Source organism: Mobula hypostoma, chromosome 12 (assembly GCF_963921235.1).
Source record: "Mobula hypostoma chromosome 12, sMobHyp1.1, whole genome shotgun sequence".
Taxonomy (NCBI): Eukaryota; Metazoa; Chordata; class Chondrichthyes; order Myliobatiformes; family Myliobatidae; genus Mobula; species Mobula hypostoma.
Window position 1 is genome coordinate 59,950,406 of NC_086108.1, and position 72,089 is coordinate 60,022,494.

Consider the following 72,089-nt stretch of genomic DNA (forward strand, 5'->3'; position numbering starts at 1 on the left):
ATGCAATCGGATTGCAATTATACTCCTTAACTATCAAACAAATTATGATGTTCCTGGGGCAGTACCACACAGGGGATGTTGTCTATCACCTCAACCGAGATCTGCTAGAGCTCTCGCCAGGATACAGAAACTATTTGGGAAAAGTAGCAAAATCCCACTGTTGTGTGTGTATTCGAGGTTAACCTAATTCATTCCCGGGCAGTCTATTAAAAGGAGCTGCTGCATGAGCATGCTTTTCTTCTCGGTTTCATAACAGAACTAATTATATCCTCCCAACTTCCTGCGGAGGCAGTGAATGAAAAACTGCAGATCTTATTAATGAATTTGATGTTCAAATTTACAGGTATCTTTTTTATGGGAAAGAGTAACAGTCTATCTGACTCTATGAGGTTCATTTCGCGCTGATCAACAACGAGGAGCAGGGGATGGAGATGGATTGCAAAGAATTTGACAGAGGCTTGATAGACTAAATAGACTCCTTCTGTTCTGAACTATTCTTTAATTCAAATGAGAAATTACCTTCTGATGCAAGAGGAAGACCTCCGTCCATGAGGAGATATTGATTTTCTCACATCAACAACAGCAGACCAGATCGATAGGGTTAATGACAATCTGTCCTGTGTATCTCAGGATCAAAATCAGGTTTAGCATTACTGACATTGAAATGAAATCTGTTGTTTTACAGCAGCAGAACAGTGCAATACATAAAAATACTATAAATTATAATAAGAAATATATATTTAAAATTAAATTATGTATATAGTACAAAAAGAGATCAAAAATAATGATGTTGTGTTTATGGGTTGGTTCATTGTCTGTTCAGAAATATGATGGTGGAAGGGATAAAACTGTTCCTGAAACATTAAGTGTGTGCCTTCAAGCTCCTGTACCTCCTCTTTGATAGTAATAATAAGAAGAGAGCACATCCTGTGTGCTGGGGGTCCTTAATGATGGGTGCCACATTTTGAAGATGTCTTCGATGCTTGGGAGGCTTCTTTTGGTGCCCCTGAAACGGGTCCGTTCATTCTGGCAGAACTCCTCCCTCTAGTTCCTGGGATGCCTGCGACAATCACTTGGACTTGATGTACGTTTGAGTTTATTTAAAGTCAGCAAAGAGCCAGATCTACCACAAAGGTCTTGTTATGTATGAGTACGTAGAGTATGGATAGGAAGTGTTCAGGGTATGGGTCAAATGTGGGCAAAATGGGATTAGCTTGGTGGGCACCATGGTTGGTATGGTTGAGTTGGGACAAAAACATGTTTCTGTGCTGTATTTCTCTGAGATTCCATTACTCTGAATCACAACACATAATATTCCAGGCAGTTGTTGCATGGGAGAAGTATTAGGATATGGCAGGTGGGGAGAAGAAAGCTTTCATGTTGAATTGTGAACATAGCTGGTCAAAAGGCCAATATTCCTTTTGACGCACTAGGATGATTTTATAGGAAATAGGCAATTTACTGATGCTCGTGGATTTAGAAGAGTCAAAGACTTTGCATGAGCTACAGCCTTGTATCTCATTCCTCCTTCTTTTCAACACCCCAAAACTCTTTCTGGCTGATGCAGCGATTCCTTTGTAGCCTCAGTTTGGAGTACCGTATTGACTGCACATGATGTAGTTTCCTCTGTAATGAAGAATGCAAAGGCAAATTGCAAATTTCAGGAGCATCTCCAATCAATCAACATTCCTGTCAACCCATCCCTAAATATCTATTCTACTGAAACTCAACATTAGCTTGAGGAACAGCATTTGATCTTCCAACCAGACACATTACAACCTCCATGCCACAATGTTAAGCTCAACAATTTCAGAAAATCAGCATTTCCAGTGCTCTCATTTCAGGCTTTGCACATTCACACCATTTTCCTTTGGTAATTTCAAATAATGATTCTGTTTCTGTATTCATACCTCCCCCACATTTACCTTTTTTATTATTCCCTAGGCAATAATTAAGAGAGATTCTGCAAAGCTGAAACATTAGCTCCCTGCACCCTTTCCCATCACTGTACATAGAACATAGAACATCGAACATTGAAATCTACAGCACATTACAGGCCTTTCGGCCCACAATATTGTGCTGGTCATGTAACCTACTCTAGAAACTACCTAGAATTGCCCTACCACATAGACCTCTATTTTTCTAAGCTCCATGTACCTATCTAAGAGTCTCTTAAAAGACCCTTTTGTATCTGCCTCTACCTCTGTCGTCAGCAGCAGTGCATTCCATGCACCCACCACTCTGTGTGAAAAACATCCCCTCTGTACCTACTTCCAAGCACCTTAAAACTATGCCCCCGCGTGCTAGCCATTTCAGCCCTGGACAAAAGCCTCTGTGACCCACACGATCAATGCCTTCCATCATCTTATATACCTCTATCAGGTCATCTCTCATCCTGTGTCACTCCAAGGAGAAAATGCCAAGTTCACTCAACCTATTCGCACAAGGCATGCTCTCCAATCCGGGCAACATCCTTGCAACTCTCCTCTGTACTCTTTCTGTAGTATCCACATCCATCCTGCAGTGAGGAGATCAAAAATGAATACAGTACTCCAAGTGGGTTCTGACCAAGGTCTTATATAGGTAACTGTAGCATTACCTCAAGGCTCTTGAACTCAGTCCCACAGCTGATGAATGCCAACACACACCATATGCCTTCTTAACAGCACTGTTAACCTGCACAGCAGCTTTGAGTGTCCTAAAGACTCAGACCCCAAGATTTCGCTGATCCTCCACACTGCCAAGAGTCTTACCATTAATACTATATTCTTTCTTCAAATTTGACCTACCAAAATGAACCACTTCACACTTATCTGAGCTAAACTCCAGTTGCCACTTCTCAGCCCAGTTCTACATCCTATCAATGTCCCGCTGTAACCTTTGACAACCCTCCAGGCTATCCACAACATCCCCAACCTTTGTGTCATCAGCAAAATTACTAACCTACCATTCTACTTCTTCATCCTGGTCATTTATAAAAATCACAAGGAGGAGTTGTCCCAGAAGAGATCCCTGCTGAGCATCACTGATCGCTGATCTCCATGCAGAACACAAACCATCTACAACCACCCTTTTCCTCTTGTGGGTAAGCCAATTCTGGATCCACAAAGCAAGGTCTGCTTTGATCCCATGCCTCCTTACTTTCTGAATGAGCCTTGCATGGGGAGCCTTATCAAATGCCTTACTGAAATCCATATACACTACATCCACTATTCTACCTTCATCAATGTGCTTTGTTACATCCTCAAATAATTCAATCAGGCTCGTAAGGCACGATCTGCCCTTTGCAAATCCATGCTGACTATGCTTAGTCAGATTATGTCTCTCCAAATGCTCATAAATCCTGCCTCTCAGGATCTTCTCCAACAACTTGCCCACCACTGAAGTAAAACTCACTAGCCTATAATTTCCTGGTTATCCCTACTCTCTTTCTTGAACAAGAGAACAATATTTACAATCTCCAATCCTCCAGTACTTCTCCCATCCCTATTGATGATGCCAAGATCATTGCCAGAGACTCACCAATCTCTTCCCTCTCTTCCCATAGTTGTCATAGTATATCTTGTCCAGTTTTGGCAACTTATCTAACTTAATGCTTTTCAAAAGCTCCAGCACATCCTCTTTCTTAATGTCTATATGCTGATGCATTTCAATCCACTGTAAGTGATCCCCACAATTGCCACAATTGCCAGTAATCCCCCTTTGTTCAATCCCTTCCTACCTATGTTCGTGACACTTCTCACGCTTCGAAATTTTTCGATGATTTTAAGTTCCCTGGCCCCCATCGCTTTATTTTCACCATGGATGTCTGGTCCCTATATACTTCCATCCCCCACCAGGAAGGTCTCAAAGCTCTCCACTTCTTTTTGGATTCCAGACTTAACCAGTTCCCCTCTACCACCACTCTGCTCTGTCTCGTGGAATTAGTCCTTACTCTTAATAATTTCTCCTTTGGCTCCTCCCACTTCCTCCAAACTAAAGGTGTAGCCATGGGCACCTGTATGGGTCCCAGATATGCCTGCCTTTTTGTTGGCTTTGTGGAACAATCCATGTTCCAAACCTATACTGGTATCTGTCCCCCACTTTTCCTTCGCTACATCGACAACTGCATTGGCGCTGCTTCCTGCACGCGTGCTGAGCTCATTGACTTTATTAACTTTGCCTCCAACTTTCACCCTGCCCTCAAGTTTACCTGGTCCATTTCCAACACCTCCCTCCCCTTTCTAGATCTTTCTGTCTCTGTCTCTGGAGACAGCTTATCTACTGATGTCTACTACAATCCTACGGACTCTCACAGCTATCTGGACTATTCCTCTTCTCACCGTGTCTCTTGCAAACATGCCATCCCCTTCTCGCAATTCCTCTGTCTCTGCCGCATCTGCTCTCGAGATAAGGCTTTTCATTCCAGGACGAAGTAAATGTCCTCCTTTTTAAAGAAAGGGGCTTCCCTTCCTCCACCATCAACTCTGTTCTCAAACGCATCTCCCCCATTTCACGCACATCTGCTCTCACTCCATCCTCCCGCCACCCCACTAGGAATAGGGTTCCCCTGGTCCTCACCTACCACCCCACCAGCCTCCGGGTCCAACATATTATTCTCTGTAACTTCCCCCACCTCCAAAGGGATCCCACCACCAAGCACATCTTTCCCTCCACCCAACCTTCTGCTTTCTGCAGGGATCGCTCCCTAAGCGACTCCCTTGTCCATTCATTCCCCCCAATCCCTCCCCACCGATCTCCCTCCTGGCACTTATCCTTGTAAGCAGAACAAGTGCTACACAGGCCCTTACACTTCCTCCCTCACTGCTCACTCACCTCCCCTCCCCCTCGTACCCCATCCGTTATTTTTATATATATATATATATATATATATATATATATATGTATTCTTTTTCTCTCTTTCCTTTTTCTCCCTCTGTCCCTGTCACTATACACCTTGCCCATCCTCTGGGCTTCCCCCCTCCCCCTTTCTTTCTAGGCTTCCTGTCCCATGATCCTCTCGTATCCCCTTTTGCCAATCACCTGTCCAGCTCTGGGCTCCATCCCTCCCCCTCCCACTTTCAAATCTCCTACTAGCTCTTCTTTCAGTTAGTCCTGACGAAGGGTCTCGGCCTGAAACGTCGACTGTACCTCTTCCTAGAGATGCTGCCTGGCCTGCTGCGTTCACCAGCAACTTTTATGTGTGTTGCCCACAATTGCCAGGATCCTTTTCCTTGGTGAATACTGAAACACTGCACAAACTCACTTATTAGTCTTTACACCGCTCGTGTTAAGGACATCAACAAGCTATTTCAAAGTTGTCCATTTCAAGTGAAGTGAAAAAAAGGAGCTTGAATACAGGACTGAAGGTGTTATATTTGAATGTATGTGGTACACGGAATAAGGTCGATAATTTTATAGCAGTTAATGATTGGCAGGTATGATGTGGGCAGCACTGAGTCATAACTGAAAGAAGATCATACTCAGCAACACATTGCTTCCAAAGAACAGGCAGGTAGGCAGTGGGGTGGGTGGCTCTGTCGGTAAAAAATGAAATCAAGTCCTTAGAAAAGAGGTGGTATGGGATTAGAATGTGCAGATTACTTATGGGCAGAGTTAAGAAACTGCAAGACCCTGTTGGGAATTATATACAAGTCTCCAAACGCATAGACAGGATATGGGTCACACTGTTGTGTACATAAATCTATTGATGCTTCTGGACACATCTTCAGTGATGTTCCTGGAATCATCGGGTGTTTCGGGTCTTTCAACATCATACAACCTCCTCCAGGTGACCCAGCTGGGGCTGATCAGACCCCGGCTTGTGTCCAGTTGGCTAGCTACTTATGACTCCATGGCTCCCCTCTTTTGAGCCACAGCCATCTTGAGGCCCTCTCTGCTGCATTGGTGGTACTGCAGATGGCTCTCCTTTTCCTCTCTCCCTCGATGCCCAAATTGCTGAAGGCTCTAGATAAGGAACGGGCTACGAATCCCCTACAACCAACCTCCACTGGGAGACACCTCGCTCTCCATCCAGCCTGCTGACAGTTGCTGACCAGTCCTGCGTACTTGGAGAGCTTCCTTTCGAAGGCCTCCTCCAAGCTATCTTCCCATGGGACTGTCAGCTCCAGCAGCACCACTTGCTTAGTCGACTCAGATACTAGGACAATGTCTGGTCACAGGGTGGTGGCTGCAATATGGTTAGGGAACTTCAGATGCCTTTCAAGGTCCACCAACAGCTGCCAGTCCCTTGCAGGGGTCAGAATGCCTGCAGATGTTCTTTTGGCAGGTATTGGCTGCTCCCCAGCTCTGACAAAGGCAATGGTCTGCTTGGAGGGTTGGGACCGCTTCGCCCACTCAACTCCTGCGCTGACGGCTTCAGCGACGGTCTTCAGGACCTGATCATGCCTCCACCTGTACCGTCCCTCACCAAGTGCCCTTGCACAGCCACTGAGGATGTGCTCCAGGGTTCCTCGCTTGGAGCACAGTGGGCACGCAGATGACTCTGCCTTGCCCCATGTGTGCAGGTTTGATGGGCTTGGAAGCACATCGTACACTGCCTGGATGAGAAATTGGATGCGGTGTGGTTTGGCTTTCCAAGGATCATCCCAGGTCACTTTCCTCTCAACCGCATTTTCCCATCTTGTCCAAGCTCCCTGTTGCTTCATTCCCACCGCCTTGCAGGCTCTCATCTCCTCCACTACTGCTCTCACCTCCTCCTGAACTAGATGACGCCTTTCCTTCCCTCTGGTGTCCATTTGGGGAGTTGGAAAGGATCCTAGCCCAGCTCGGCCTCGTGTGACCACTCCCACCAGCCTCCTGTGACGCAGCCTCGCCTCTGCCTCCTGAACAGCTTCCTCTGCCCTCCACTTCCTGCCAGTACTTACTTGGATCCCTGCTCTAGCCACCTTCGGGTCACTTGAGTCCCTATACTGTAGCACTTCTCTGGCTCTTGTTTCCTTGAATTCTTCCTCCAAGGATTTGAAGGACAGTTGCAGTTTGTTGTGTCCATAGAGTGCGATTCTGCTCAGGCTCTTTGGCAGCCCCAGCCATCTCCTGAGGTGGTTGCTAACCCTCCTCTCTAAGGTTTCGACTGTAGAGATTAGAACTGCATAGATGAGGAGGGGCCACAGGATTCTGGGAAGAATGCCACACTGATACACCCAGGCTTTAAACTTCCCAGGTAGGCCAGACTTGTCCACAGATTTCAGCCAGCCATCCAACTCGGTGCAGGTTGCCTGAATGGATGTTGTGTCCCTTAAAGAGCTGTCAAAAACTTTGCCTAAGCTCTTGACTGGCTTTTCTGTGATGTTTGGGATGGCTGTACCTGCGATGCTGAACCGGAACTTGTTCTCCACCTTCCCTTTCCTCAGCACCATCGATCTTGATTTGGCAGGTTTGAAACGCATCCGGGCCCACTCCACCAGCTTTTCGAGCCCCTGCAGAATCCTCCGGCAGCCTGGGACTGATTCTATGGTGACTGTGAGGTCATCCATGAATGCCCTGATAGGTGGTTGCCGTTGAGCGGAATTCATTCTGGGCCCTCTGCACTCTGGTTCAGCAGACTTAGTGAGCATGTTCACGGCTAGGGAGAACAGTGTCACTGAGATAGTGCATCCTGTGATGATGCCGACCTCCACCTTGTGCCAGGTTGATGTAATTGTTCCTGAAGAGACCCTCATCCTGAAGTTGCTGTAATAATCAGCGATAAGGTCTCTGATTCTGCTGGGGACGTGATATTTGGTCAGTGTGAGTTGCACCAGCTTGTGCGGAATGGAGCCATATGCATTTGCCAGGTCGAGCCACAACACTGACAGGTTGCCCTTGTTCTCTCTGGCCTCCCTGATGAGCTGTGTCACCACACTGATGTGCTCCAGACAGCCCGGCATCCCTGAAATGCCACCCTTCTGGTCTGATGTATCAATATAGGGGTTCTTTGCTAGGTGCACATCCGGTTAGAAACTACACTGAAGAAGATCTTCGCCTCGACACACAGCAGGGAGATGATGCGAAACTGATCTATCTGGGTGGCATTTTCCTCCTTCGGGATCCACACTCTTTCAGCCACTCTCCACGGTTCTGGGATTTTCCCCCTTCTCCAGAAGATTCTCAGGATCTTCCACAGACGCAGCAGGAGTTTGGGGCAGTTCTTGTACACTTTGTACAAGGTGCTGCTTGGTCCTGGAGCCGAGCTTGCCCTTGCTTTGCGGACGACCTCTCTGACTTCTTTTAGTGGGAGACAGAAAAGATACGTCTAAAGGGAAATGCTGCAATAATCACTGGGAATTTCTCTATGAAAATAGATCGGGAAAATCAGGTTTGTGCTTGATCCCAAAAGTGGGAATTTGTACAATGCCTATGAGATAGATTTTGAAGGCAGCTTATGGTTGAGCCCACTAGAGGAATGAAAGTTCGGGGTTGGGTGTTATGTAATGACCCAGATTTGATTAGGGAGTTTAAGATAAAGGAATCCTTAGGAGGCAGTGTTAATAACATGATAGAATTCACCCTGGAGTTTGAGAAAGAGAAGCTAAAGTTCAATGTGTTGGTATAACAGTGGAGTAAAGGGAATTACAGAGGGACGAAAGAGGATCTCCCAATGTTAATTATAAAAATAGTGGGAAGGTAGAAGATTGGGAAGCTTTAAAAAATCAACAGAAGGCAAGGTAAAAAACTACAAAGAGAGAAAAAGTTAAATATGAAGGTAAACTAGCCAATAACATAAAGGAGGATACAAGAAGTTTTTCCAGATATATAAAAAGTAACAGAGAGATGAGAGTGGATATTAGACCACTGGAAAATGGCGCTAGAGAGGTAATAATGAGGGGTAAAGAAATGGTGGATGAGCTTAATAAGTATTTTGTGTCAGTCTTCACTCTGGAAGACACTAGCGGTATGCTAGAAATGTGAGTGTGTCAAGGGACAGAAGTGAGTGCTATTACTAAGGAGAAAGTGTTTGGGAAGCCAAAAAGTCTGAAGGTAGCTAAGTCACCTAGACCAAATAAACTAACCCTAGGATTCTGAAACAGTTAGCTGAAGAGATCGTGGAGGCATTAGCAATGATCTTTCAGGAATCAGTAGATTCTGAATTGGTTCCAGAGGATCGGAAAATTGCAAATGTCACTCCACTCTTTAAGATGTGGGGGGGGGGGGGGGGAGGTGCAGAAGAAAAGAATTATAGGCCAGTTAGTTTGATTTCAGGGGTTGGAAAAATGTTGTAATCTGTTATTTAAGGGGAGATTTTGCCTGAGGAATATGTGGAAATTCTTTGAGGAAATTGAAGGCAGGATAGACAAAGGAGAGTCAGTGGATGGTGTTTACTTGAATTTTCAAAAGATCTTTGAACAAGCTGAGATCCCCGTGGTATTACTGCAAAGGTACTTGTGCAGAGTTCCCTAATGATTAAGCTGTAGGTTGAGTTGGTGTGAGGGAAGGCAAATGCAATGTTAGCATTCATTTTGAGAAGACTAGAACATAAAAGCAAGGATGTAATATTGACATTTTATATGGCATTTGTCAGACTGCACTTGGAGAGTGTGAGCTGTTTTGCGTCCCTTATCTAAGAAAAGACACACTGGCATTGGAGAAGGTCCAGAAGAGGTTCACAATAATGATCCCAGGAATGAAAAGGTTAGCATATGAGTCGTGTTTGATGTCTCTGGGCCTTTGATGTCTCCATGGAGTTTAGCAGAGTGAAGGGGGAGGGATCTCATTGAAACCTTTTAAATAGTGGATGTAGAATTACATTTCCGATAGTGAGACAGGAAAGGACTACAAGGCACAGCTGAGAATTGAGGGTCATCCATTTAGAACAGAGATGAAAAAGAAATTCTTTATTCAGAGAGTGGTGAATCAGTGATATTCATTGCCACAGACAGCTGTGCAGGCCAACTCATTGGGTATATTTAAAGTGGAGGTTGATATATTCTTGATTAATCAGGGCATCAATGATTATGGGGAGAAGGCAGGAGAATGGGGTTGAGAGAGATAATAAATCAGTTATGATGGAATGTTGAAGCAGATTCGATGGGCCAAATGGCCTAATTCTGCTCCTATATCTTATGGTCTTAAGTACATTGCCAGTCCACCGCGAACATCTCCTTTCATATAGTAATTGATTGTACTACACACGTACAGTACGTATAAAAAGAATTCACTACCCTTGGAAGTTCTTTTGTTTTATTGTTTTAAACATTAAACCACAGTGGATTTAATCTACACACATCAAAGTTGCTGGTGAACGCAGCAGGCCAAGCAGCATCTGTAGGAAGAGGTGCAGTCGATGTTTCAGGCCGAGACCCTTCGTCAGGACGAAGGGTCTCGGCCTGAAACGTCGACTGCTCCTCTTCCTACAGATGCTGCTTGGCCTGCTGCGTTTACCAGCAACTTTGATGTGTGTTGCTTGAATTTCCAGCATCTGCAGAATTCCTGTTGTTTGTGGATTTAATCTGTCATTTTTTGGCACTAATCAACAGAAAAAGACTCTTTTTCTACAAAGTGATTTAAATTAATTATAAATATAAAACACAAAATAATTGACTGCAAAAGTATTCACCCCCTTTAGTATGACACACCAAATCATCACTGGTGCAGCCAATTGGTTTTAGAAGTCAAATCACTAGTTAAGTGGAGATCACTGTGTGCAGTCAGCGTGTTTCAGTTGATTGTAGTAAAAATATACCTGTATCTGGAAGGTCTAACGGCTGATGAGTCAGTATCCTGGCAAAAACTACACTATAAAGACAAAAGAACACTCCAAGCAACTATGTGAAAAGTTTATTGAAAAGCACAAGTCAGGGGTTGGATACAAGAAAATGTTCAAGTCACTGAATATCTGTTGGAGTAGAGTTAAGTCAATCATCAAGAAATGGAAAGAATATGGCACAGCTGTAAATCTGCCTAGAGCATTCTATCCTCAAAAACCGAGTGACAGTGCAAGAGGAAGACTAGTGAGGGAGGCCACCAAGAGACCTCTGGAGAAGTTACAAGCTTCAGTGGCTGAGATGGGAGAGACTGCACAGACAACAGCTGTTGCCTGGGTGCTTCACCAGTCACAGCTTTATGGGAGAGTGGCAAAGAGAAAGCCACCGTTGAAAAAAAAATCCTGTGAAATCACAGCTAGGGTTTGCAAGAAGGCATGCGAGAGACTCTGACACCAGCTGGAAGAAGGTTCTATGGTCTGATGAAATCAAAATTATGCTTTTTGGCCATCAGACTAAACACTAAATTTGGCATAAACTAAACATTAATTAATGGCTCCGTCTGTCTAAGTAGACGATGGATGTGCCCGGTTTAGGACTGGGTGTGGAACAGCGTTGACTGTGGCTGAATAAGTGGATTCTTGTGCGGCAGTCCTTGGCACAGCTGCTGCACACGAAGGCTGATGTCTGCGGCTAGATTGTCACTGCCACAGTTTTCCTTCTCTCCCTTCCGCCCGACCACAGTCGAGTTTGTTTTTCCTCTGCATTGGTTATGCCTGTACGTACAGCCTGTCGCCAGGTGCAGCGATTTGCAACAGTCTCTTTCCAAGTGTCCACCCTGATATCAGCAGACTTCAGGTTGTGTTTACAAACGTCCCTGTAACGCAGCGGTGGGCCCCCTATGGGCCAGGATCCTGCGGCGAGTTCTCCGTATAGGATGTCCTTGGGGATGCGGCCATCCTGCATGCGGCGGACGTGGCCAAGCCAGCGCAGTCATCGCTGTGTGAGAAGGATATACATGCTTGGCGTGCTGGCCTGGTCCAGGATGTCCTTGTTTGGCACGTGGTCTTTGCAGGAAATGCCCAGGATCCAACGCAAGCACCGTAGGTGGAAGATGTTGAGGCAGTGCTCGTGGCACGCGTAGGTTGTCCAACTCTCACTGCCATAGAGAAGAGTACTCAGTACGCAGGCTCTGTACACTGCAATCTGGTGAGCTTGTTGTTCTTCCACACTCCCTTTGACAGCTTGGCCATAGCAGCGGTGGCTTTCCCTATTCGCTTGTTGATCTCCGGATCAAGGGACAGATGGCTGGAGGCTGTCGATCCTAGGTAGGTGAATTCATCTACCACTTGCAGGGTGTGGTTGTCAATGCTGATGCTCGGGGCTTCGCTGATGTCCTGGCCCATGATCTCTGTCTTCTTCAGACTGATGGTGAGGCCAAACTCTTGGCAAGAATGTGCCATGGAACTGACTTGCCTCTGGAAAACAGACTGTGTGTGTGATGTCAGGGCGGCGTCATCAGTGAAGAGTATCTCCCAGACCAGGACCTGACGCACTTTGGTCTTTGCTTTGAGGCATGCAAGGTTGTAGAGCTTGTCGTCGGACCTAGCGTGTAGGTACACTCCGTCATCAGATGTCCTGAAAACATACAACAGTACAAGGGAGAAGAAGAGCATCGGGGCAAGGACGCAACCCTGCTTCACTCCGCTTTGGATGGGGAAGGGCTCTGAGGATGATCCATCAAATTTTACTGTCCCCTGCATGCCGTCATGGAAAGAGGCGATGAGATTCAGCAGCTTTGAAGGGCATCCGATCTTCTTCAGGAGTGTGAAGAGGCCTCTTCTGCTAACCAGGTCGAAAGACTTGGTCAGATCGATAAAGGCAACATACAAAGGCTGTCTCTGTTCCCGGCTCTTCTCCTGTAGCTGCCTGAGTGAGAAGATCATGTCGATGGTGGATCTCTCTGCTCTGAAGCCGCACTGGGACTCAGGGTAGACGCATTCTGCCAGTCTCCACTCGCTTCAGAACCACTCGGGCAAATGCCTTGCCAATGGTGTTGAGCAGGAATATGCCTCTGTAATTGTTACAGTCGTTGTGGTCTCCCTTATTCTTGAACAATGTGATGATGTCTGCGTCTCGCATGTCTTGGGGAACTGATTCCTCCTCCCAGCCCTGGCAGAGCAGCTCGTGAAGATGGCTTAGGAGCACTGGTTTCCCGCACTGGATCACTTCTGCAGGGATGCCGTCTTTGCCTGGTGTATGAGCAAGCGAGTCGATAGCCTTGCTGAGTTCTTCCTCTGTTGGGGTAGATTCAGCTCTTTCATGACAGGTAGGGCAGGGATACTGGCAAGGGCTAACTCAGTTCTCAGTGGAGTACAGATTCTGGTAGTGCTCGGCCCACCTCTCCATCTGCTTGGCAAGATCTTTGATGACTTCACCGTCCTTGGACTTCAACAGAGCGATCTTGTTAGCAGTGGGCCCGAAGGCTTTCTTCATCCCCTCATACATGCCTTGCACATTGCCACTGTCGGCGCAGGTCTGGATGTTCTGGCACAGGTTCTGCCAGTAGTCAATCGCGCAGCGTCTAGCCATCCTTTGAGCATTGTTTCTTGCCATTCTCAGTGCAGTGAGATTCTTTTCTGATGAGCCTCTTTTGTAGTTGATCAGAGCTTCTCTCTTGGCATCGAAGACAGGTTCAATCTCAGACAGGTGAGATCCAAACCAATCTTGGTTTTTCCTCTCCTTCTTCCCGAGGAATGACATGGCAGTGTTGTAGATGGTGTGACGAATGAATTGCCACCTCTCCTCCATGGTTGTGGCTGCATTTGCTTTGAAAGCCTGTTCCATTTGGTCGTTGAGTTTCGTGCGAAGTTCTGGGTTCGCTACCTTAGCGGTGTTGATGCGTGGGCATCCTTTCTGCTTGGTGTTGTGGATCTTCTTTGGTTTCAGTCGGACTTTGCTGCACACCATGGAATGGTCCGTGTCGCAGTCTGCACTGTGTAAGCTGCGTGTTAGAAGCACACTGTTGAGGGCAGCTCTTCTGGTGATGATCACGTCCAGCTGATGCCAGTGTCTGGATCTTTGGTGTCTCCAGGAGACTTATGGTGAGGCTTTGTCTTGAAGAACATGTTGGTGATGCACAGCTTGCGATAGGAGCAAAGTTCCAGCAGTCTCTGGCCATTGTCGTTCATCTTGCCAACGCCAGAGTGTCCAAGGCAGTCTGGCCATGAGCTGTGTTCAGTTCTGACTTTAGCATTGAAATCACCAAGCAGAACAATGTGTTCAGATTCTAGTATTTTGCTGATGGTAGCGTCGAGGTCCTCGTAAGACTGATCTTTTGTTTCTTGAGGTGAGCCCAGCGGTGAAGTGTAGACACTCAGGATGTTCACTCTACCGGACGACGTTGAAAGGCTAAGGGAAAGAATGCGTTCTGATCCACCGGATGTTACATCATTCAAAACACACCATCCCCACCATGAAGCATAGTGGTGGCTGAACATGCTGTAGGGATGCTTCACTGCAGCAAGCCCTGGAAGAATTGTGAGTGTAGAGGGTAAAATGAGTGCAGCGAAATACAAAGAAATCCTGGAGGAAAGCCTGATGCAGTTTGCAAGAAAACTGCGACTTTGGAGATTTGTTTTCCAACAAGACAATGACTCCAAGCATAAAGCCAAAGCTACACAGGAGTGGCTTAAAATAACAAAAATAATGTGCTGGAGTGGCCAAATCAGAGCCCAGACCTCAATCCAATTGAGAGTTTGTAGCTGGATTTGTAAAGAGTTGTTCACTCATGATCTCCATGCAATCTGACAGAGTTTGAGCAGTTTTGAAAAGAAGAATGGGGAAATGTTGCAATATCCAAATGTACAGAGCTGATAGAGACCTATCCACACGGATTCAAGGCTGTAATTGCTACCAACTAAATACTGACTTGAAAGGGTGAATCAATTATTTTGTGTTTTATATTTGTAATTAATTTAAATCACTTTGTAGAGATCTGTTTTCACTTTGACACGCCTTTTTTCTGTTGATCAGTGTCAAAAAAAAGCAAAACTAAATCCACTGTGATTCAAAGTTGTAAAATAATAAAACATGAAAACCTCCAGGAAGGGGTGAATACTCTTTATAGGCCTTGATTTAAGATTGATATGGACTAAAAGATACAGGTAATTTTTTCTGTGGCAGATTGTAGGGTATGTGTCAATACTTGTCATTCCCAATATTCAGCACTACAGAGAGGCGACCCTGATAATCATGAGCTTGGTTTAATGATGAATTTTAATAATAAACTGCTGTAGATGCTACTGTCTTTGTTCTCTCTGTTCCAGCTGTCCTGACTCATACTATCATCCTGGATAATGAAGCTATCCAGGAAGGAGAAAGAGATTCTCAGTCTATGCGGACAATACTGTTAAAGGTCATAATATCCATGCCATTGTCATTAATTTTCAGTTCAGTGTTCTAGCTAAATGCATTGAGTTCAGTTAATTTATCTTGCATGCAGGGCTGGGTATGTGATAGGAAAGTAAGATCATTTGAAAAGTCCAAGTTTCAAAGTATTAAAACAATATCAATTCGATGCCTCTGTGCATCTTTTCTGTTGAGCACCATATTACCCAAAGGGTGAGCTTGCAGACAAGACAGTTAAGACCACTGCAGACAAGGCATTTTCCTGTTTGGGATGTGAAAACGTTGCAGTAACAGGGAAATGTGAAAATTTCTTACAGACGGCACCAGCACCAGAAGTTGGCACTAAACAGAGTTATGTGAGCTGTGAGACAGCAGCTTCCCAAGCTCTGTCATTGTCTCATCCTAGATATTAACTCTGTTACTCTGCCCATTGATCCTGCTTTACCTGCTGGGTGATGTCATATTTTCTGTCTTTAATGTAGGGTTGATGTTAATTTTGTGAGCCATATGCTAATATATCAAGTAAATCCTATTTGTGTGTCAATGTTCTTTCCAAAGTCCTGTGAGAACACATTAATTTGCTTGTGATGTGCACTGGACCATGAGCTTATACAATACCAGAGTGCACTGGGGATGTCATCTCAACTGATGATGAAATGCCTGCAAGCTAATTGCCAAGATCAGCGAACACGGCAACATCAAACCACATCAGCAATTGAAATTATTAAATACTACTTTCTTTAATATCTTTACTGTGACTCCATGGGGTTTCCACTATACATCCCCTCCTCTCCCTCACTTACCATTACGTGTAAATTATTTTGTTTGTTCATCTTTTGGTATCAGACTTCACTGCCAAAGCCAGCATTTATTACAGTGGTCCCCAACCTCCGGGCCCGTGGACTGATACATTGCTGCGAAGAATGCAGGGGTGCAGCGCTGGCCGGGATGCACCCAGCACATCTTTAAGAAAAAAGCCAAAATAAACAAGCTAATTAATTAGGTAACACACATCAAAGTTGCTGGTGAACGCAGCAGGCCAGGCAGCACCTCTAGGAAGGGGTACAGTCAACGTTTCGGGCCGAGCCCCTTCGTCAGGACCTCTTCCTAGAGATGCTGCCTGGCCTGCTGCGTTCACCAGCAACTTTGATGTGTGTGGCTTGAATTTCCAGCATCTGCACAATTCCTCTTGTTTACCTAATTAATTAGGTGCCACCTGGCACGTAAATTTCATAAGGCCATAAGGCCATAAGATATAGGAGCAGAAGTAGGCCATTTGTCCCATCGAGTCTGCTCCACCATTCAATCATGGGCTGATCCAATCCTTCCAGTCATCCTCACTCCCCTGCTTTCACCCCATACTTTTTGATGCCCTGGCTAATCAAGAACCTATCTACCTCTGCCTTAAATACACACACATACTGAAACACAATGACACACTCAGACTACCGTACTGTCATATACACACACTCACACTACCATACTCAAATACACACCCACACACACTGAACCCCGTACTCAAACAGACACACACACATAGATCCCTATTCTCAAATACACACACACACAGACATATCCCCCCATACTCAAACACACTCACACCCACCCTCCAAAATGTCGGCCCAGATCAGCGGTGGTATCTCCTCTGGAGATAGATGTTTCGCGGCAATGTATCAGTCCGCAGCCTGGAGGTTGGGGACCATTGATTTATTACTATTAAAATGCCTAAAGATTATTGAAAAGGTGATGATAAGACATGGTCTTGAACTGATATGGACCTTCTGGTGTTAATACCCCAAATTGCTGTTGGATCGAAGAGTTCCATGATATAGACTTATTCTTCCAAAATGGCAATGGATGAAACCAGATAAGGATTTGGGAGATGCTGTCATATTAGCTTAGCCATGTAACTGCAATGCATTCTGTATCTGGTACACATTGTAGCCACTATGCACTGGTGGGGGGAGTGGACAGCTGTTCAGTGTGACAAAATGGAGAATCAAACAAGCAGGCTGCTTTGAACTGGATAGTGTTGAGTTGCTTGAATGATATTGGAGCTACACTCATCTAGGCAAGTAGAGAGTTCTATCACACACCTGACCAGTACTTCCTAGATGATTGAAAGTTGGGCCATGAATCCCTTAGCATAGGAAACCTAATCTCTGACTTGCTCCTGTAGCCATGGTTTTTATGTGGTTCTGCTCAGTGGTGATCAACGTAAGGACTCAACAGTAGTAATGCCATTGAACATCAAAATAGACGGTTATACACTCTCATATTGGGAATGTGTTTAGCCTGTTTCATAGTCGTTGTCTATTTCTTTTCTAACTAATTATCAATTCATTCCTGGTCATGCTGCATGCAGTCATGGACTGCTTTATGTGCCGAGGAAGTGTGGATGGAACTGAGCACGTGTAATCATCAGTCAACATCCCAGCTTGCAACCTTGTGTTAGAAGGATGGTCACTCATGATGGATGAAAATGGATGGGCCAGGACAGGCCCTGGGGCCATTACGGCAGAGATGTACAGGGGTAGATGATTGATTTCTAACAACCACAAACAACTCCATTTGTACGAATTGTGTCTAGTGGATTAGTTTCTCTTGATACCAGTTTTACCATATCGTTGACGTCATCTCTGGTTCCATGTTGCCTTTGGTACCAGGAACGGTAAATCTAACCTTCTTTCCGAACTATAGCTCTTTGATCTACGATGAAACAAGGCACAGAATCTGAAGAGAAGTATTGTGAGGACACTGTTAAATTACAAGAATTGAATCACTCTGGCAAAGGAGTCACAGGTAATTTACTTTATGGAGGAGTGTGCAGCAAATTGATTTCCCAGAAGTCTGCAATAGCTCTCTGGAATGAACTTCTGATGTAAAAGTTGAGTTACAGTCCTTTTTATTGCCATTGGATGTGTGTCTTACTTCAGGGTCTGCCGCAGTGAACAGAGTTCATTCAAAGATTCAAAACCGACGCATAGCCTCTTGTGGCAGAGCTGTGAAAAAATTTGTTTCGGTCAGTGAATCTTGTTGGACATGTTGTGCTCCGCTACAATGCTCCAGGTTTAATTAGGCTTCTCTTATAGCCTCTTCTTCCAATTTTCTGATCGCAGGGACTAGGATTCCCATTGGAAGGTTCGTTCAGATGTGAGCTCCATTATTCTATCAAAATAGTGTGCTGTCCGAGGGTAACACAGATTGTAGCAGAAGGATCAGCCATATATGAATGAAAATATTTGGATAATAACTTTATCTGTTAAAGAATGTGACCAGAAGGTTCTGCAAGTTACTTCAGCAGAGTATTTTATTGAATTTGTACTCGCAAACGATAACTATTAAACAGTTTCAAACAATAGTCCCAGAAGTCATAACGCTTGGGGTTGACTGTTCCCTAATTGGTTGTACATGACCATTTCAAACTGATTAAATGCAATCTCTGCAGGACTTACTTGTACACATAGCACTTAAATTCCACCCAAATTAAATTCCACTTAGTTCAGTAAATGTGAGCTTTTTTTCCACCCAATCGCCTGCAGTCATTGATGAATGGTTACTCAAAATTAGACAAGGAACTATGGCACTTGCCTCAGTATTCATTATCTTAGGGAAAGGAAAATAAACAGCCCGAGGTCATGTTCTTAATTTCTACACAACGATAACTGCTAGAAAATTGGCCTAGTGGGCCGGCTGGTGGCGAAATGACATCGGCGCTAGACCTGGGAGCGGAAGTTCCCGGGTTCAAGATCAGTCGGGTCGGCTCTGAAGTACGCTTTCCATCCGTGCCGGGTTGAGTGTCGAGAGCGCAACTTGACCTCGTAAAATAAAAGGGAAGAATACTGTGAAGGTGTCTGTGTGGGGAGTGGTGCACCACACAGTCTCTCTCTTGCTCCGTGCCATGGAAAAAAGCCATGAAAAAGACATCATCATGGACGTACGCATGGTCGCACAGGTACAGACTCGCACACACGCAGGCACACACCAAAAAAAAAGAAAATTGGTCCAGAATTTCCTGTTTATCTTGATACTGGACATCAACCCTGATCTATTTTAGACATAAGGCCTTAAGACATAGGAGCAAAATTAGGCCATCTGGCCCATTGAGTCTGCTCCGTCATTCAATCATTGCTCTGATCCTTTTTTTATGTCCTCCTCAACCCCACTCCCCAGCCTTCTCCCCGTAACTTTTGATCCCATGTCCAATCAAGAACCTATCAATCTCTGCCTTAAATACACCCGACCTGGCCTCCACAGCTGCACATAGCAACAAATTCCACAAATTCACCACCTTCTGGCTAAAGACATTTCTCCACATCTCTGGTTTGAATGGATGCCCCTCTATCCTGAGGCTGTGCCCTCTTGTCCTAGACTCTCCCACCATGGGAAACATTCTTTCCACATCTACTCTGTCTAGGTCTTTCAACATTCGAAAGATATCAATTTTCTAGAATTAGCTGGATCTTCTTCACCAGAAACAGACAATACAGGGCAAATTTATTCAAATGAGGTCCAAATGACATAATTTAGAGTCAAATGCAACTTTCATATTATCAGTGTTCACAGTTCTCCTTCTTGAACTTGCCAACAAAACCTGGGTGATATAGGTTAGATGAAGCCATTTATAGTGTTATGCCTTGTTGCCTCCAATGGTTTACCAGTCTGAAAGACATTTTGATGGGGATTTGTTGTAGCTCTTAGTAAGTTATTTGGTTTTATAGTGATGGGCAAATTTAAAGCAATAGCCAAAAGATTCAAGGGACTTTAGAAAAATATCATTATATGGTTAATGGCTATGTTCTGGAACAATCCACCTGCAAGTATAATGAATACAGAATAAACCAGGACTTTCAATAGAGGATTCAATAGGAAGTTGAGCGAAGATAAGTTGCGGGCTGCTGGGAATGAATAGGGAATGGGATTGGCTGAATTGTGCTGCGAGGACTCGGCACAGATTCAATTGGCAAAATGGTCTCCTTTTGTACCATAATGACATGATCATGGAATCATTACTTAGAAAGGTAGCATTCGCAAAACTGGTGAATGCCACAAAATTATATTACTAATTCATTCAATCCAGCACAACATGTGGCCTTAAATTGCCCAGCATGGTCAACCATCTGCAATACCTTTAAATGTCCTTATCAACTTGCTGCCAGGAAGAATTGTCAGTAGGTGCTCCTATAAATCAGCACATCAGTTGTGAAAAGTTGAAAATGATGTGATTATGACATAATAGGTTTGCACAGGCAGGATCCATCAGAAAAGAGGCCATGGAAATTTATAAAATAACTTTGGTTGAGTGGAGGGTATGAACTGTTTGTAACTTCATTATTTCATCCAAATCCATCAAGCAATAAACTACTTTAGTAAGACCAAATTAGATTACAATTTAAGTAATGATACTGACAGGAAACATTTTATTAATTTGCAGAATGCGTACACAGGTGTAATTTATTTTCTGCAATTAGTATTTGACTGGGTTTGATTAACTTTAGATACCTGAGACATTGATCAAAATTATTATAGTTGTAACAAAGATTGTATATAACTTATAACTGGAATTTCTGAACAGGATTGTTGATAAAGTGTTTTTTCACTTATTACTTAACTTTTTAATTTGTTTTTAGAAAGCAGTAAATTTGAAACTTGTTTATCTCTTTTAAATATTCAAAGCTTATGGTTATTACCATCATATATATTCATTTCCACATGCCAATTTCTCAGCATTAATAATGCAGATGTTATCTAACTACTTCTGTACATTAAGTTACTTTCAATTAAAGCTCTCTGTAATAATGCACTACTTTAATTGCAAAATTATTTATATTGTAAGGCACTGGGGTCAGGGCATCTAAGTTTTATTACCATGAACACTGTTTTATTATATGGCTTTAAAATGTTGTGTTGTAAAATACAATCAAATAACACTTTTTTTTTGCATTATGTTATTGGGAATCTTTCTCTCCCAGAGTGAAATGTGATGATGACTATTTCAAAGCTATAGGCCTTCAAGGACTGACAACTGGCTGAGTGGAACTCCCATAAATACAAGTTGAGTGTAGACTATAAAAGTGTATATTCCAGTCTTCAATATCTGAGGTGCCAGAGATCAGAAGTATGCTCTCCCCATTAAATCCAGGGAAGGTCAATAAGTTATCACATTCTGGGGTCAGATAACTTTGTAATAACCATAGCTGTTGGTATGAACATTTGTTTGAACCTCATTCATTAGCTCACCAAGCTTTATTTAGGTCCATTGTTTGTTTTTATTTATTTCAATGTCTATCTATGTTTTAATTAATGAAAAGAATCACTCATATTCAGAAATTAACCTATCATTACTTCTTTTTTTATTTAACTACCTTGGAATTTTCTCTTTCTTTTTTTTCATACCGTTAGATTTGGAAACAGAGAGATGATCTTTGAAAGTATAAACTGTCAGAAGGCCATAGACTGGTCTAGAGATGAGTCCTTGGTTCCCCTTACCTATGGCATGCTCTCTACCTGTAGACCACTGCTCATTAGGAAATGGCTACAATGGCACCAGATGCATTAGTGCATACAGCAGCAGGGATGGAATCAGTGGCTGGTGTGAGGCTTGTGCCAGGACCAGCATATTCTGGGCCATAATATATCAACTTGAAAATATGATTGGGCAGTTAACCTTGTGCTTGAATATTCTTCCCTTGTCAGAGCTCATGACTTGATGTCATTCCCAAAACGCACAAGACGTTCTGCCAGACTATTTCCTCATTCTGCACCCGCACCCCACTACTGTACTGAACACCCCCACTGTGCAAACCCTCTCTCCCTATATTTCTTACTCCTCTCTGACCTTCTAGTATCCCTGGCCCTGATCTCCCAACCTTCCCACATATGCTTCCCTGAGGCCCAGGTCTTAATCTTCAAACTTTCTGATATACACGTGTAAATCCTATCTTTGACTTAGATAGCCCAAACCAACTTCATACACATTACTGCTCCAAAATACATCAGGACACCACCACCAAAGTGCCACTGTGAAGTGTATAATACCCCTGTGCCTTCATGTGCAATAACCATTCTCTGTTATCATTAGCCTCAGTTCTGTACTTTACTGAATGCTATTTGGACAAAGAGAATGCAGGTTTAGTCAAAGGTCACTTGCTTTGCATCACTGATGGTTAATTTGAGCACAGCAAAAATCTAGCTGATGTTTGTAGTCGGCTGATTAAATCAGACCCAACTACTCACGTGTCCGGGAGATGTGGTAATAAGTGTACAGGCACAACAAGTAACTTAACACTAATTTATTGTCATAAAATAGCTAGCACAAAAAAAACACTCAAAATACTATGTAGATAGCAAGTCACAAATATTTCTGGGTATGGAATTGTGGGCTATGTCTAGAAATTAAGGACCAACAACTTTTTAAATGATCCTTGGCTGCCATTTGCCCTCCTCCGATTTGGCAAATAGGTTACGTTGTTACCCTTCCTTTAGAATCATCTTTTAAGGTTCCAAAGTTGAAGTCTATATAACATCTTTATTAAGAAACTAGCAAAACAAACAATCTTGAAGCAACAAAAACTAATGTAACTAAAACTAGCAATATAACAAAATAAACAGTCTTAGCGTATTACTTGGGAATCTGGATCTATATACAGGGGAGTGAGTGCGTATTTAGGGATGTGAGGATCAGTTATGGATGCTGTACAAACAAATGTCTGCTTCGCTATTAGTAAGGGGACTCCTCGGTCTGTCCCTGTGCTCCTCTCCCAGGTATATGACAACATTTTGGGAATTGATTTGTCAATGGGAACCTCTATTATGACACCCTTTAGCAAATTTGCTAAAGGGTGGAAATATTCTCGTTGGAGAGGCAAACTGGGAACCTGTCCTTACGCACCTGCCATCACAAATAGCAATTGCCAAGCAATGTTGGATCCCAAGAGGGCATAAGGAAATCCATGAGACAGTCCATAAGACCACAAAAGCATAAGGTATAGGAGCAGAATTAAGCCATTTGGCCCATCAAGTCTACCCCACCATTTCACCATGGCTGAACCTTACAGTCCAATCTCCTGCCTTCTCTCCATATCCCTTCATGCCCTGATCAATCAAGATTCTATTAACCTCTGCCTTAAATATACAAAAAGACTTGGCCTCCATAGCTACCTGTGGCAAAGAATTCCATAGATTCACCACTTTCTAGTTAAAGAAATTCTACCTCATCTCCGTTCTAAAAGGATGCCCCTTTATTCTGAGGCTGTGTCCTCTGGTCTTAGAATGTCCCATCATAGGAAACACCCTCGCCACATCCACGGTATCAAGGCCTTTCAACATTCAATAGATTTCAATGAGGTCACCCCTCATTCTACTGAATTCCAGTGAATACAGGCCCAGAACCATGAAGCGCTCGTCGTATGACATGCCATTCAATCCTGGAATCATTTTCATGAACCTCCTTTGAACCCTCTCCAGTTTCAGCACATCCTTTCTAAGATAAAGGACCAAAACCTGCTCACAATACTGTGAGGTCTCACTAGTGCCTTATGAAGTCTGATCGTTGCTTTTATAATCTAGTCCTCTTGAGATGAATGCTAACATTGTATTTGCCTTCCTCACCACAGACTCAACCTGCAAATTAACCTTTAGGGAATCCTGCACAAAGACTCCCAAATCCCTTTGCACATCAGAGTTTGTATCTTCTCTCTAGTTAGAAAATGGTCGACACTTTCATTTTTTCTACCAAAGTATACATACAGTACCATATATAACAATATATACCATCTGCCATTTCTTTGCCCATTCTCTAAATCTGTCCTTCTGTAGCCTCTCTACTTCCTCAAAACTACCTGACCCCCCCAGCTATCATCATATCATCTAAAAACTTTTCAACAAAGCTATCAATTCCATGTCCAAATCATTGATATATAACGTAAAAAGAATCCGTCTCAACACACACCCCTGTGGAACACCACTCGTCACTGGCAGACAGTCAGAAAAGGCTCCCTTTATTCCCACTTTCCACCCCCACCCCCCACCAATCAGCCACTGCTTTATCCATGCTAGAATCTTTCCTGTAATACCATGGGCTTGTAGCTTGATAAGCAGCCTCATGTGTGGCAACTTGTCAAAGGCCTTCGGAAAATCCAACCAATTCAGCATCAACTGATTCTTCTTTGTCTATCCTGCTTGTTACATCTTCAAAGAATTACAACAGAATTGTCAGGCAAGGAAATCATGCTGACTACAGCCTATTTTATCATGTGCCTCCAAATACCCTGAGACCTCATCCTTTATAATCGACTCCAACATTTTCTCAACCACTGAGGTCAGACTAACTGGCCTATGGTTTCCTTTTCCCATCCTCTCTCTTTCTTGAAGAGTGTATTGACATTTGCAATTTTCCAGTCTTCCAGAACCGTTCCAGAATGAAGTAGTTCTTGAAAGATCATTACTAATGCATCCATAATCACTTCAGCCACCTCTTTCAGAACCTTGGGGTGTACATCATCTGGTCCAGGTGACTTATCAACCTTCAGAGCTTTGAATTTCCCAAGAAACTATGATAACTTCACACGTCATGACCCCTGACACCTTGAACTTCCACCATACCGCTAACGTCTTGTGAAATGTCACAACCACAGATTCGGCAGCACGGCAGATACTTTATACTTTATATTTTATTGTTGCCAAACAATTGGTACTGGAACTTACAATCATCACAGCGATATTTGATTCTGCGCTTCCCACTCCCTGGATTACAAATATTAAATTAAAAATATTAAAAATAGTAAAAAATAGTAAATATTAAAAATTTAAATTATAAATCATAAATAGAAAATAGAAAAATGGAAAGTAAGTTAGTGCAAAAAAACCGAGAGGCAGGTCCGGATATTTGGAGGGTACGGCCCAGATCCAGGTCAGGATCCGTTCAGCAGTCTTATCACAGTTGGAAAATCTGGCCGTACGAGTCTTCAAGCTCCTGAGCCTTCTCCCGGAGGGAAGAGGGATGAAAAGTGTGTTGGCTGGGTGAGTCGTGTCCTTGATTATCCTGGCAGGACTGCTCCAACAGCGTGCGGTGTAAAGTGAGTCCACGGACGGAAGATTGATTTGTGTGATGTGCTGCGTCATGTTCACGATCTTCTGCAGCTTCTTTTGGTCTTGGACAGGACAACTTCCATACCAGGTTGTGATGCACCCTAGAAGAATGCTTTCTATGGTGCATCTATAAAAATTAGTGAGGGTTTTAGGGAACAGGCCAAATTTCTTTAGTTTTCTCAGGAAGTAAAGGCACTGTTGGGCCTTCTTGGCAGTGAACTCTGCTTGGTTGGAACAAGGCAGGTCACTTGTGCTCGCGAATATGCACGTGTCAGCTAATTATTATTATTTCATTGTGATAGCATTTAACTCCATTCATTCCGTCATAGTACTTGTCGAGACCTGGACACAGCAACACTTTGCTGCCTACATTCCACCTTGCCTGAGAAATTGGACTGTCGAGTCAACTGACTCTGAAGACTAGTGGTATTCATTTTATTCTTAGTTGTTCTTCTCAGCCACAGTGTAGGCTTTGTTTTCTATTTGAGAGTTTTAGTTAATGGGCCTGTTTTGGCCTAGTGTTTATTGTTTTCTTTTCCGTTTAACAATATTTGCATTAAAGTCCGTGAACTATCAACCTACATCAGTGTCTTATTCTGCACTTGGGCCATATCTGAACCATGGAGATGTGAAGACTGACGCAAAATACTTATTCTTTTCATCTGCTATTTCACTGTAGTCCATTGTTATCTCTCCAGCATCATTTTCCAATATCCACTCTCACCTCCCTTTTACACCTTATGTATCTGAAGAAAGTTTTGGTATCCCCTTTAATGTTATTGGCTAGCTTACTTTTGCATTCCATCCGTACCTTCTTAATGACCTTATTAGTTGCTTCCTGTTGGTATTCTATCTTCCTGCTAATTTTTGCTCTATTATATGTCCTCTCTTTGGCTTTTATGTTGGCTTTGACTTCCCTTGTTAGCCATGGTTGTGCCATCCTACCTTTAGAATACTGCTTCCTCTTATGTATATAACCTGTACCTTCTGAATTGCTTCCAGAAATTCCAACCATTGCTGCTCTGCCGCCATCCCTGCCAGTGTTCTTTTCCAATCAATTCTGGCCAACTCCTCTCTCATGCCTCTGTAAGTTCCTATCGTTGTCGTTAGGTCGCATCTGGAATTTCCAGTTGGCAGACGATTTCTCTCCACGCCCCTCTGACATATTGGGAAATCATGTTCGTGGCAAGTTACAGCAGTGGTTTGCCTTTGCCTTCTGCCGGACGAGTTTAAAGGGATCACCATCTCTTGCAGTGGATGACCAGGACGTCTAAGTGCCTTGTCATGCTCTCAGCGCTCCACAACGCCTGCTGGCCTGCCTTCTTGACCGTTGGGCCATTAATTGATCTCTTCCGCTCAATCTGCCAGGTCCAGTCTTCACATGCTGGGACAGGCAAATTCCCTACTTCACCGAGGGTCGAAGACCGTCGGCTACCCTCACCTGGTTTGGCCCGTCTGCCGAGACAGTTTACCGGGGTGTGGCTGCTGCGCGTGTTACAGCTACTTGGAGCCACAGGTGAGAGCTGAGCGCCAGGTGGGGACCAAAGGTGGATGAGCTGCCCTGAAAATGGGCACGGCAGGCTCCTCATCAGAGGTGCTACCCCTCCTTAGACACCCCACACACCCCAAATTCCCTTTACTCCACTGTAATACTGATACATCTGACTTTAGCTTCACCTTCTCAAATTTCTTGGTGAATTCAGTCATATTATGATCACTTTTCCTAAAGGGTTCTTCTTCCTTAAGCTGTCTAATCAATTCTGGTTCATTGCACAACACCCAGACCAGAATAGCTGATCCTCTAGTTCGTTCAAGCACGAGCTGCTCTAAAAAGCCAACTCATAGGCACTATAGAAATTCCCCCTCCTGTGATCCAGCACCAACCTGATTTTCCCAACCTACCTGCATATCGAAGTCCCCTATGTCTATTTTGACATTGCCCTTTTGGCATGCCTTTTCCATCTTTCATTGTAATTTTTAGGCCACATCATTACTACTGCTTGGGTCTTTATACAACTCCCACCAGGGTCTTTTTACCCTTGCAGTTCCTTAGCTCTGTGCACAATAATTCAATACCTTCCAGCCCTTTGTCACCTCTTTCTAATGATTTAATTCCATTTTCTACCAAAGGAGCAACACTGCTACCTCTGCCTCCCTGCCCATCCTTTCGATACGATATGTATCCTTGAACATTAAGCTCCCAGCTATACACTTTCAACCATGATTCAGTGATGCCTACCACATCATACCTGCCAATCTGTAACTGTGCTGTAAGTTCTTCTGCCTTATTTCGTATACTGTGCATATTCAGATACAATACCTTCAGACCTGCATTCACCTTTATCGTTTTTGTCCACTCATCCTGTTGACTGCAATTTTTCCCTATCAACAGCCTCTCCTCACTATATATTGCGTCTGTTTGCAAACCAGCTATCTCATCTTCGACACTATTATACACCTTTCATACAATACTTCTTGCATTGAGATATACGCAGCTCAGGATACTCCTCCTGACACTAGATATACAGTAGATTTCAAACAACAATGGACCCAGCACCAATCTCTGTGGCGCTCCGCTACTCACAGGCCTCCAGTCAAAGAGGCAACCATCTACTGCCACTGGCTTTTCCCACAGTTCTAACTTACCACTTGATTGTTGCTATAGGGGTAACTTCAATGTCCTACTCGCTTGTGAATCCATCTCTCGGTCCCAGCACTGACCACAATCCTGGTCCAGGGTGAAGTCCAAAGAAAGCTCAAAAAGCAGAGCAATATATACCCAAGTATTACAAGCGTGGAGACAGACAAACTCTTTGATCTTTTGCTTTCATGCCAATAACGCAGCCTGCTTTTTTTTGTCAAAACACATGTGTTCTTTAACACAGCTTTCAGTGTACCCTTATAAATCAATTTGACATGTTAGTGGCAAACAAGAGAAGATCTGCAGATGCTGGAAATGCAAGCAACACACACAAAGTGCTGGAGGAACTCAGCAGGCCAGGTAGCATCTATGGAAAAGAGTACAGTTGATGTTTCAGGTCGAGACCCTTTATCAGGACTGGAGAAAAAAGACGAGGAGTCAGAATTAGGAGGTGGGGGAACGGGGAGGGAGAAACACAAGGTGATGGGTGAAACCAGGAGGAGAGGTGAAGTAAAGAGCTGGGAAGCTGATTGGTGAAAGAGACACAGGGCTGGAAAAGGGGGAATCCAATAGGAGAGAACAGAGGGCATTGAAGACAAAAAGAGGGAGGAGAACCAGAGAGGGGCGATGGGCAGGCTAGGAGATAAAGTGAGAGAGGAAAAAGATGGGAAATGATGAAGTGGGGAGGGTGGTTGAGCAATGCCGGAAGTTCAAGAAATCAATATTCATGCCATCAGATTGGAGACTACTCAGAGGGAATATAAGGTGTTGCTCCTCCAACCTGAGTGTGTGGCCTCATCACGGCAGTAGAGGAGCCCATGGGTTGACATGTCGGAATGGGAATGGGAAGAGCAATTAAAATGGGTGGCCGCTGAGAGATCCCGCTTTTTCTGGGGGACATAGGCACATGGAAACATAAAAAACCTACAGCACAATACAGGCCCTTCGGCCCACAAAACTGTGCCAAACATGAACTACCTAGGCTTTACCCATAGCCTTCTATTCTTCTAAGCTCCATGTAACCATCCAGGAGTCTCTTAAAAGACCCTATCGTTTCCGCCTCCACCACCACCGCCGGCAGCCCATTCCACACACTCACCACTCTCTGCGTAAAAAACTTACCCCTGACATCTCCTCTGTACCTACTTCCAAGCACCTTAAAGTTATGCCCTCTTGTGCTAGCCATTTCAGCCCTGGGGAAAAGCCTCTGACTATCCACACAATCAATGCCTCTCATTATCTTGAACACCTCTATCAGGTCACATCTCATCCTCCATCACTGCAAGGAGAAAAGGCCGAGTTCACTCAACCTGTTCTCATAAGGCATGCTCCCCAATCCAGGAAACATCCTTGTAAATCTCCTCTGCACCCTTTCTATGGTTTCCACATTCTTTCTATGGTGAGGTGACCAGAACTGAGCACAGTATTCCAAGTGGGGTCTGACCAGGGTCCTATATAGCTCCAACATTACTTCTCAGCTCTTAAACTCAATCCCATGGTTGATGAAGGCCAATGCACTGTATGCCTTCTTAACCACAGAGTCAACCTGCTTTGAGTGTCCAATGGACTCAGGCCCCAAGATCCCTCTGATCCTCCACACTGACAAGAGTCTTACCATTAATGCTATATTCTGCCATTATATTTGACCTACCAAAATGAACCACCTCACACTTAACTGGGTGAAACTCCATCTGCCACTTCTCAGCCCAGTTTTGCATCCCATCAATGTCCCGCTGTAACCTCTGACAGCCCTCCACACTATCCACAACACCCCCAATCTTTGTGTCATCAGCAAATTTACTAACCCATCCCTCCATTTCCTCATCCAGGTCATTTATAAAAATCACAAAGAGTAGGGGTCCCAGAACAGATCCCTGAGGCACACCACTGGTCACCAGCCTCCATGCAGAATATGACCCATCTACAACCACTCTTGACCTTCTCTAGGCAAGCCAGTTCTGGATCCACAAAGCAATGTCCCCTTGGATCCCATACCTCCCTACTTTCTCAATAAATCTTGCATGGGGTACCTTATCAAATGGACCATAGGTGGTCAGTGCTCATCGAACGGATGGACCATAGGTGCTTGGCAAAATGGTGCCTCAACCTATGTCAGGTCTCACCAATATACAAGAGGCCACACTGAGAGCACAGGATACAGTAAATGATCCCAACAGACCCACAGGTGGAGTGTCGCCTCACCTGCAAGGACTGTTTGGGACCCTGAATGGTAGTGAGGGAGGAGGTGTAGGAGCAGGTGTAGCACTTGTTCTTCTTGCAAGGATAAGTGCCAGGAGGGAGATCAGTGGGGAAGAATGAATGGACAAGGGAGTCACATAGGGAGTGATCCCCGTGGAAAGTAGAAAGTGGGGGGGGGGAGGGAAAGATGTGATTGGTGGTGTGATCCCGTTGTAGATGGCAGAAGTTATGGAGGATTATATGCTGGACACGGAGGCTGGTGATGTGATAGGTGAGGACAAGAGGAACCCTACCCCTGATGGGGTGGCAAGAGGATGGGGTGAGGGAAGACTTGCACGAAATGAAAGAGATGTGGTTGAGGGCAGCATTGATGGTGAAGGCATGGAAGCCCCTTTCTTTGAAGAAGGAGGACATCTCCTTCGTTCTTGAATGAAAGGCCTCATCCTGAGAGCAGATGCGACAGACATGGAGGAATTGAGAGAAGGGGATGGCATTTTTACAAGTAACAGCAGTAGGAAGAGGTAAAGTCAAGGTAGATGTGACAATCAGTAGGTTTACAATAGAAATCAGTCGATAAGCTATCTCCAGAGATAAAGACAGAGAGATCAAGAAAGGGAAGGGAGGTGTCGGAAATGAACCAGGTAAATTTAAGGGCAAGATGGAAGTTGGAGGCAAAGTTGATGAAGTCAACGAGCTTGGCGTGGCTGCAAGAAGCAGCACCATTGTAGTCATCGATGTAGTGTAGAAAAACAGGGGGAGCGACGCCGGTGTAGACTTGGAACATAAACTGTTCCATTTAGCTGACAAAAAGGCAGGCATAGCTGGGACCCATGCAAGTGCCCATGGCTACAGCTTTTAGTTTGAAGGAAGTGGGAGGAGCCAAAGGAGAAATTATTGAGAGTGAGGACAAGTAATGCCATACAGAGGAGAGTGGTGGTAGAGGGGAACTGGTTAGGTCTGATGTCCAGAAAAAATGGAGAGCTTTGGGGTCTTCCTGGTGAGGGATGGAGGTGTACAGGGACTGAACATCCATGGTGAAAATAAGATGCTCGGGGCCCGGGAACTTGAAGTAATTGAAAAGATCCAGGACATGTGACGTGTCACAGATTCAGGTAGAAAGGGATTAAACCAAGGGGTAACACAGAGTCAAGGTATGCAGATATGAGTTCAGTGGGGCAGGAACAAGCACAAAGAACGGGTCTATCTGGGCAGGCAGGTTGAGTGGCCGCATTTTAGAAGCCACACTTTGTTCATTAGTCTCCTTGGGCCTACAGAGTACATTAAAGCTTACACAAATAAGTGATAAACACAAATCCAGACATTCACTTTTTAATGGTTACTCATTGTTATCTCATTCATCCATGTCCAGACACACAACGTTCCTTGGGCTTACAAACTATAATAAATGTTACAAAGAACAATAAACCTGAATTCAGCAATCAAACCACTCAAAACACATTCTCAGAGTTTACTCTACAGACCTCACATGCTACAAGATCTGAAAGAGTTAATTGACCTGACAGACATTCATTCAATGTTTTACAAAATAATATGCTACAATGTTAAATCTCTGTTTGGAATGTGTTATCAAGGAATCTTTGGCAAGTAACTACATTATATTTAATAGTGCATGCCAGAAGAGTAATGGTGCGCCAGAGGTGCAGGGAGTGAATGTGAAGAATGATAAGATGAGTTGCCAGGGAAGGAGACTGCTTTGTCCTACATGGAGTTGAGCCGGATGGCATTGAACAAAAGAGTGGTGCTTTAGCTTGATCTGATATAATGCCATCTTTTCCTCTCATCACTTTCTGAATCCCTGGCATATGCTTCTCAATTATTCAAAACTGACGTTAACCATCTGGGAAAATCTAGATAATCACATTCATTAATGATATCTACTAATGCAAAATGCATTAAGAAAATCCATCAATGGTTTCATCAGTTGAACAACCATGAGGACACTGTAGGGAATAACAGTGTATGGGAATTTTATTGCCAATTAGGATACATGGTCCCAATGACTGGGATAGCAAAGCAAGTGAAAAACTGCATCTTCACACAGATATAAGAGAGCATATGTATCAGTCCAATTATGATCATCTCTTCACACATCTAATCTTATATTTTGTATGTACAAGAAGTGTGTTTATTTCTTACATGGTCTATATTAAGACCATACGACATAGGAGCAGAATTAGGCTATTTGGCCCATCGACTGCCCTGCCATTAAATCATGGCTGATCCTTTTTTCCGCTCTTCAGCTCCATTCCCTAGCCTTCTCACCATAACCTTTGATGCTGTGTCCAATCAAAAACCTATTAATTTCTACCTTAAATATATCCAACAACCTGACCTCCACAGCTGCCAATGGTAATAAATTCCACAAATTCACCATCCACTGGCTAAAGAAATTTCTACACATTCCTGTTTTAAATAGATGCCCCTCTATCCTGAGGCTGTGCCCTCTTGTCCTAGACCCCCCCCCATGGGAAATATCCTTTCCACATCTACTCTGCCTAGGCCTTGCAATATTCAAAAGGTTTCAATGAGAACCCCTTTAATCTTCTAAATTGCAGTGAGTACAGACCCAGAGACATCAAACGTTCCTCATATGATCAACCTTTCATTCCCAAAATCATCTTTGTGAACTTCCTCTGAAACCTCTCCAATGCCAGCACATCTTTTCTACGATGAGGAGCCCAAAACTGTGCACAATACTCAAATTAAAGCCTCACCAGTGCCTTATAAAGCCTCAGCATCAGATCTCTGCTCTTGTATTTTAGATCTGTTGAAATGAATGCTAACATGGCATTTGCTTTCCTCACCACTGACTTTATCTGCAAGTTATCCTTTACGGTGTTCTTCACAAGGACTCACAAGGCCCTTTGCATCTCAGATTTTTAGATTTTCTCCCCACTTAGAAAATAGTCTGCATCTTTATTTCTTCTATCAAAGTGCATGACCCTGCACCTTCTAACATTGTATTTCACTTGCCACTTTCTTGCCTATTCTCCTAATTGGTTTACGTCTTTCTGCAGCCTTCCTAGTTCCTCAACCCTACCTGCCCCTCCTCCAATCTTCCTATCATCTGCAAACCTGGCAACAAAGCCATCTATTCCATCATCTAAATCATTGATATACAGAATAAAAAGAAGCGGTCCCAACACCGACCTCTGCGGAACACCACTAGTCACTGACAGCCAACCAGAAAAGGATCCTTTTATTCCCACTCACTGCCTCCTACCAATCACCCAATACTCCAACCGTGCCAGCAAATTTCCTGTCATCCCCTGGGCTCTTAACCTGGTAAACAGCCTCATGTGTAGAACTTTGTCAAAGGACTTCCGAAGTCCAAATATACAACATCCACTGAATCTCCACTATCTATCCTATGTGTAATCTCCTCAAAGAATTCCAATAGGTTCATCAGGCAATATTTTCCCTCAAGGAAACCATGCTGACTTCATCACATCTTGTCCTGTGTCACCAAGCACTCCATAACCACATTCTTAACAATTGAATTCAAGATCTTCCTAACCACTGAGGTCAGACTAACTGGTCTATAATTCAAGATTGAAGATTCAAGATTCAAAAAACTTTATTGTCATTCTAACCATACATCAGCTCTGCAGGGCAGAATGAGACAGCGTTTCTCAGGGGCAGTGCTATCATAACATAACAAATGCAACACTAAATAATAAACATAACAATAAATAGTAAAACACAACAGCCACATGTCAGTTAAAATCAGTTATAAGTGTCCAGTGCAAGTTAAAAGTGTCCAAAGCAGAGTCAGGTGGAGCAGCTATTTAGCAGTCTGACTGCCTGTGGGAGGAAGCTGTTCAGTAGCCTTGTGGTTTTAGTTTTGATGCTCCTGTAATGTTTGCCTGATGGCAGAAGAACAAACAGTTTATGGAGAGGGTGTGAGGGGTCTTTAATGAAGTACCGTGTCTTCTAGAGGCATTGACTCTGAAAGAGGTCTTGAACAGAAGGTAGGGAGACCCCAGTAACCTTCTCTGCTCCCCTAACCACCCTCTGCAAGGCTTTTTTGTCGACAGCACTGCAGCTGGAGTATCAGGTTGTGATGCAAAAGGTCAGCACACTTTCAACCACGCCTCTGTAGAATGTAGTTAAGATGTTAGTGGGGAGTGATTCTTGTTTAAGCTCCCTCAGAAAGTGCAATCTCTGCTGGGCCTGTTTCACAATCCCAGTGGTGTTCCTGGACCAGGCGAGATTGTCCAAGATCTGCACACCAAGGAACTTGATGTTTTCCACTCTCTCCACTGTGGAGCCGCTGATGCTGAGGGGTGTGTGCTCAGGCTGAGACCGTCTGAAATCGACGATCATCTCCTCAAGTAATTGCTTTACATGAGGAAACTGCAGATGCTGGAAATTCAACCAACACACATCAAAGTTGCTGGTGAATGCGGCAGGCCAGGCAGCATGTCTGGGAAGAGGTACAGTCGACGTTTCGGGCCGAGACCCTTGGTCACTAGCTCTTCTTTCAGTTAGTCCTGACGAAGGGTCTCGGCCCGAAACGTCAACTGTACCTCTTCCCAGAGATGCTGCCTGGCCTGCTGCATTCACCAGCAACTTTGATGTGTGTTGCTATAAATGCTTTACTGCTGCCTTCCTCCTTTCTTAAAGAGTGGAGTGACATTTGCAATTTTCCAGTCCTCTGACACCATGCCAGAGTCCAATGATTTTTGAAAGATCATTACTAATGCCTCCACAATCTCTACCACTACCTCTTTCACAACCCTAGGGTGCCATTGATCTGGTCTGAGTGACTTATGTACCCTTAGATCTTTCAGCTTTTTGAGCACCTTCTCCCTTGTAACAGTAACTGCACTCACTTCTCTTCCCTCGCACCTTTCAACATCTGACACAGTCTTAGTGTCTTCCACAGTGAAGACTGATGCAAAATACTCATTTAATTCATCTGCCATCTGATTGGCTCCTGTTATTTCTCCAGCCTTGCTTTCTAGTGCTCCTATATTCACTTTCATTTGTCTTTTATTTTTACATAATTAAAAAAGTTTTTACTATCCACTTTAATATTGTTTGTTAGCTTGCTTTCATTTTTTATTTTTCCCCTCCTAATGATTCTTTTAGTTGCTCTCTGTAGGGTATTAGAGGTTCACCAATTCTCTGTCTTCCCGCTAATTATTGCTTTGTTGTACGCCCTCTTTTTAGTTTTTCATTAGCTTTGACTTTCCTTGTCAGCGAAGGTTGTACTATTTTGCCATTTAAGTATTTCTTCATTTTTGGAATACATCTATCCTGTACCTTTCTCATTTTTCCTAGAAACTCACACCATTGCTGCTCTGCTGTCATCCTTGCCAGCATCTCCTTCCAATTTACCCTGGCCAACTCCTCTCTCATACCACTGTAATTTCCTTTATTCCACTGAAATACTGCTACTGTTAAGCGGAACTCAATCATATTGTGGTCACTGTCTCCTGAGGGTTCTTTTGCCTTAAGCTCCCTAATTGCCTTTGGTTCATTACATAACACCCAATCCAGTATAACTGATCCCTTAGTAGGCTCAACAACAAACTGCTCTAAAAAGCCATCTCGTAGGCATTCAACAAGCTCACTCTCTTGAGATCCATCTCCAACCTGATCTCCCAATCAACCCGCATGTTGAAATCTCCCTTGACCACAGTAACATTGCCCTTTTGACACACCATTTCTATTTTCGGTTGTAATCTGTAGTCCACACCCCAGCCACTGTTGGGAGGCCTGTATATAACTGCCATCAGTGTACTTTTACCCTTGCCCTTTCTTAACTCAACCCACAAGGATTCAATATCTTCTGATCCTATGTCACATCCTTCTACTGATTTGATGCCATTCTTTACCAGCAGAGCCATGCCATCCCCTCTGCAGACCTTCCTATCCCTCCAATACAACATGTAGCTTTGGACATTCAGCTCCCACCTACAACCATCCTTCCATCTTGATTCAGTGATGGCCACAAAATCATACCTGACAATCCATAATAGTGTAACAAGATCATCCACCATATTTTTTATAATCTGTGCATTGAGATATAATACTTTTCTCAAAATCAAATAAAGGTTCAAAGGTTCGACTTCTAATTTTCTCCAAACTAAGACATAGCATCACTTGAGAGAACCATCGTGACAAAGTGGGAGCTGATGTATCCTTCCACTTCTACAAGATGGCCCTCCTAGCTATCAATGTAACAAATGCAATAACATGGTGGTCAGACACAGAAATACCATGAATATTTTGAGGAATTATTCCAAAAAGCACAGTTAATTTATTAGGTTGTAGATTAATTTTAAGTGCTTTAGAAATTGTTGAAAAAACCAACTTCCAGAACTGTTCCAATATAAAACAAGACCAAAACATATGTGCCAGTGTAGCTATCTCAGTTTTACATCTATCACAATGGCTATCAACATTAGAAAAGATTTTAGAAAGTTTCTCCTTCGTCAAATGATAACGATGTACAATTTTAAATTGAATCAATAAATGGCTAGCACAAATTGAAGAAGAGTTAACCAGCTTCAAAATCCGCATCCAATCCTCCGTCATAAAAGTCAAATTGAGCTCCTTTTCCCAATCCTGTTTAATCTTAGATAAAGGATGCTTATCCCATTGTAATAATAAATTATAAATTTTTCCAATAGAACCCTTGATTGAAGGATTCGTACTCATAATAGTATCTAACAGATCAGCCTCCAATATGTAAGGAAAATTACTTATGGGGCTCATTTGCTCGTTATTATCATTTGAGCTAATTGATAGATTTTTTCCACGATCTTAATGTAAATTTTTTGGTGTATTTTCTTTTCTTGCTGGCGGGTTGATGTTTATTTTTAGAAGCTTTTTGTATGACGCATGGCTCCGGGGTTGTACACCTAATGGGTTCTTCTTTTTTTCTCACTTTTTCTGCTTAGTAGGTTTTTTTTGTTATCACAATCTTTTTTCAATCTTTAAGATAATGTCTTTTTTGACACATTGTAAGTGTTGTTACTTCAATGTACTCGTGTTATTTCTTTTGTATAATACGACAATAAAAGATTTGAAAAGAAAGAGCTATAATACTTTGAATGCTGCATTTGCTACCCATTTTGATTCTGCATCCCTAATGCACTGATACTCACATTGCTGGCTGTAATTATGTCCTATCATCTGCCTGTACTTCCTGACAGTCTGGCTGCACACTATCTTTGCTTTTTACTATCCATCCTACCCTGAGTCCCTTCAATCCAGTTTCCATCTTCATGCCAAATTAATTTAAACCCTCTCCAAAAGTTCTAACAAACCTCTCCATGAGAATATTGGTTACTCTCGGGTTCAGGAGCAACCTGTCAGTTTTGAACAGGTCATACCTCCCCCAGAAGAGATCCCAATGATCCAAGAACCTGAAGCCTTTCCCCAAGCACCAGCTTCTCAGCCACGTATTGTTTTGCCAAATCATTCTGTTTCTAGCCTCACTAGAAATTACTACCCGTACTACACTGAAAAATTTAATAAAATCTACTATTATCATTACTATTTAATCAAAGACTACTATTTCTGTACAGTGGAATTTATCTTTAGTTGTTTCATTGGAATATTTTATTATTTTCTTTAATTTTACAATAGTTTCTCCTGTTCAAGCTGACATTTCATAATTTCCTTTTCATGAGGAGAGAACAATTTTATTCATGCTGATCTTCAGAAATCCTTGATACTCTCCTCTGGGTGGCTGAGCTAGCACATCAATAGTAAGAAAGTATTTATTAAAAATTGTTAACGATTATATCACTGCACCTTTTTTTTAACTTCATGCCTGGTCCCTTCTGTATGAGAGCATCTGCTATTTTCTTGGTGTAAAAAGTCTTGGGCTCAGATCTAAAATGCTGAAGGTCTGCCTGTTGTCAAAATAGGGAAGATAAGAACGGAAAAAGAACTAAGAGTATCAAGAGCGCATTGGTACAGCAATCACAGTTCAGTAGAAATAGGGAGATCTATGTTGTCTACCTGGTGATGACTCCAGTGAATGCAGAGATAGAATCTGTACCTGGTCATTCCATTTTTCTCTCCTTTTTGATGAACTTATCCAAAGGCTCAGGGTAAAAGCTTAAAATATCGATTAAAAAGCCTGACAAAAAAATTCAGTTAGGAAAACAGCTGCAGATCATGATTTGGAAACTAAATTGAGTCCTAAAACACGAAGGAAGAGGTAAACCATTGGAATAACTCAAGATGATCTTTCATTAGCCTTGCCTACTCTAACGTACTATCATATTTTCCATTAGGGGTCATTCACATTTCTCTCTGACTGTTTTTTGCTTGGGACTTGTAATTCACTGAAACATGGTCTGTGTTTTACTGCTGGGAAGCAAGCAGACATTTAATTATTGGAGATCCTGGGCCACTGTGTTAAATCTGTTGAAAATTAAGGTGGATTCTCTCCATTCTAATGGAACAAGGAAGACATGTGATATACCTACTCCGCAACAATAACAGTAACTTGAATAGTCAGTCTAGTTAGGAGCTTTGTGCAGTTGCGTGAATATAACTTAGGAGTTTTGCGCTTTCTGCACACATGCAATTATCTCATTGCATCATGCACTCAAACATGTGATTCATTTACATATCCACATGCTTAAAAAAATTAATTTCGCCTTCAAATGTTTGCAGATTGTCTGTTATTAGGCTTACTCAGATACCTGGACTTCCTAAATTGCACTTGGATCTTTGTCATTTTACTAATTTACTGATCTGGGCAATGTATGACACATGAACTCAAGTCACCGTTCAACTGAGTCCTCATGAGGGGTCTTGGCCCGAAAAGTCAACCGTGTTCTTTTCCATAGATTCTGTCTGGCCTGCTGAGTTCCTTCAGCATTTTGTCTGTGTGGTGCTTGGATTTCCAGCATCTGCAGATTTTCTCCTGTTCACCATTGACCTCCACCTTCTCTTCCATGGTTGTTTATCCATAGCTGAAATAACTTCATCAACACAAGGCTAGAGCATGTCACTCACTACAATCATTTTGTCAATATGGATAAGTCTGACCTTACATCAATTTGAACAAGATTTCGCTGAGTACTGCAGACATTTACTGTCACCCCAGGATTCCATTACTATGTCTCATATCTGTTCATGGTCTTAGCACTTTCGCTTTTTCATGTTACTTGAACAACTTTGGTTCGGAGCTAAATCATGATTTGGCTTTCTTTAACTCCTGTTCCTCTGCCTTCTTCACTGAACTGCACTGTAATAAACCCAATCAGGTACGAAGTATGAAATATTTCACCAGATCTGCTGGTGAATCCTATGGTGGAATTTAGTTGGCCAGACTCAAACAATTTTGGAAAACTTGTCTTTTCAAAGCTTTCTTAAGAATGCTTACAGACCTCCCAGCTGCATTATTTGAGGGGCAGATGATCTTTGGGAATTAAAGCATGTGTGGCATCATTCCTCCAGATAAAACATTCAAGTCAATATGATCCGAATTGAAGTCCAATATCTGACACCAACTTTCTAGTAGTGAGAACACATCTTCACCTTACAACTGGTGGAAGATGACTTTTGCTAACACATTCAGTAATCGGCGCTGACCATTCAGAATTTTACAATGGACGGAGAAATCTCTGAACTGAGAAGAGCTGTGCAGTCAAATATAGAGAGAAGACAGTATTTCCAACAGGAGGTGACGTGAGACAGGGTAGGATCCAGGTGTCCATCGACTATGTGAAGCAGCTTATGCTAATTCCAAGTAACAGCATATATGTGTGCGCACACACACACACACACACACACACACACACACACACACACATCATGCCATCCAGTACGCAGCTTTGAACCCCACATCTCAGCTCTGGGCAGATGCATCCCTCAGAAATAGCTTCTTCCCACTCAGCTGTGGGAAGTACATTGCCAGAAAGATACCCGGTTCCCAGCATGGCTGTATTCTGCCGCAGAGATCTCAGGGATCCATGCCGTGTTCTTGGTGCAGTAGTGAGAAGGGGAGGAATTCACACCAGAGTTTTGACTCTGCTGTTGTGCACAGTCTCAAAGAAAGCAGCAGTTTGTGCCTGGTTCTCAGCACAGCAGCACATAGTACGTAACCTTGAGTAAATGTTTTTATTTTAAAGACAGGTACATACCTGTGAATGACCTAGATCCTGATAACAAATCAACGGTTCTGAGTGGTATACTTCAGCAGAGTATGCTGAGATTAACTGTACTTTCTGTCAGAGACAGATGGTTGAGTTTACTGCTGCTGTATTGATGTTTATCTCCACTGAATAGTCATTTATCTGCACTTTGATTTTGTACTCCTAATTCCTACCACTACCATTGATTATGCTAATACCACACCACCCTAATTGGATCCTTTCCAAACTGTCCAAATTTCCAATTTTTTTATGAGCTAAATGCCATTAACTTTCTGTTGTAGCTTCCAGATTAGTAAGCATGTGACCCTAATATAGTTGATTCTTCACTGCCTCCCCTGGTCAAGGACAATTACTAATGGGTAATTAACAAGGGCTTTCTTAGTGATATCTGCATCCAATTTGCAAGCAAATAAAAAACTAAATATTTTCCAGGGAAAGGATTATGATCATGCTTTTTGATCCATTTTTAAAAGTTGTGAACATGAATTTAATGCAATTGATTTAAATATGGAGACATCCGTTAGTCTTGCGAGACCATGGGTCTGCGCCTGGAAAGTCTTCACTCTCCAGGGTGCAGGCCTGGGCAAGGTTGTATGGAAGACCAGCAGTTGCCCATTCTGCAAGTCTCCCCTCTCCACGACACCAATGTTGTCCAAGGGAAGGGCATTAGGGACCCATACAGCTTGGCACCAGTGTCGTCGCAGAGCAATGTGTGATTAAGTGCCTTGCTCAAGGACACAACACATATTGCCTCAGCTGGGACTCGAACTCACGACCTTCAGGTCGCTAGTCCAATGCCTTAACCACTTGGCCACGCGCGCGCGCATACGCACGCACACGCGCGCGCACACACACACACACACACACACACACACACACGCACACACGCACACACACACACACACACACGCACACACACACACACACACACATATAATTTATATAAATTGAAGGCTAGGTTTGTGTTTTTCGGTGGATAATAGTCATGGTTTTGTCATTCAATCTCCAAATCTGTATTAAACGAACCTAGATTATCATCTCTGCTCAGCCTTGGTGGAAGCCACACATGGTACAAATATGCTGGTCGTCCCAACTGACTCGTCATGAGAAAAAAAACTAGATATTATAATTGCTGATAGATATTATTTCATTTACAATTCTACATGTATTCAGAAATGACAGAGGGAAAATAGGAGGAAAATTACGTGTTCTTTAATGCACATTATTATAATTACATCTGTAAAATTTGGAACTGTTTACATTTTGAGAGAACGTGAGTGTGGAATTTGTAAATCTGGTCTTGTTAATCAGATGTGCATGTAATCACCTCAGAGTAATCAATCCTATTTCTACAGAATGCACAGAGCCAGTGGAAAAGCTTTTGTTGTGGGCACTTCCTGATATGATTCTAGATGTTAATGCTTCACATCTCCAACCATAGTAAATATCAATAAAGCAAATGGAATGCTCAGTAGATAGTCAAATTAGCATAGCACAAAGTGAACGATGTCAAAATGATGAACAGGCAACATCTCTGGAGCTAGGTATAACTTTCTCACTGATTTTCCAAGATGATATTCAAGTTCCAAATCTCTGGAATAAGAGAAATAATTAATGAGGAAAGACTGGAAAATTTTGAAATAGTTAACCTTATGAAGTGGCAGCAAGGATTGAGTCCTTTCAGAAGTTTGCCAGACAGTAAATATTGTTCAACTTTTGGAATACTATTTCAAATTAAGATCTAACAGTAGCATAGAAACACTAACGAAGAATGATATCAGGAGGTACCCACGACAAAAGCTTTTCAACGTGTGGAATGCATTTCCATTTCCTTGTTTGAGGAAACAGTCTCTGTTATTTAGAGAGCACATGGGTTATGTGATTGAGAGATAGACCGCTTTGTTTTGGGACAGATACCTAGGGCAGACCAAAATAATTTCTTTTTTGAATTTGGTGATTTTTTCAGTCACCCTTGCAGAGTTGAAAAGAGAGTCAGAATGTCCCAATCACTATTCATGATTGTTTTATGTTGTTTGAATTATTATCAAATAGCTAAACCTCTCTCTAGTAAGACCATCTATATATTTGCCTGCGGAAACTTCCCTGAATACACTTAACAGATCCTACCCCATCTCAGTTCTTAGCAATATGGCAGCCCAATCTATATTAGGAAATCTAAAATCCAAATATGACAGCCCTATTATTCTTGCAACTCTATGCAATCTCCCTGCAAATTTGTTCCTCTAATTCCTGTTGAATATTACGGGGCCTATTGTGCAATCCCAACAAGGTAATTATCCCTTTCTTATTTCTCAGCTTCATAAATGAAATCTCATTGGATGTTTCCTCAGAGATTTTATCTTGCACCATTACCATGATGTTCCTAATCAGAAATATCACTGCCCCTTTTCTCCTTTCTCCACCTCTATCCCATCATGGAATACTAGCTGCCAGTCCTGTCTCTCCCTTAGTCATGCTGATTTTAATATCTCAGCTCCATATAATTATTAATGTCCTGAATACATTAGCCTCTTATTTTCAAATAAATGCACTGTAATACAGCAGTCTTTCCTCACCCCCTGCCACGCTGCTGCATGCCTTGCCTACTGAATTCTGTATCAGCTTCCAGCCTACCATCCGCCTCACTGCTGTGTTAGATCCCACCCTCCTGCCAATTTAGTTTAAACCCTCCCTAGGGGCACAAACAAAATCTGTCCATAGGACATTGGTCCCCTCCATTCAGGTGCAACCTATCCCACTTGTACAGGTCACACTAGTCTCACAAGAGATCTCAACAGTCCAAAAATCTGAATCCACGTCCCCTGCACCAACTCTTAAGTCATGTGTTCATTTGTCATATCCTCCTATTGTTATCCTCATTAGTATCTGACATTGAAAATAATCCAGGGATTACCAATACATCTTGCTTCTTATCCTCTTTCCCAATTCCCTATGTTCACTTCACAGGATCTCATCCCTCTTCCTACCTTGTCATTTGTGCTAACATGCTCAATGACTTCTGACTGCTCACACTCCCCTTTGAGAGTATTCTGCAACTGCTTAGAGATAGCCTTGATCCTAGCTCCACTGAGGCAACACATCATCCTGGAGTCCCTTTTGCAGCCAAAGAATCTCCTGTCTCCCACTAAATATCAAGTCTCCTATCACTGTAGTCCTATCTTAACCTTTCCCCACTGAGACTCAAAGGCAGTCCCAGTGCCACAGGCCTGGCTGCTGCTGCTGCCATCTCCTGTACAATCACCCCCACGTCCCACACCCCCAGCAATGTCCAAAATGGGATACTTTCTTTCAAGGGTAATCCTGCACAATTGGCTCATTTTCTCAACCTCTCCCGCTGGTCATCTGATTACCTGCTGCCTGCACCTTTGTTGTGACCCTCATCACCTGGATGATTGTAAGTGTACCCAGCTCTAGCTCCAGTCAGCCAGGAGCTACAGCTGTACACCTGTCCCATGTTCCAAGGGTGCAGTCGTCAGAGACACTGGATGTCACCCCAATCAGCTACATCTGGCAGGAGGAGAATACCATTGCGCTAATTGAAGGTCTAACTAAGTAAGTGTGAAGAACAAAGTTGAAGCACCTTAACTGTGATTACCTTTACTCTTATCTCTTTTCCGCCTCGTCAGCAAAGCCTTATAGCTGACACTTTGGCATTTTGACCTCAAGCTCAGCTATTAAAATTCACACAGGCCATTCTCAAGATGGCTACTCTGAAGGTCTAGGTGGGAATAAAATTTAATAACAAGCTGTGATTTGAAATTGTACTGCCTTCACATCACAGCTAGATAAAATCTGTTGTACTTAAATGGATTTGATTTTCACATGAAATCATTCCAAAGTTACATCACATTCCTCCAGCTGAACTCTTCTTCCTCCAGCATTATCCTCCCTGGTCATGAAGGTATGATATCTTAAGACATAAAATGCTTTTGCCTTTACTGAATCACATCTTTAATTATTTTTGCGGCAAAGTAGAGCAGCAATAAACAAACCCACTTGGGACAATTGTGTTTGCGTAGCTGCCTGAAATCATATTTGATAGCTTTATCCTCATTGCGGAACAAAGTCCATCCAGCCAAGTGAATGGGAAGGGCAAACAAAATGCTGAAGGAATTCAGCAAGTCAAGCAGCAGCAATGGAGACCAAATCCCACACTCCTTCTCTTTTCATTTCCTCATTCTGTTTACCTTTTCACCCTTTCTGTTCTCTTACCTTACCTTCATGGCCTGACAATCATCTCACTCTGGTATCCCACCTCCCTTTATTCCATGGTCCACTGTCCTCTCCTGTTAGATTCCTTCATCTTCAGCCATTTACTTCTTCCACTTATCAGCTCCCAGCTTCCCACTTCACCCCTCCTCCCCACCCACCCATGTTGCCTGACATGTGCTCTGACCTATCACCTGCCAGCTTGCACTTCTCCCACACCTCCCTGAGTCCAACCTTATTCTGGCTTTTTCCCACTTCCTTTCCAGTCCTGATGAATTGATTGTTTATTTCCTGTCTGACTTGCTGAGTTCTTCCAGCACTTTCTAGGTGTTGCTGAAGATTTCCAGCATTGATTTTGTGTTACGAATGGGAAATTTGCATGTTTATGATCACAAAAGCACTGCAGGTGAAGAAAAGACAACTGTTCAGTGTTCTTTGTGTTTCAAACAACAGCACCACCTCTTTTACCTCAGGACAATGATTTCAAAGAACAGGTGTCCTCATTGGTAGTGGTGGTTTGGATGGACTCAGTCAAAAAGCCATGGTCTGACATAATTGAACTGCCACTGATTCAGCACTACTTGCTATTCTTACTCAGAGAAGACGCAGCTTGGAAACTGGTCACAAGCAAAGTCAAGTGAGTTCTTATTTGAGATTGGAATTGAGGCATCTTATTGAAAAAGACCAAAAGGCACATTGCTTTTACTTAAACCTTGTGCTCCTCACAAGAAATTACTTAATACTGTCTTTAGATCAGGGGTTCCCAACCACTTATACGCCATGGACACCTACCAATATCCAAGCAGCCTGTGGACTCCAGGTTGGGAACCCCTCCTTTAGATGCTTCACTTTCAAGCACTAACTTGATTTGACATACACTAAATTTAATAAGCAATATCTTAGAAATCTAGTTAAGATTAAAAGACCCTCGTCTTTTTATCATCAAATCGTGATATTCCATTAAATTTTCCTTTGAATACGTAGTTAAAATGCACTTTAATTATATACCCTAATGACAATCTAATTTTTAATATAAGCTATGTATCTTACAGAAACTATTGAAAATATATCTCTGGAGTAAATATATTCAGCATAGGGATCAAGGTGTGATGATTCCTTTAATCAGTCCATGCTGCTTTCAAACTTGCAAATGCATTTAAGCATAGGTTTCATTGTGGAGATTTGTCACTCTTTGAGGAATGCAAAGAGTTAAAACAGTTTTATTCATATTATTCCTTGATTTACAGTAAATATTCAGTATCTGTTGTAGTGGGCTGGGTTGATCAGACCCAAATAAGTGTGCAGGAGATGTGGTAATAAGCGTACAAGCCCAACAAAGTAATTTACAGCAAGCCTAATTTATTATCATAAAATATAGAGCACAAATAGACCACGCAAAATAGTATATAGCAAGTCACAAAGATTTCAGAGCTCATGGTTCTTAGTCACTAACTGATTGTTGCTGTTGTCAGGGGAACTCTGATTTCTGCCTCACTTGTGAAATCACCTCTGGGCCCTAGACCCCAATCAAGATTTCTGGCCCTCAGCTGAAGCTGACGAAATCAAGAAAGGCACCCCAATAAATACGAGTTTCACAAGGCAGAGACAGACAAACTCTTGGATCTTTTGTCTGAATACAGCCTGTCTTTCTTCAAACACATCTGGTGCCAATAAACAGTGTTCAGCATATCCGCATAAATCAACTCGGCACTTTAATGGTTGCTCTTCATTCACTAGTCCAGCAATGTTTTGGACACAACATTCCTCAGACTTATAAAAGGACATTATTATTATATATAAGTGATAAGCTGAATCCAAAAGAGGATCCATCAAGCCAATTTGACAGATATTCACAATTTGATGATGCCTGAGATTAAGAAAGAATCCAGCTGCTATCAGCAAACATTCTACAGACATTAGCAGTGTTGAATCTATATAGGCACTTGTCAAAAATTGCCCTCTAACAGGCATATAGGGTTCAGAAAGAGTTAAGCTGTCACTGTTTTACAGAATTTAGTATAATACATCTGTTATGGCAAATAACCAAATAAATTCGAACACTAGAAATTATGAAAAGTCATTAAGCATGAGGCTTGCTCTGAGCCATAAAGGCATCCGTTAGTCTTGCGAGACCATGGATCTGCACCTGGAAAGTCTTCACTCTCCAGGGTGCAGGCCTGGGCAAGGTTGTATGGAAGACCAGCAGTTGCCCATGCTGCAAGTCTCCCCTCTCCACGTCGCAGAGCACTGTGTGATTAAGTGCCTTGCTCAAGGACACAACACGTTGCCTCTGCTGGGGCTCGAACTCACAACCTTCAGATCGCTAGCTGAATGCCTTAACCACTTGGCCACGTGACCATAAAGGCTGAAACATAAAGGCTGTTTAATATTATGGAAGCAAACTTTCATCAAGATGACATATCCATGATGGAAAACTGTCCTAGCTCTGACTAAAATAAGGCATGCCCTTTCACTGGGAAACAGCAACAAAAATGCCTAGTGGCGACCCCGTGCAGAGCCTGTATCTGAAACAGTGACTATCCCTTTGCCTCCACAGTTCCTTGACCTGCTGACTTCCTCTTGCAGATTTTGGGTTGCACTAAGAGCGTTGTATCTTGTTTTCTGCGAAATGGAGAGGTGGACACTCTAGTTCCACAGAGAATTCATCCATAAATTTGAGCAACAATTTTCAGTTGATGCTTCAGTGCAGTGCCAAAGGAGTATCGAGTCGTAGATGTGATACTTTTCAAAATGTCACTGGTCCACCTTCTTGGTGAGCATAAAGCTCCCAAAGCAGAATTCAAAGCAAGAGAATTTTTCCGCTGTCCTTGTAATAGTTATTCTGCAAAAGCCATCCCATTGAAAAAGATTATCTGATCACTTATCACAGTTTTGTGGAATCTGGCTATGTACAAATCTGCACAGCAGAAGCATGGTCATTAGCCAATGAAACCTCAGCTTATGGAAGATAATCTATATTAATGTTTTTCTGTTTCTTGAAGATTACTAAAACGATGGATTCTACAATAAAATATTCTCTACACAAGGCCTCATATAGTGAAAGCACATGTTGTGAGATTCAAATACAGATGTTCCGATGCATGACCCCATCAGATCTCCACTCTTCATTTTCAGATCATCAATTCATATCCAAATTTTTATTGTGCATTAGGCATCTCATGAAGCTCAGTACCAGATGAACTAAGTAGCAAATTTAGCTCACTGTTTTGTAGACAATGTGCATCTTCTGGGATCTTCATCTCCATTTTAAATACAGCAGGATTAGCCCGCTCTCAGCAGCTCCTGAAAATGGTAATTCAAGTTCAGTCTTTTGGGGAACTGCAAGCACGTGCAACCTGCTTGCTTCATGTTGCATTGGCTACTGAGATTGACAGATTGGAAACTGCTCACATGTTCACAGATGAAAGCAACAAAGGGCAGCAAATGGGGAAGAAATATAAAAAGATAATAAAGGTCAAGATGAGTACTGCCTCTCATGGCTTCTCTGATGCTCTGAACTAGTCATTATAGTTACCAAATCTGAGTCGAAACCATCTGAGGTTTCCCAATTTATATCAGGTTGATTGGGTTGACCTTTACTGTTGACACCGAAGAGAGGCTTTCATCCTATGTGTTCGGATTCAATTCAAGCCAGGTTCCAGGATGAAATGACAGTGTCTGCTAACCCATTGTGATTGTACCAACTGCACTCAGATGCTTTTTAAAGTCCCTGTTATAGTTTCATTCAGCAGTTGTTCAGCTCACATCAAAAGGTACCAAAAGGCAAACGGACAAAGCAGAGCACCCTAGATCTGGAAAATGGAGACAGTGAATATAACCTTATGCAGTTGAATTTCTGTGACTCTTGCTCCCAAACATCCACTTACCTTTTTAACCAATTATGTGCAGAAACACCATATCCGTATCCAATCCTTACTCTGTCTTTTCTTTCACATATTATCACCTGTCTCTTCCCTCCTTTTTCTCTCTGCGATTTCTTCCTGACCCAGTGTATTTCTTCATGGTTCACATTGACTCCTGCCCCGTAGACCGTCCTGATCTTCAATCTCCCTTTTTCTCCAATCCTGAGAAAATCCTCATGATAATTGTAAGATGTATTCGAATATCTCTTACAGTCTGCACTGGGAGCCACTCTTTTAGTACGAAGGAGAATCCATTTCCACCGCCTAGAAAGGATGCACCAGGACCCAACAACTCAAACACAGCTCATTGGGACACTGCATAATACACACATCTGCCAATATCAGATGGGAGGCTGCACTGTCCCAGAAGCTTTAGAAGAGTTAACTGGTAAGTTGGTGTACTAAAACTTGTCTTGCATAGCTTGTACAGATCAAATTGTTACAACAGTGTATTGAGGTAGTATGAGGTAAAACAATAATAGAGTGCATAATAAAGTTTTGCATCACATAGGAAGTGCAGTGCAAGTAAACAATAATGTGCAAAGTTAGAAGGAGGTAGATAGTGAGATCAGCAATCCATCTTATTGTACTGGAGAGCAATTCAATGTTCTTATAACAGGAGCAGCCGTTGAGCCCAGTGGTATGTGCTTTTAGCATTTGGATCTTCTGCCTGATGAGACGGGGGAAGAAGTGAGAATGTCTAGAGTGGGTGGGATTGTTGATTGTGCTTGCTGCTTTATCACAGCAGCAGGAGGCGTAGACAGTAGAGGGGAGGCTGGTTTTTGTGATGTGCTGAACTGTGCTTGCAACATTCCACAATTTCTTGTAGTCACGGGCAGAGTAGTTGCCATACAAAGTGCCAATGCATCCAGGAAGGAGGCTTGCTGTGATGCATCAATAGAAATTGATGAGAGTAAAATGGGACATGCCAAATTTCTTTAGTAGAGGCACTAGTGAGATTTCTTGGCTGTGGCATCAATGTGTCTGGTCCAGTACAGACTTTTCATTCCTGGGAACTTGATACTCTCAACCCTGCAGGGGTGGATCCCTGCCAGAACACGTCTCAGGTACTCTATCATGGGAAAGTCATAATAGGTATCCTTCTCAACTTCCTCCCCTAATTGAAGAACTATTCCTTGAATTACATCGTGGACCGTAATAATATGGAATTGCATCAAAGATGCAGGGAGCAGCGTCTGCCATTACACTTCTTTATCAACTGTGCGTTTCTGTGGAGAATTCTTATCAAATTTGACTGAACTCAGACATTTATCTTCATTCTGTGTCTGCTGTTTGAAGGCATTCAATCCTTGATTCCACCAATGTTGTGCAAATTTTGGTTAAGCAACGCTACAGCATTGTCCCAATACTTTCCCCAGATTTCTTGTCACATCAAATACATTATTTTTAACAATCTGGAGAGGAGATAATCTAAAGGACAAGTTCCAACTATTCCATTCTAGAATCAAGGCCATCCTCAGCCTTCAAGTGGCAGTATGCAGACAACTCTTGCATATGCACAGACTTGGAGGTATCATTGAACGCTACAGGCAATTCAAGAAAGGTGAAGAAAGAGTAAATCATGTTTTTTTGCTATCACATTGGAAGACACGTATCGCCTTGTTAAGAATTTCATTTCAAATTTTCAAAATCACTATCTTAACCTCCCATTTTAAACGATAAAAGCACATTCACATAAAAAGCAGACTGATACAATATGAATTTCTGCAGTTCCAAAATCCCTGAACTCTTTTGCACTTCAGAAGGCATTTTATTACCTTTGTTCATTATAACATATTCATGGTTTATTCCACTTTTATTTAAAGCATATGTTCAGTTTTCTTTAATCATTTTCTCTCTGCTTGGTGTGTATGATGTATAGGTAAAATAGCTCAGACTGAAAATGAGGAGGTATTATTTTTAGAACATATATTGTAGTATTTGATGAGAGTTGTTGGCATTCTAAATTGGAATATTTTTACCTTGATGTATTTATTTTGCTGATTGTGTGATGTATTTAAAATGACTCTTTCTGCTTCCAGTATAAAAATACTGACTACACACTAATGATTGTCAAATTTGTTAGGCTGAGGAGTCAAAATGAAAATTAAAAATTGCAGTTGAGTTTATAAAAAATCCCTGCTTCTGTCATAATCAGAAACATTGTACTATATTAGATAATTTATGTCAGGACAGTAAAAAGGATGCTGTAACACACACAAAATGCTGGAGAAACTCAGCAGGCCAGGCAGCATCTATGGAAAAGAGGGCAGTCAACGTTTTGGTCCAAGACCCTTCAGCAGGATTCAGTCTTGTTTATAATAGGATGCTATAATTTGCTGTGATACTCTTTGGATTCTCGCTCTTCATTATTGTTCAGTAGCTCATAGTGAAGGGTGCTTGCATCTTGGTGCATCTAAACAGCCATTGAGGAAGGGACTGTTGATGAATTCCTTACTGTAGGTGACACCTGCACGAGCAGGTAGATGTTGGAAGAATCACAAAATGTAGAGATTGGCAACATTATTAGTGTGACTTGCAGGTCAGGCTCTGGCAGCTGGGTGATCATGAGAGCAGGAGAATGGAGATAATGAGGGATGGCTGGTGGTCTGAGGAGTGGGAGAATGCTTATGCCAAAGGCTGTTGGGTCAAGAAAATTCTTTCCTGGAAATGCTCCCATTCTTGCCCAGCAGTGAGAAGATTGTGCTTTTCTCCCCAGGAATAAGCAACAAATAGTTAGTTTGGTTAGTTAGTTCAGGTAGTACTGAATGACAGCAACATCTCCACATGCACCGTCATCACAGGTGCACCGCAGCTCCAATGCCATATATACGCTTGCATTCGACACCACTATTGTTGGCCAAATCAAAGGTGGTAATGAATTTGGCATTAATGAGGGATATTGAAAATCTGGAAGAATGGTGCCAAAGCATCAACATCTCACTCAATGCCAGCAAAACCAGAGCCAATTATGGATTACAGGAAGTAGAAACCAGAAGTACATGAGCCAGTCCTCAGTAGGGGAATGGAGGAGGTGAGGGTCTGTAGCATTAAGCTCCTTGGTAACATAGCAGAGGATCTTTCCTGGGGCCAGCACATTACTGCCATTATAAAGAAGGCATGACAACATCTCTAACTTCTTAGAAGTTTCCATAGATTCACATGCCACCAAACTCTTTGTCAAAGTTCTGCACCAATGCACAGGATCTGAAAAACCTACAAATAGTACTGGATACAACCCAATCTATCACAAGAAAAGCCCTCTCCACCACTGAGCTCATCTTCGTGCAACGCTGCCACAAGAAATTAGCATTCATCGTCAAAGACCCACCATCCAGACCATGCTCCCTTCTTGTTACTGCCATTGGGTAGGAGGTACAGAAGCATTAGCTCCCACACCATCAAAGTTTAAAGTTCAAAGTACATTTAATATCAAAGTACATATATGTCACCATATATCACCTTGAGATTCATTTTTCTGCAGGCATTCACAGTAAGTACTAAGAAGAGCAATAGAATCAATGAAAACTACACGCAACAAAAACAGAAAAACATACAATGTGTAAGAGACAACAAATTGTGCAAATAGAACAAAGGAAAGTCAAATTAATAATGATAAATAAATAAGCAATATATATTGAGAACAAAGAGAGTCCATAAGTTGCGGAATCAGTTCAGTGTTCAGGTGAGGTACCATCTCCGATTCTAGAGACTGATAGTCAAGGAGTAATAACTGTTCCTAAACCTGGTGGTGTCAGACTTGAGGCTCCTGTCTCTCCTTCCTGATGGCAGCTGGGAGAAGAGAGCATGCCCTGGATGTGGCAGTCCCTGATGATGGATGCTGCTTTCCTGTGATGTGTACCTTGTAGATACACTCTATGGTGGGGATGGCTTTACCTGTGATGGACTGCAATGTATCCATTACTTCTCGTAGGCTTTTCGATTCAAGTGCATTGGTGTTTCCATACCAGGCTATGATGCAACCAGTCAATATATTCACCACCGCTGGTCTACAGAAGTATGTCAGAATTTTACATGACATGCCGAATCTTCGCAAACCTCTAAGAAAGTAGAGGCAGTGCTGTGCCTTCTTTGTGATGACACTTATGTGCTGGTCCCAGGACTGATCCACTGAAATGATAATGCCAAGGAACTTTAAGTTGCTGACCCTCTCCAACTCTGATCCTTGATGGGAATGAGCTCATGGACCTCCAGTTTCCTATTTATGTGGTCAATAATATGCTCCTTGGTCTTGCAGACATTGAGTGAGAGATTGTAGTTATGCCACCATTCAATCAGATTTTCTCCTTCCTATATACTGATTCATCTCCGCCTTTGATTCAGCCAAAGACAGTGGTGTCGTCGGCAAACTTAAATATGGCATTTGAGCTGTGCTTAGCCTCACAGTCATAAGTAGAAAGCAATTAGTGCAGGGGCTAAGCACACAGCCTGGTGGTGCACCTGTGTTGATGGTGACTGTGGAGGTGATCTTCTCCTCAATCCGAACTGTCTGGAGTCTGCAAGTGAGGAAATCAAGGATCAAGCTGAACAAGGAGATATTGGGTCCTAGGTCTTGGAGCTTATGAGGAAATTGAGGATTCAGTTGCAGAAGGGGGCATTGTGGCCGAGATCTTGGAGCTTATTGATTAATTTTGATGGGTTGCATTTCATCTGGAATGCCACTGATCTGGCCCGCAGCAGATTGTGGATTTTTGGTTTCATCCAGGGCTTCTGGCAGGGAAAGGCTCTGAATGATTTTGTGGGTAACAGTTCAGGAACTGTTGGTAGTCCACAACTATTTGGCTGCTGAATCAACATGGATAACTTCCTTCACAACTACTCTGAACTGATTCTACAATCTACAGGCACACTTTCAAGGACACTTTAGATTTTATGTTCTCAATATTACTTTCATTTGCACAGTTTGACTTCTTTTACACATTGGTCAGCTGTGTCCATGTATAGTGCCTCATAAAATTCTATTGTATTATTTCTTTCCTGTAAATGTCTGCTAGACTATGAATCCCGAGGTAGCATATGGTGACACAAACGTATTTTGATGGCAAATCTACTTTGAACTTTGAACAATTGTACAACCAGGAGAAGGCATTCCAGGGTTCTCTGAAATGTTCCAAAGGAGGCATTGCACAGGGAATGACCCAGACAGGGAAATCAGAGGGAATGACCCACGCAGGGAAATCACAGGGAATGACCCAAATAGGGAAATCACAGGAAATAACCCACACAGGGAAATCGCAGGGAATGACCCACGCAGGGAAATCACAGAGAATAACCCACACAGGGACAGGGAATAACCCACTCAGAAAAATCACAGGGAATGACCCACGCAGGGAAATCACAGTGAATGACCAATGCAGGGAAATCACAGGGAATGAACCACGCAGGGAAATCACAGGGAATGACCACTCAGCAAAATCACAGGGAATGACCCATTCAGGGAAATCAGAGGGAATGACCCAAAGAGGGAAATCACACCGAATGACCCACGCAGGGAAATCACAGGGAATGACCACACAGCAAAATCACAGGGAATGACCCATTCAGGGAAATCACAGGGAATGACCCACTCAGGGAAATCACAGGGAGTGACCCACTCAGGGAAATCACAGGGAGTGACCCATGCAGGGAATTCAGAGGGAATGACCCACGCAGGGAAATCACAGGGAATGACCCACTCAGGGAAATCACAGGGAATGACCCACACAGGGAAATCACAGGGAATGACCCACGCAGGGAAATCACAGGGAATGACCAAAATAGGGAAACCACAGGAAATAACCCACACAGGGAAATCGCAGGGAATGACCCACGCAGGGAAATCACAGAGAATGACCCACACAGGGACAGGGAATAACCCACTCAGAAAAATCACAGGGAATGACCCACGCAGGGAAATCACAGTGAATGACCAATGCAGGGAAATCACAGGGAATGACCCACGCAGGGAAATCACAGGGAATGACCACTCAGCAAAATCACAGGGAATGACCCATTCAGGGAAATCAGAGGGAATGACCCAAAGAGGGAAATCACACCGAATGACCCACGCAGGGAAATCACAGGGAATGACCACTCAGCAAAATCACAGGGAATGACCCATTCAGGGAAATCACAGGGAATGACCCACTCAGGGAAATCACAGGGAGTGATCCACTCAGGGAAATCACAGGAAGTGACCCATGCAGGGAATTCAGAGGGAATGACCCACGCAGGGAAATCACAGGGAATGACCCACTCAGGGAAATCACAGGGAATGACCCACACAGGGAAATCACAGGGAATGACCCACGCAGGGAAATCACAGGGAATGACCCAAATAGGGAAATCACAGGAAATAACCCACACAGGGAAATCGCAGGGAATGACCCACGCAGGGAAATCACAGAGAATGACCCACACAGGGACAGGGAATAACCCACTCAGAAAAATCACAGGGAATGACCCACGCAGGGAAATCACAGTGAATGACCAATGCAGGGAAATCACAGGGAATGACCCACGCAGGGAAATCACAGGGAATGACCACTCAGCAAAATCACAGGGAATGACCCATTCAGGGAAATCAGAGAGAATGACCCAAAGAGGGAAATCACACCGAATGACCCACGCAGGGAAATCACAGGGAGTGACCCACTCAGGGAAATCACAGGGAGTGACCCATGCAGGGAATTCAGAGGGAATGACCCACGCAGGGAAATCACAGGGAATGACCCACTCAGGGAAATCACAGGGAATGACCCACACAGGGAAATAACAGGGAATTACCAACCCAGGGAAATCACAGAGAATGACCAACACAGGGACAGGGAATAACCCACTCAGCAAAATCACAGGGAATGACCCACGCAGTGAAATCACAGGCAATGACCACTCAGCAAAATCACAGGGAATGACCCACACAGGGAAATCACAGGGAATGACCCATGCAGGGAAATCACAGTGAATGACCCACGCAGGGAAATCACAGGGAATGACCCACTCAGGGAAATCACAGGGAATGACCCACACAGGAATATCACAGGGAATTACCCACACAGGGAAATCACAGGGAATGACACACACAGGGAAATCACAGGGAATGACCACTCAGGGATATCACAGGGAATGACCCAAAAGGGAAATCACACGGAATGACCCACGCAGGGAAATCACAGTGAATGACCCATGCAGGGAAATCACAGGGAATGACCCACGCAGGGAAATCAGAGGGAGTGACCCACTCAGGGAAATCACAGGGAGTGACACACGCAGGGAATTCAGAGCGAATGACGAACGCAGGAAAATCAAAGGGAATGGCCCACTCAGGGAAATAACAGGGAATTACCCACACAGGGAAATCACAGGGAGTGACCCACACAGGAAAACAGAGGGAATGACCCAATCAGGGAAATCACAGGGAATGACCCATGCAGGGAAATCACAGGGAATGACCCACCAGGGAAATCACAGGGAATGACACACCAGGGAAATCACAGGGAATGACCCACACAGGGAAATCACAGCGAATGACTCACTCAGGGAAATCACAGGGAATGACCCATTCAGGGAAATCACAGGCAATACCCAAACAGGGAAATCACAGGGAATGACCCACACAGGCAAATCGCAGGGAATGACCCACACAGGGAAATCACAGGGAATGACCCACACAGGGACAGGGAATAACCCACTCAGCAAAATCACAGGGAATGACCCACGCAGTGAAATCACAGGCAATGACCACTCAGCAAAATCACAGGGAATGACCCACGCAGGGAAATCACAGGGAATGACCCACACAGGAATATCACAGGGAATTACCCACACAGGGAAATCACAGGGAATGACACACACAGGGAAATCACAGGGAATGACCCACTCAGGGATATCACAGGGAATGACCCAAGAGGGAAATCACACGGAATGACCCACGCAGGGAAATCACAGTGAATGACCCATGCAGGGAAATCACAGGGACTGACCCACTCAGGGAAATCACAGGGAGTGACACACGCAGGGAAATCAGAGGGAATGACGAACGCAGTAAAATCAAAGGGAATGGCCCACTCAGGGAAATAACAGGGAATTACCCACACAGGGAAATCACAGGGAGTGACCCACACAGGAAAACAGAGGGAATGACCCAAACAGGGAAATCACAGGGAATGACCCATGCAGGGAAATCACAGGGAATGACCCACCAGGGAAATCACAGGGAATGACACACCAGGGAAATCACAGGGAATGACCCACACAGGGAAATCACAGCGAATGACTCACTCAGGGAAATCACAGGGAATGACCCACTCAGGGAAATCATAGAGAGTGACCCACTCAGGGAAATCAGAGGGAATGACCCAAGCAGGAAATTACAGGGAATGACCCACACTGGGAAATCACAGGGAATGACCCAGACAGGGAAATCACAGGGACTGACCCACTCAGGGAAATCACAGGGAATGACACACACAGGGAAATCACAGGGAGTGACCCACTCAGGGAAATCACAGGGAGTGACACACGCAGGGAATTCAGAGGGAATGACGAACGCAGGAAAATCAAAGGGAATGGCCCACTCAGGGAATTAACAGGGAATTACCCACACAGGGAAATCACAGGGAGTGACCCACACAGGAAAACAGAGGGAATGACCCAAACAGGGAAATCACAGGGAATGACCCACGCAGGGAAATCACAGGGAATAACCCACGCAGGAAAATCACAGGGAATGACCCACGCAGAGAAATCACAGGTAATGACCTACATAGGCAAATCACAGGGAATGACCCACGCAGGGAAATCACACGGAATGACCCACGCAGGGAAATCACAGTGAATGACCCATGCAGGGAAATCACAGGGAATGACCTGCGCAGGGAAATCACAGGGAATGACCCACTCAGGGAAATCACAGGGAGTGACCCACTCAGGGAAATCACAGGGAGTGACCCACACAGGAAAACAGATGGAATGACCAACGCAGGGAAATCACAGGGAATGACCCACGCAGGGAAATCACAGTGAATGACCAATGCAGGGAAATCACAGGGAATGACCCACGCAGGGAAATAACAGGGAATGACCGCTCAGCAAAATCACAGGGAATGACCCATTCAGGGAAATCAGAGGGAATGACCCAAAGAGGGAAATCACACCGAATGACCCACGCAGGGAAATCACAGGGAATGACCACTCAGCAAAATCACAGGGAATGACCCATTCAGGGAAATCACAGGGAATGACCCACTCAGGGAAATCACAGGGAGTGACCCACTCAGGGAAATCACAGGGAGTGACCCATGCAGGGAATTCAGAGGGAATGACCCACACAGGGAAATCACAGGGAATGACCCACTCAGGGAAATCACAGGGAATGACCCACACAGGGAAATCACAGGGAATTACCAACCCAGGGAAATCGCAGGGAATGACCCACACAGGGAAATCGCAGGGAATGACCCACACAGGGAAATCACAGAGAATGACCCACACAGGGACAGGGAATAACCCACTCAGCAAAATCACAGGGAATGACCCACGCAGTGAAATCACAGGCAATAACCACTCAGCAAAATCACAGGGAATGACCCACACAGGGAAATCACAGGGAATGACCCACGCAGGGAAATCACAGTGAATGACCCACGCAGGGAAATCACAGGGAATGACCCACTCAGGGAAATCACAGGGAATGACCCACACAGGAATATCACAGGGAATTACCCACACAGGGAAATCACAGGGAATGACACACACAGGGAAATCACAGGGAATGACCCACTCAGGGATATCACAGGGAATGACTCAAGAGGGAAATCACACGGAATGACCCACACAGGGAAATCACAGTGAATGACCCATGCAGGGAAATCACAGGGAATAACCCACGCAGGGAAATCAGAGGGAGTGACCCACTCAGGGAAATCACAGGGAGTGACACACGCAGGGAATTCAGAGGGAATGACGAACGCAGGAAAATCAAAGGGAATGGCCCACTCAGGGAAATAACAGGGAATTACCCACACAGGGAAATCACAGGGAGTGACCCACACAGGAAAACAGAGGGAATGACCCAAACAGGGAAATCACAGGGAATGACCCATGCAGGGAAATCACAGGGAATGACCCACCAGGGAAATCACAGGGAATGACACACCAGGGAAATCACAGGGAATGACCCACACAGGGAAATCACAGCGAATGACTCACTCAGGGAAATCACAGGGAATGACCCATTCAGGGAAATCACAGGCAGTACCCAAACAGGGAAATCACAGGGAATGACCCACACAGGGAAATCGCAGGGAATGACCCACACAGGGAAATCACAGGGAATGACACACACAGGGAAATCACAGGGAATGACCCACTCAGGGATATCACAGGGAATGACCCAAGAGGGAAATCACACGGAATGACCCACGCAGGGAAATCACAGTGAATGACCCATGCAGGGAAATCACAGGGACTGACCCACTCAGGGAAATCACAGGGAGTGACACACGCAGGGAAATCAGAGGGAATGACGAACGCAGGAAAATCAAAGGGAATGGCCCACTCAGGGAAATAACAGGGAATTACCCACACAGGGAAATCACAGGGAGTGACCCACACAGGAAAACAGAGGGAATGACCCAAACAGGGAAATCACAGGGAATGACCCATGCAGGGAAATCACAGGGAATGACCCACCAGGGAAATCACAGGGAATGACACACCAGGGAAATCACAGGGAATGACCCACACAGGGAAATCACAGCGAATGACTCACTCAGGGAAATCACAGGGAATGACCCACTCAGGGAAATCATAGAGAGTGACCCACTCAGGGAAATCAGAGGGAATGACCCAAGCAGGAAATTACAGGGAATGACCCACACTGGGAAATCACAGGGAATGACCCAGACAGGGAAATCACAGGGACTGACCCACTCAGGGAAATCACAGGGAATGACACACACAGGGAAATCACAGGGAGTGACCCACTCAGGGAAATCACAGGGAGTGACACACGCAGGGAATTCAGAGGGAATGACGAACGCAGGAAAATCAAAGGGAATGGCCCACTCAGGGAATTAACAGGGAATTACCCACACAGGGAAATCACAGGGAGTGACCCACACAGGAAAACAGAGGGAATGACCCAAACAGGGAAATCACAGGGAATGACCCACGCAGGGAAATCACAGGGAATAACCCACGCAGGAAAATCACAGGGAATGACCCACGCAGAGAAATCACAGGTAATGACCTACATAGGCAAATCACAGGGAATGACCCACGCAGGGAAATCACAGGGAATGACACAAAGAGGGAAATCACACGGAATGACCCACGCAGGGAAATCACAGTGAATGACCCATGCAGGGAAATCACAGGGAATGACCTGCGCAGGGAAATCACAGGGAATGACCCACTCAGGGAAATCACAGGGAGTGACCCACTCAGGGAAATCACAGGGAGTGACCCACACAGGAAAACAGATGGAATGACCAACGCAGGGAAATCACAGGGAATGACCCACGCAGGGAAATTACAGTGAATGACCAATGCAGGGAAATCACAGGGAATGACCCACGCAGGGAAATCACAGGGAATGACCGCTCAGCAAAATCACAGGGAATGACCCATTCAAGGAAATCAGAGGGAATGACCCAAAGAGGGAAATCACACCGAATGACCCACGCAGGGAAATCACAGGGAATGACCACTCAGCAAAATCACAGGGAATGACCCATTCAGGGAAATCACAGGGAATGACCCACTCAGGGAAATCACAGGGAGTGACCCACTCAGGGAAATCACAGGGAGTGACCCATGCAGGGAATTCAGAGGGAATGACCCACACAGGGAAATCACAGGAAATGACCCACTCAGGGAAATCACAGGGAATGACCCACACAGGGAAATCACAGGGAATTACCAACCCAGGGAAATCGCAGGGAATGACCCACACAGGGAAATCGCAGGGAATGACCCACACAGGGAAATCACAGAGAATGACCCACACAGGGACAGGGAATAACCCACTCAGCAAAATCACAGGGAATGACCCACGCAGTGAAATCACAGGCAATAACCACTCAGCAAAATCACAGGGAATGACCCACACAGGGAAATCACAGGGAATGACCCACGCAGGGAAATCACAGTGAATGACCCACGCAGGGAAATCACAGGGAATGACCAACTCAGGGAAATCACAGGGAATGACCCACACAGGAATATCACAGGGAATTACCCACACAGGGAAATCACAGGGAATGACACACACAGGGAAATCACAGGGAATGACCCACTCAGGGATATCACAGGGAATGACTCAAGAGGGAAATCACACGGAATGACCCACGCAGGGAAATCACAGTGAATGTCCCATGCAGGGAAATCACAGGGAATGACCCACGCAGGGAAATCAGAGGGAGTGACCCACTCAGGGAAATCACAGGGAGTGACACACGCAGGGAATTCAGAGGGAATGACGAACGCAGGAAAATCAAAGGGAATGGCCCACTCAGGGAATTACCCACACAGGGAAATCACAGGGAGTGACCCACACAGGAAAACAGAGGGAATGACCCAAACAGGGAAATCACAGGGAATGACCCATGCAGGGAAATCACAGGGAATGACCCACCAGGGAAATCACAGGGAATGACACACCAGGGAAATCACAGGGAATGACCCACACAGGGAAATCACAGCGAATGACTCACTCAGGGAAATCACAGGGAATGACCCATTCAGGGAAATCACAGGCAATACCCAAACAGGGAAATCACAGGGAATGACCCACACAGGGAAATCGCAGGGAATGACCCACACAGGGAAATCACAGGGAATGACCCACACAGGGACAAGGAATAACCCACTCAGCAAAATCACAGGGAATGACCCACGCAGTGAAATCACAGGCAATGACCACTCAGCAAAATCACAGGGAATGACCCACGCAGGGAAATCACAGGGAATGACCCACACAGGAATATCACAGGGAATTACCCACACAGGGAAATCACAGGGAATGACACACACAGGGAAATCACAGGGAATGACCCACTCAGGGATATCACAGGGAATGACACAAGAGGGAAATCACACGGAATGACCCACGCAGGGAAATCACAGTGAATGACCCATGCAGGGAAATCACAGGGAATGACCCACGCAGGGAAATCAAAGGGAATAACCAATGCAGGAAAATCACAGGGAATGACCCACGCAGGGAAATCACAGGGAATGACCTACACAGGGAAATCACAGGGAATGACCCACATAGGGAAATCACAGGGAATGACCCACGCAGGGAAATCACAGGGAATAACCCACGCAGGAAAAAAACAGGGAATGACCCACGCAGAGAAATCACAGGGAATGACCTACATAGGCAAATCACAGGGAATGACCCACGCAGGGAAATCACAGGGAATGACACAAAGAGGGAAATCACACGGACTGACCCACGCAGGGAAATCACAGTGAATGACCCATGCAGGGAAATCACAGGGAATGACCTGCGCAGGGAAAACACAGGGAATGACCCACGCAGGGAAATCACAGGGAATGACCCACTCAGGGAAATCACAGGGAGTGACCCACTCAGGGAAATCACAGGGAATAACCCACGCAGGAAAATCACAGGGAATGACCCACGCAGAGAAATCACAGGGAATGACCTACATAGGCAAATCACAGGGAATGACCCACGCAGGGAAATCACAGGGAATGACACAAAGAGGGAAATCACACGGAATGACCCACGCAGGGAAATCACAGTGAATGACCCATGCAGGGAAATCACAGGGAATGACCTGTGCAGGGAAGTCACAGGGAATGACCCACGCAGGGAAATCACAGGGAATGACCCACTCAGGGAAATCACAGGGAGTGACCCACTCAGGGAAATCACAGGGAGTGACCCACACAGGAAAACAGATGGAATGACCAACGCAGGGAAATCACAGGGAATGACCCACTCAGGGAAATCACAGGGAATGACCCACACAGGAATATCACAGGGAATTACCCACCCAGGGAAATCACAGGGAATGACCCACAGAGGGAAATCACACGGAATTACCAACGCAGGGAAATCACAGTGAATGACCCATGCAGGGAAATCACAGGGAATGACCCACGCAGGGAAATCACAGGGAATGACCCACTCAGGGAAATCACAGGGAGTGACCCACTCAGGGAAATCACAGGGAGTGACCCATGCAAGGAAATCACAGGGAATGACCCACCCAGGGAAATCGCAGGGAATGACCCACCCAGGGAAATCACAGGGAATGACCCACAAAGGGACATCACAGGGAATGACCCACTCAAGGAAATGACAGGGAATGACCCACACAGGGAAATCACAGGGAATGACCCACACAGGGACAGGGAATGACCACTCAGCAAAATCACAGGGAATGACCCATTCAGGGAAATCACAGGGAATGACCCACACAGGAATATCACAGGGAATTACCCACACAGGGAAATCACAGGGAATGACACACACAGGGAAATCACAGGGAATGACCCACTCAGGGATATCACAGGGAATGACACAAAAGGGAAATCACACGGAATGACCCACGCAGGGAAATCACAGTGAATGACCCATGCAGGGAAATCACAGGGACTGACCAACTCAGGGAAATCACAGGGAGTGACACACGCAGGGAAATCAGAGGGAATGACGAACGCAGGAAAATCAAAGGGAATGGCCCACTCAGGGAAATAACAGGGAATTACCCACACAGGGAAATCACAGGGAGTGACCCACACAGGAAAACAGAGGGAATGACCCAAACAGGGAAATCACAGGGAATGACCCATGCAGGGAAATCACAGGGAATGACCCACCAGGGAAATCACAGGGAATGACACACCAGGGAAATCACAGGGAATGACCCACACAGGGAAATCACAGCGAATGACTCACTCAGGGAAATCACAGGGAATGACCCATTCAGGGAAATCATAGAGAGTGACCCACTCAGGGAAATCAGAGCGAATGACCCAAGCAGGAAATTACAGGGAATGACCCACACTGGGAAATCACAGGGAATGACCCAGACAGGGAAATCACAGGGACTGACCCACTCAGGGAAATCACAGGGAATGACACACACAGGGAAATCACAGGGAGTGACCCACTCAGGGAAATCACAGTGAATGACCCATGCAGGGAAATCACAGGGAATGACCCACGCAGGGAAATCACAGGGAATGACACACACAGGGAAATCACAGGGAGTGACCCACTCAGGGAAATCACAGTGAATGACCCATGCAGGGAAATCACAGGGAATGACCCACGCAGGGAAATCACAGGGAATGACCTACACAGGGAAATCACAGGGAATGACCCACATAGGGAAATCACAGGGAATGACCCACGCAGGGAAATCACAGGGAATAACCCACGCAGGAAAATCACAGGGAATGACCCACGCAGAGAAATCACAGGGAATGACCTACATAGGCAAATCACAGGGAATGACCCACGCAGGGAAACCACAGGGAATGACACAAAGAGGGAAATCACACGGACTGACCCACGCAGGGAAATCACAGTGAATGACCCATGCAGGGAAATCACAGGGAATGACCTGTGCAGGGAAATCACAGGGAATGACCCACGCAGGGAAATCACAGGGAATGACCCACTCAGGGAAATCACAGGGAGTGACCCACTCAGGGAAATCACAGGGAATAACCCACGCAGGAAAATCACAGGGAATGACCCATGCAGAGAAATCACAGGGAATGACCTACATAGGCAAATCACAGGGAATGACCCACGCAGGGAAATCACAGTGAATGTCCCATGCAGGGAAATCACAGGGAATGACCCACGCAGGGAAATCAGAGGGAGTGACCCACTCAGGGAAATCACAGGGAGTGACACACGCAGGGAATTCAGAGGGAATGACGAACGCAGGAAAATCAAAGGGAATGGCCCACTCAGGGAATTACCCACACAGGGAAATCACAGGGAGTGACCCACACAGGAAAACAGAGGAACCTGCGCAGGGAAATCAGTGGGAATGACCAACGCAGGGAAATCACAGGGAATGACCCACTCAGGGAAATCACAGGGAATAACCCATTCAGGAAAATCACAGGGAGTGACCCACACAGGAAAACAGATGGAATGACCAACGCAGGGAAATCACAGGGAATGACCCACCCAGGGAAATCGCAGGGAATGACCCACCCAGGGAAATCACAGGGAATGACCCACAAAGGGACATCACAGGGAATGACCCACTCAAGGAAATGACAGGGAATGACCCACACAGGGAAATCACAGGGAATGACCCACACAGGGACAGGGAATGACCACTCAGCAAAATCACAGGGAATGACCCATTCAGGGAAATCACAGGGAATGACCCACACAGGAATATCACAGGGAATTACCCACACAGGGAAATCACAGGGAATGACACACACAGGGAAATCACAGGGAATGACCCACTCAGGGATATCACAGGGAATGACACAAAAGGGAAATCACACGGAATGACCCACGCAGGGAAATCACAGTGAATGACCCATGCAGGGAAATCACAGGGACTGACCAACTCAGGGAAATCACAGGGAGTGACACACGCAGGGAAATCAGAGGGAATGACGAACGCAGGAAAATCAAAGGAAATGGCCCACTCAGGGAAATAACAGGGAATTACCCACACAGGGAAATCACAGGGAGTGACCCACACAGGAAAACAGAGGGAATGACCCAAACAGGGAAATCACAGGGAATGACCCATGCAGGGAAATCACAGGGAATGACCCACCAGGGAAATCACAGGGAATGACACACCAGGGAAATCACAGGGAATGACCCACACAGGGAAATCACAGCGAATGACTCACTCAGGGAAATCACAGGGAATGACCCACTCAGGGAAATCATAGAGAGTGACCCACTCAGGGAAATCAGAGGGAATGACCGAAGCAGGAAATTACAGGGAATGACCCACACTGGGAAATCACAGGGAATGACCCAGACAGGGAAATCACAGGGACTGACCCACTCAGGGAAATCACAGGGAATGACACACACAGGGAAATCACAGGGAGTGACCCACTCAGGGAAATCACAGTGAATGACCCATGCAGGGAAATCACAGGGAATGACCCACGCAGGGAAATCACAGGGAATGACACACACAGGGAAATCACAGGGAGTGACCCACTCAGGGAAATCACAGTGAATGACCCATGCAGGGAAATCACAGGGAATGACCCACGCAGGGAAATCACAGGGAATGACCTACACAGGGAAATCACAGGGAATGACCCACATAGGGAAATCACAGGGAATGACCCACGCAGGGAAATCACAGGGAATAACCCACGCAGGAAAATCACAGGGAATGACCCACGCAGAGAAATCACAGGGAATGACCTACATAGGCAAATCACAGGGAATGACCCACGCAGGGAAACCACAGGGAATGACACAAAGAGGGAAATCACACGGACTGACCCACGCAGGGAAATCACAGTGAATGACCCATGCAGGGAAATCACAGGGAATGACCTGTGCAGGGAAATCACAGGGAATGACCCACGCAGGGAAATCACAGGGAATGACCCACTCAGGGAAATCACAGGGAGTGACCCACTCAGGGAAATCACAGGGAATAACCCACGCAGGAAAATCACAGGGAATGACCCATGCAGAGAAATCACAGGGAATGACCTACATAGGCAAATCACAGGGAATGACCCACGCAGGGAAATCACAGGGAATGACACAAAGAGGGAAATCACACGGAATGACCCATGCAGGGAAATCACAGTGAATGACCCATGCAGGGAAATCACAGGGAATGACCTGCTCAGGGAAATCAGTGGGAATGACCAACGCAGGGAAATCACAGGGAATGACCCACTCAGGGAAATCACAGGGAATAACCCATTCAGGAAAATCACAGGGAGTGACCCACACAGGAAAACAGATGGAATGACCAACGCAGGGAAATCACAGGGAATGACCCACTCAGGGAAATCACAGGGAATGACCCACACAGGAATATCACAGGGAATTACCCACCCAGAGAAATCACAGGGAATGACCCACAGAGGGAAATCACACGGAATTACCAACGCAGGGAAATCACAGTGAATGACCCATGCAGGGAAATCACAGGGAATGACCCACGCAGGGAAATCACAGGGAATGACCCACTCAGGGAAATCACAGGGAGTGACCCACTCAGGGAAATCACAGGGAGTGACCCATGCAAGGAAATCACAGGGAATGACCCACCCAGGGAAATCGCAGGGAATGACCCACCCAGGGAAATCACAGGGAATGACCCACAAAGGGACATCACAGGGAATGACCCACTCAAGGAAATCACAGGGAATGACCCACACAGGGAAATCACAGGGAATGACCCACACAGGGACAGGGAATGACCACTCAGCAAAATCACAGGGAATGACCCATTCAGGGAAATCACAGGGAATGACCCAAAGAGGGAAATCACACGGAATGACCCACGCCGGGAAATCACAGTGAATGACCCACGCAGGGATATCACAGGGAATGACCCACTCAGGGAAATCACAGGGAGTGACCCACTCAGGGAAATCAGAGGGAATGACCAACGCAGGGAAATCACAGGGAATGACCCACTCAGGGAAATCACAGGGAATGACCCACACAGGAATATCACAGGGAATTACCCACGCAGGGAAATCACAGGGAATGACACACACAGGGAAATCACAGAGAGTGACCCACTCAGGGAAATCACAGGGAATGACCCAAAGAGGGAAATCACACAGAATGACCCACGCAGGGAAATCACAGGGAATGACCCACGCAGGGAAATCACAGGGAATGACCCACACTGGGAAAACACAGGGAGTGACCCACGCAGGGAAATCAGAGGGAATGACCAATGCAGGAAAATCAGAGGGAATGACCCACTCAGGGAAATCTCAGAGAATGACCCACACAGGGAAATCACAGGGAATTACCCACGCAGGGAAATCACGGAGAATGACCCAAACAGGGAAATCACAGGGAATGACCCACGCAGGGAAATCAAAGGGAATGACCACGCAGGGAAACTACAGGGAATGATCCACGCAGGGAAATCACAGGGAATGACCCACCAGGGAAATCAAAGGGAATGACCACGCAGGGAAACCACAGGATATGATCCACGCAGGGAAATCAGAGGGAGTGACGAATGCAGGAAAATCAAAGGGAATGGCCCACTCAGGGAAATAACAGGGAATTACCCACACAGGGAAATCACAGGGAGTGACCCACACAGGAAAACAGAGGGAATGACCCAAACAGGGAAATCAAAGGGAATGACCCATGCAGGGAAATCACAGGGAATGACCCACCAGGGAAATCACAGGGAATGACACACCAGGGAAATCACAGGGAATGACCCGCACAGGGAAATCACAGCGAATGACTCACTCAGGGAAATCACAGGGAATGACCCATTCAGGGAAATCACAGGCAATACCCAAACAGGGAAATCACAGGGAATAACCCACTCAGGGAAATCATAGAGAGTGACCCACTCAGGGAAATCAGAGGGAATGACCCAAGCAGGAAATTACAGGGAATGACCCACACTGGGAAATCACAGGGAATGACCCAGACAGGGAAATCACAGGGACTGACCCACTCAGGGAAATCACAGGGAATGACACACACAGGGAAATCACAGGGAGTGACCCACTCAGGGAAATCACAGTGAATGACCCATGCAGGGAAATCACAGGGAATGACCCACGCAGGGAAATCAAAGGGAATAACCAATGCAGGAAAATCACAGGGAATGACCCACGCAGGGAAATCACAGGGAATGACCTACACAGGGAAATCACAGGGAATGACCCACATAGGGAAATCACAGGGAATGACCCACGCAGGGAAATCACAGGGAATAACCCACGCAGGAAAATGACAGGGAATGACCCACGCAGAGAAATCACAGGGAATGACACAAAGAGGGAAATCACACGGAATGACACACGCAGGGAAATCACAGTGAATGACCCATGCAGGGAAATCACAGGGAATGACCCATGCAGGGAAATCACAGGGAATGACCTGCGCAGGGAAATCACAGGGAATGACCCACTCAGGGGAATCACAGGGAGTGACCCACTCAGGGAAATCACAGGGAGTGACCCACACAGGGAAACAGATGGAATGACCAATGCAGGGAAATCACAGGGAATGACCCACTTAGGGAAATCACAGGGAATTACCCACACAGGAATATCACAGGGAATTACCCACCCAGAGAAATCACAAGGAATGACACACACAGGGAAATCACAGGGAGTGACCCACTCAGGGAAATCACAGGGAATGACCCACAGAGGGAAATCACACGGAATTACCCACGCAGGGAAATCACAGTGAATGACCCATGCAGGGAAATCACAGGGAATGACCCACGCAGGGAAATCACAAATAATGACCCACTCAGGGAAATCACAGGGAGTGACCCACTCAGGGAAATCACAGGGAGTGACCCATGCAGGGAAATCACAGGGAATGACCCACCCAGGGAAATCGCAGGGAATGACCCACCCAGGGAAATCACAGGGAATGACCCACAAAGGGACATCACAGGGAATGACCCACTCAGGGAAATCACAGGGAATGACCCACGCAGGGAAATCACAGGGAGTGACCCACACAGGAAAACAGAGGGAATGACCCAAAGAGGGAAATCACAGGGAATGACCCATGCAGGGAAATCACAGGGAATGACCCACCAGGGAAATCACAGGGAATGACACACCAGGGAAATCACAGGGAATGACCCACACAGGGAAATCACAGCGAATGACTCACTCAGGGAAATCACAGGGAATGACCCATTCAGGGAAATCACAGGCAATACCCAAACAGGGAAATCACAGGGAATGACCCACTCAGGGAAATCATAGAGAGTGACCCACTCAGGGAAATCAGAGGGAATGACCCAAGCAGGAAATTACAGGGAATGACCAACACTGGGAAATCACAGGGAATGACCCAGACAGGGAAATCACAGGGACTGACCCACTCAGGGAAATCACTGGGAATGACACACACAGGGAAATCACAGTGAGTGACCCACTCAAGGAAATAACAGTGAATGACCCACGCAGGGAAATCAAAGGGAATAACCCATGCAGGAAAATCACAGGGAATGACCCACGCAGGGAAATCACAGGGAATGACCTACACAGGGAAATCACAGGGAATGACCCACGCAGAGAAATCACAGGGAATGACCTACATAGGCAAATCACAGGGAATGACCCACGCAGGGAAATCACAGGGAATGACACAAAGTGGGAAATCACACGGAATGACCCACGCAGGGAAAGCACAGTGAATGACCCATGCAGGGAAATCACAGGGAAAGACCCATTCAGGGAAATCACAGGGAGTGACCCACTCAGGGAAATCACAGGGAATGACCTGCGCAGGGAAATCACAGGGAATGACCCACTCAGGGAAATCACAGGGAGTGACCCACTCAGGGAAATCACAAGGAGTGACCCACACAGGAAAACAGATGGAATGACCAATGCAGGGAAATCTCAGGGTATGACCCACTCAGGGAAATCACAGGGAATGACCCACACAGGAATATCACAGGGAATTACCCACCCAGGGAAATCACAAGGAATGACACACACAGGGAAATCACAGGGAGTGACCCACTCAGGGAAATCACAGGGAGTGACCCAGGCAGGGAAATCACAGGGAATGACCCACCCAGGGAAATCACAGGGAATGACCCACAAAGGGACATCACAGGGAATGACCCACTCAAGGAAATCACACGGAATGACCCACACAGGGAAATCACAGGGAATGACCCACACAGGGACAGGGAATGACCACTCAGCAAAATCACAGGGAATGACCCATTCAGGGAAATCACAGGGATTGACCCAAAGAGGGAAATCACACGGAATGACCCACGCCGGGAAATCACAGTGAATGACCCACGCAGGGAAATCACAAGGAATGACCCACTAAGGGAAATCACAGGGAGTGACCCACTCAGGGAAATCAGAGGGAATGACCAACGCAGGGAAATCACAGGGAATGACCCACTGAGGGAAATCACAGGGAATGACCCACACAGGAATATCACAGGGAATTACCCACGCAGGGAAATCACAGGGAATGACACACACAGGGAAATCACAGAGAGTGACCCACTCAGGGAAATCACAGGGAATGACCCAAAGAGGGAAATCACACAGAATGACCCACGCAGGGAAATCACAGGGAATGACCCACGCAGGGAAATCACAGGGAATAACCCACACAGGGAAAACACAGGGAGTGACCCACGCAGGGAAATCAGAGGGAATGACCAATGCAGGAAAATCAGAGGGAATGACCCACTCAGGGAAATCACAGAGAATGACCCACACAGGGAAATCACAGGGAATTACCCACGCAGGGAAATCACAGAGAATGACCCAAACAGGGAAATCACAGGGAATGACCCACGCAGGGAAATCAAAGGGAATGACCACGCAGGGAAATTACAGGGAATGATCCACGCAGGGAAATCACAGGGAATGACCCACCAGGGAAATCACAGGGAATGACCACGCAGGAAAACCACAGGGAATGATCCACGCAGGGAAATCACAGGGAATGACCCACCAGGGAAATCACAGGAAATGACCCACACAGGGAATTCACAGGGAATGACCCACTCAGGGAAATCACAGGGAATGACCCACTCAGCAAAATCACAGGGAATGACCCACACAGGGAAATCACAGGGAATGACCCACACAGGGACAGGGAATAACCCACTCAGCAAAATCACAGGGAATGACCCACGCAGGGAAATCACAGGGAATGACCACTCAGCAAAATCACAGGGAATGACCCATTCAGGGAAATCACAGGGAATGACCCAAAGAGGGAAATCACACGGAATGACCCACGCAGGGAAATCACAGTGAATGACCCATGCAGGGAAATCACAGGGAATGACCCACACAGGGAAATCACAGGGAGTGACCCACGCAGGGAAATCAGAGGGAATGACCAATGCAGGAAAATCAGAGGGAATGACCCACTCAGGGAAATCACAGGGAATGACCCACACAGGGAAATCACAGGGAATTACCCACACAGGGAAATCACAGGGAATGACCCACGCAGGGAAAGCACAGGGAATGACCGAAACAGATAAATCACAGGGAATGACCCACGCAGGGAAATCACAGGGAATGACCACTCAGCAAAATCACAGGGAATGACCCATTCAGGAAAATCACAGGGAATGACCCAAAGAGGGAAATCACATGGAATGACCCACGCCGGGAAATCACACTGAATGACCCATGCAGGGAAATCACAGGTAATGACCAACGCAGGGAAATCACAGGGAATGACCCACACAGGGAAAACACACGGAGTGACCCACGCAGGGAAATCAGAGGGAATGAGCAATGCAGGAAAATCAGAGGGAATGACCCACTCAGGGAAATCACAGGGAATGACCCACACAGGGAAATCACAGGGAATTACCCACGCAGGGAAATCACAGGTAATGACCAACGCAGGGAAATCACAGGGAATGACACAAAGAGGGAAATCACTGGGAATGACCCACGCAGGAAAATCACAGTGAATGACCCATGCAGGGAAATCACAGGGAATGACCCACGCAGGGAAATCACAGGGAATGACCTGCGCAGGGAAATCACAGGGAGTGACCCACTCAGGGAAATCACA